A 54,166-nucleotide genomic window follows, 5' to 3' on the forward strand; every position below is an offset into this window, starting at 1 on the left:
CCCCAAACCCTACCAGTTTACAGTTTCATATTGTTTCCCATAGTGCAGTGTGTACGTACCATGTACAACATAATATGCATTTACATTTATAAGTGCGTTACAAAAACCTTCCTACAGAATGTATTTCTCACTTCGTGCAAAGCCAACAACTCTTCAATATAGTTCATCCAGCAATAATAACTGAAATTTAATAATCGAATCTTTAATCTGTCAGTCTTTCAATATTCTTCCATATTTTGACTAAGGAAAGATCTGAGTAAAAAGTTCTCGATTCGAGCAAAGCTACTATATTTTTTTTAATGTGCAATTTGTAACAATGTGCAAAATATCCTTAAATTTTTTTTTTATTTTTGAAAGGACACATTTAATAATACAGTGAAAATAGTTTACCTAGTCAATTAAATTTGAATTATTTTACATAAAGCGGGCTTTGTCCTAAGGAGTCCAGAGTGTTGCACAAATTAGAGCGTTACCAGGCAACTCTAAAGAGTAGCACACGCTTGAACTCTATCTGGGCGCACTTCGCTGGTGCTTTGCAATAGTCGTAAGACGCCTCCAGCCTTCATACTTCAGTGCCCAGTGCATGTTGGCCATTGCACCAGCCGAGCTAATTACAAAGAGTAAAAGCACAATTCATTTTGCTTGTGGTTTATGCGCTTTTTTTTTTAAGTCCCCCCCAGCGAAGGGTGTATAATACGAAAGATCTGCTGGTTGTTTCAACCCCATGCCTCCACAACCCACTGCCTGCTGCCCCCATCGTGACGCGTCTTGCAGCGTTATAAAAATGTTTATGGCTGACGTTTGTTCGCATAAACTGCGAGCCTGGCTTCGCCTCTCGGCGGCTACTGTTGCCATTGCTATTGTGATTGCCATTGCGATTGCAAGTCAGGGTAAAAAGGTCACCAAGCCGCGGCCATCGGTGGCACTCTCCTCCATCTGCATTTCACACTTTTCCGCTCTCACTTTCTGCCCCTGCCTCTGCTCGGTCCTCGCCTGACGTGTGTGTACTGGACTGAGTGGACTCCTAACTTTATTGCACAGTATTTGTTAATAGCACTTGCAGTAAATGCATTCCGTCAAAACGAAACGAATTGAAACGCCCCCAAGCGGGTCAGGGCAAAAGAACTAGTTCCTGTTCATGTTCTACACAGCTTTACCCTTTGGCTATAAAGTTGATGTGGCGTATGGAACACGGCGCACATGGATCGCAAATAAACTTGTATATGTATCCACCAGTGACAGCATTTGATGCTGTCGACTTAAATGTTTCTATCACTTAATCCTGTTATTTATGGCAACGGTCGATTTGAACTGTTGGCCTTTGAATTTAAAGGTAGTAGGAACAAAAAAAAAAAGGAACATATCATCGGGTGTTCCCCAATTTTAAGTACTATCAATTAACTTAATTAACTTAAAGCTGTACGTTCTCTCTCTCTCTCTCTCTCTCTCTTTGCAGTCTTCCGAACACTTTAGCGAAGAAGTTCAGATTTCTGCCGGTTGATCGGCCTGTGATGTGCAATTATCTGAAAAATCACTGAAGTTATAGAGAGAAAACTGTTGAAACCGCCTGATGCAATATGGAGCTGCTGCAGTTGCTGTGCTACACATTCCTGTTACTCTTGTCGAGGATGCTAGGTGAGTGCGAATAAGAGTATAGAGTATAGCTTTGATCGTTGAACGCTCAAACGCCTGTGCACTGGGCCCTCGGGCAACGGGGTCAGTGTCAAGCGTGTCAACGATGTGCGAACCGAAAGTGATGAAGCTGAAGATGAGCGCCAACCGACACGCGCCTGCATAACTAGTCGATAACATAAGGAAGTCACGTCCCTTGACATGTTTTCTTAGATGTGTGTCAACCTGTGTGGGAGAAATAAATTAACAAAAATTAAAAGAAAACTAAATTTAACATTCACAAGGTACTGACTGTGCAAATCGTTGTCATTCAGTAAATTAAACCTATCTAAAATAAAGATATTGAAATAGGTAAAATATAATACAATAATACAATATTAAAAATATCACAATAAAAAATAAAAAATATAAGGAAACAGACCGATTGTCCCTCTGAGTGCTATATATTTAGTGATTTGATCCGGCGAATCCTTAAGTCTTATATCTTCGAGCATTGCGTCAAACAATTCGTTCTTATTGGAACTTATAGTTCCTGATCAAGGGACATCCAACTCGATCTTAATTTTTGCGTAGCGTTCACTGATAATATGCTAAAAAAGCATCGGATTTCCGCACCCTGAAAATATGTTTGCTTTCGATGAAACTTTATGGGAGTTCATGATATTTAAACCTGTAATAAATACTTGTGTTAGTTAGATTTGGCAAAGAATAGGTAAATGCGAAATTAGAATAGTCAACCGTTTCGAGAGTATATATCCCAAACTAATCGCACAATGCCCGCCCACTGTTCAGGGGCTAGTTCTCTATTGCCACCGTTAAGTCAACTGGCGAAAAAGCGTTTTGGTCGCAACGATGAGGATGACGCTGCTTTGTTTGCGGCCCACTTTAAGTGCGCCTTTCGATTAAACTAAACATAAATTTTATGGGCGATAAATTAGCCGAGAGTGCCGAGAGCTGCCCAACACCTGGTGTAAGCTCCAGCTCCAGCTCCAGCTGCATCTCCATCTCCCATCTTCAAATGGATCTCTAAATGCAGAAGTGGCAAAGCGCAGCAAAAAACTGCAATCATGGACTATATACATAGCTGCCCGTATATATTTGAGCATACGTACATGTACATATGTATATTTATACCTAAAAGCGCCAGAAAAAATAATCTTTATCGCAGCGGTTATTCAGGCTAGCTTCAAGCGATGCTGTTGTTATTTTCATTAGTTCTTCGCAACGTTAAACTTGCACTATTTCCCGGAAATAGTCTGCTGCTAGTGGCATAAGACGTTTAAGATAAATAAATAACTATGTATTGGAGATCTGGATGTGCAGCTATTTGGAATGATTCGTAATCTATTTTTTTGTTGTTTTTTTTTTTTTTTAGAAGCATTTGTAGTGCTTGTATGTGGATAAAGCTTCGGCAAGCAAATTGGTGACTAATGAGCGTGAATCGTAAACACTTAACTACCGCCAATTGTGGCGCCCAAGTAAAATGCCTAGGCAATAGAAACTGTTGTTCGGTCTTTTTCCACTACTTTTTCAGCATCTGTCCAAAATCCGTATTGGCAACTGAGAGCCCATTCAACTTAACCGGTCACAGCGTTTTTACGCTTCGTTTGTTTTCAAACTGATTTCAATCTGTTTTTGCTGTCTTTCAATCTATTCCAACCTTCGTTCGTTCACTTCACTTTGGCTTCATTGTTGCCCAAAAGTCACTGTTATTGTTTTTATTGTTCCTTCCATTCACGTTTTTGTCGCTTACTCAGCCGGTCATCATCATCATTGGAGTTTGCCTTCAAATTGCGCCCAGCATTGATTCGCAAAAAAAAAAAGGAACAAAATAAAAAAATAGATCGAACAATTATCTGTTACGAAGATGGAATACCCTGCCTAACATCTCATAGATCCTTGCCCTACAACGGCGTTTTCTAATATAGTCAATTCTTTCTTAATATTTGCATTTCGGCAATACACGAAATTAATGGTTTACTCAATTGAAAACATATATTTACATACTTGGAAACATTTTTAGACCGTTCACACATTATCCATTTTTATGAAAATTAATCTAATTTCTAATTTAACATATTCGGAAAAATTATATTTATAATAATTATAATGAGCTGAGGGTTACAGTCAATTAGCCTTGACTATAGTATTCAGACCAACTGGCTTTTTTTTCTTTAGTCTAGCAGATACCATGGAAATTAGCAGCCGAATAATCAAGTGCAGTTTTCATTTTCACAATGCCATCAGCGAAAATCGGAAAACAAAGGAAAGCGTAGACAAAGGCACTCCCTGCTTCGCTCATTTGGCTTAGTCTGACCCTCCTTTTGTTGCAGCCTTTCGATGTGGTCACAAATAATTGGCCGAGCGTTTGACGTTTAAATTTTATTGAATGCCAGCTGCAATTGGCAGTCGCGTTCAGCCCTCAGCCCGTTTAATTGTTGGCTCCACGCTGGAAACAAGGGCAAGCAGGCCCTCGGTCAACTAGCAAATGAACGAAGGAGGTGACCCAATGGAAAAAAATAACAAGCGGAGCTACGAGAATTATCGAAGCCGAAGAATAAATACCTTGTGTATCTAGCAATCTAATGTCGATCAATTTAATAGTGAAGACTCTCGTATTTTATGCAATCAAAATCAAATAACAAAAATCATTCCACACATACAATAGTTCCAATAACAGTTGCATGACATATGTGATCTGTGACAAAAGTGTCCCACTCGCTGCGCAAGGGTATTGTAAAGTAGTGCAAAGCATATTCATTGGCCAGCAGCTGCATAATTCATTTGAAATGCCTTTCTGCTGTGCAGAAACTTTCCTAATAAACGAGCACGAGTCGTGAATATTAATTTATTTTCTACTTATGCTTTATTGGTTCTCATTTTATGCTTAAAACTTGCCATTCGGCCATTCCGCTAATGTTTTTCTTTAAAGAGATCGAACCATGCATAAGAAATTCTGGTTGTATTACATTGGTCAGCTTCAAACAATGGATGTTATGGCCCATCGAGCATTACACATGTGTGCATTATTTACGGATCATTTGTGGCTGTCGATGGGCGATGCTAATTTGCCGTTTAAAGTGTTGCAGCATTTTACGCTTAATTTAGCATTGATAATATTACGCATACGCCACCGATTCGAATCGATAACGATGCCTATATCACTGCCTATGCTTATCCCTGAAAACACCAACCAACACCTGTTGTGTGTTTTGTCTTTTACGAGTAATGGCCGTGCCTAAAAGCGGGCCACGCATTTTTAGCTCAAAATACAGCACTAAGCACTTCAGACACACCCAACAACAGCAACAGCAACAGCAACAATAACAGGAATATCAATAATCATAACAAAATGTGAGCGTCCAAAGGTGAGGCAGCCCCAAAATGGCTCAAGAAGTCATTGAGGTTGAAAGAACAGGGCGCTACAGTGGCACAAACTATACATTCGTTAGGATTCCAAATGACAGCTGGCCCACATCGCGGGTCCCTTGGAATATAGTCTCAAATCGCCGGAAACAGAATTAAATTTATATTCAAAAATATTATCTTTTCTATACAATATCACATACATAATGAAAATGCATCCATTATTTGATTTAAATATTCATTAACTTTTTGTTTATAACTCAAAATTTCACAGCATGCTATTTTTTCTATTATTACAATTTTTTTATATAGTTTGTAAAATTGTTTTTTTTTTTAATTTAAATTTTGTAGTCTAGTTGTTTCCACTGTATGGAGTTTAGAAAAGATCCAAAACAGCGTGCTGCTAAAATTTTATGGTCATGAGCCCCAGAATCCATTTCCTTACATCACCTTGCTGAATGTGCCGCACAGGTGACGGCAAATTGATGCTGTTATTGTCAGGCGCCTGCGTCTCCGTCTCCGTTTCTGTGTCCGTCTCTGTCTCAGTCCTGTCGGTGCCTTTCCCTGTCTCTGACATCCTTGTCGTCGTTTCTGATTGTGTTGCTGTTGCTGTTGTTGCTGTTGTTACTGTTGTTGCTTGGGTGCCAAAATGCCAAACGCTGTCAACTGTCATCGCTTAACTTCTGTCGGCCCAAACCCCCCCCCCATCCCCCACGCCACCCATACGAGTTCCCGCTCCAACGTTGAGTGGCTGCTGTCATGTCAGGCGACCATAATCATTGGCGTTCATACATAATGGACTCATTGATATTCGCAGCAAGGCAACAAAAGCAGTAACGAAGCAACAAAAGCCAAGTGGCTTTGACTTTTTCGTCGTCTTTCGTCTGTCGGCAGTCGACAGTCGACAGTCGGCTGACGGTTGTCGGTTGTCGACTGGCGTACGGCTTACAGTTGACCCGCAGCCTGAACTGGCCCGCTTATTGTCCTCGTCCGCATTGGGGTCATAACAGTAATTGCCAACAAAACGAGTGATTAACCTGACAATACACATACAAGTTCACGCACAAAGCGCACAACAGTGCAACACTGGCCATCGACAACGCCCACATTCCATTTGCCATTTGACCTTGTCTCACTGTCGCCAGTCCTCAGCTTTCCGTTCTCAGTTCTCAGTTCTGAGTTTTGAGTTCTTGGCAGTCCATGATGTGTGCCCAGCCAGTCCATGCAGTTGGCATTTGCCTTTGTTGGGTTCGAAAGGCATTGATGGCTAGCTTTAAGCAATGGCCTTGCAGCAAATAGATAGCAAACACATTGGCTGACTTCGATTGAGATCGAAATGCTGTCTCAATAAGCTGTCGATGGGTAAATTGTGCCATAGAATAGATCGTGACATGCTTGTCCAACTTGTTGAGGGGGACTCCTAAAGAGGGGTTTGCGCAAAAAACACATAATTGGAGCAAAATCGTTGCAAAGCTGTTGTGTTTTTATCTGGTCGACTTTATTTATTTATTTTTTGTTATTGTATGCGTGCTTATGACATGCAAAATCTATTTTTTGTATAATATTATTTTATATTATTTTGTAATTCGACTTATCTTGAAGCCTCTTCACAAAAAAGTAATCAACAATATCATTATGTGTGAATTATTTAATTAATTAATTAATTACAAATGTTGAATGACCTGCACGAGTTTTCCCATATATAAAGCACATCCACTTTATCTAACTATTTATTATCTTCTTTACAAATTAGAAATGTTGATCTAAGACGTTAACACAACATATTATTAGAGCTTTGATTTGTTGTTTAATTGTCGCGCTTACCACATTCACACATACAACTACATACAAATATCTTTCACACATACACACATACATACATACAAACACAGTTGCAAAATCATTGGCTAATCACTGGGTTTGGCACCATCAATTGCTTTGGAACGTATTTGCTTACCGTCGAAAACGTTTGTCTCTTGTTCCACTCCACTTATCCCTCTCGTTGTCCCTTCTCTCTGTCCATGTCTGCCAAGCATGATTCGCACAAGTCCTGTTGCCGGCGCAAATGTCAGTAAGGTAACAAGCAAATCACTCAAAGGGGATCAGCATATTACCGCCTTGTGTTCAACAGAACAAATTACTCAAGATTTTTTCCAATGCCTCACAATGGTCAAGGAATCCAAAGGGTGCTTCGAGCGTTGCTTTAAATCTTAGTGTAAAACAGGAGATATTTGAAATTTTCTGTGCTTATATCCTGTACGAAATAATAGAAATGAAATTATGAAATTTGAAATACGCTTCACATAACTTTTATACGATCTTGATATGCTGTACCAATTGAAAAGATGCATCTTGAATGAAGTATAGAGATAAATGTACTTTTTAAAATACACAGATGTGCTGTGTTTATAGGCTGTACTTCAATTAGATATTTACCCGTTTCAAAAGAGAGTATAACATATAAATAAATAATTATATTAGCATAAAATTGGTATAATTTACAGATTTCATGTCGCATTCACTCACTACGAGCACACTCTAAATCTATAAGTGAGTAGCTCTAAAATCAGAGAGCATCGATTTCTTGATTTTATATTGCCAATGAAACGAAAATAAATGCTAATGGCTCATTTATCATTGCCCCCCGCACACACACACACATACACACACACACACACACACACACACCTTCACAGTCACATGTATGGCGTGTACATGGCGCTAATGGTCGTCGCTAGAGTCTTCGAATTTTCGACCCTGCCAGGCGGGCAGCATTTTCTTGCTTGCAGCATATGTAGCATACTTTTCAGCGCCCACAACTATGTGCAAACAAATAAACAAAAAAAAAAGTGCCGCAACGGTTAATGAAGAATGTGTGTCGACGGCGGGAATGGCGCTAAACTTTCGAGCAGCTTCGTCCACGGGTCACAACGGCACACTCACAGTTTTGATAATGATTCCAAATAAATTTAAAGCCTTTCGCCACATTTCTTGCGACGCCACTGAATCTTGGAGGTCCCCAGTGTAAGTAATGACTCTACACAAAGAACAAAATATGCCCAAGACCTGAGAACATCGTCAAAAGACGTTCTTAAGTTCTTTATAGTTATACAATTTCTGAGTCTTAACACAAAAGTTTTCTATGAAATTAACGATAAAGTTTGTATCATTTTTAAGAAATGAAAATTTTAATCAGATCATCTATTTTACTGCTGTTTTTTTTTTTAATATTTTATACGATATACTCTTCAGTTATTTCAACACAGTAATTTTCCAAGTATTGTTTTTCGGCATGTTTGTGTTTATTTTGGTAACGTCAAATGCATTTTGAATGATTGCTTGGATAGCAATATGCATTGCAGAAAATCCAAACCTTATCTAGACAATTATACGCAGAAGTTTCAAGCAGACCTTCACCACAAGCAGCTTATTAAACTATGAAATAAATGGCAATTACTGACTATGTCAAAAAGGAAAAGCGACTACAGCCGAGGCGCAGTGTTGGTAAAAATTGTCGACAATCAGGAAGAGTGTCAATTTAATTGTGATGTCATTTGCTCAATCACACAAAATCTGCACTTGAAGTGCTATAACTAAATTTATTCCTCGCTGAGCACGTTGTGGCGTTCTGCTCCTAATCCTCTTCCGGCTACTGCTCTAGAATTGCCTGGTAATGTTGGCTTCAATTTGCAAGCTCCGGCACATTGCGGCATTGACGCTCACTTTAACTGAAACCAGAATCACTTTGCCCATTGAGTTGAGCTTGCTGGCAGTGGCCTGGTGAGTACGGTTGATGATGCTGCACAACTGCTGGTCAAGTTATAAAGTGGACAAAATGCAAAGCAACAACACGCTCAATGCGCATTTAAAATGGCCACATGAAGTGACTGCAGGTATTGGGACTGGCGGCCAAATGCTTCAAAAATGTGCAAAGGAAGCGCTCCAAAAAGACAGTGAGACAGAGAGTGAGATGCAGACAGGCAGGGAGGCAGGGAGGCAGAGAAGAAGTCAGTGAAAGTAGCATCAGGGAGAAGGCAACAATGTGTAGCGTGCTTAAAGTTTGTGCACCATTTCCACTTAGACTAATTAACTGCGCCGTCACTTGACGCTGTTATCCATGTCGTGGATGCCCGGCACTTGCAATTGCAACTGGGCAGATGGTCAACTGGTCGACTAGTCAACTGGTCAACTGGTCAACTGGTCAGAGAGTCAGGGAGCTGCAAAGCCGTCAGTGGGATTGTTGCAGTGGTTCGTAGCTCTCGTTGTTGTTGTGGCCATACGGTAATCCGGTCATCCGGTCACTCACTCGCCTGCAATAGTAAGACCGCAGACAGTTAGTCCCAGCAACATCATTAAAACTCTTTGCTAACTTGCGGGAACGTAGTGGAGGATAAATTAATGGCATCCCAAAATGTGCTCGCTTAACTTTTCACTTGCTCTTCCAGTCCTAGTCACTTGGCACCACCAGCAACAGGAACAGCAACAGCAACAGCAACGAAAACAGCAACAATATAATAAAAACACAACCAAACAACAAACAGTTTTCGGGACACTTGAAATTTATAGGAAGTGAATATCAGTGCATTTCGGCAAAATGCTAAGGGCCAAACTTGGCACCATCATTTAATTGTCGGACTTCAAAAAAAGCACAAGTGCTTGTTCTTCCTTTTCAAATTGTTTTCAGGAATATCTACACTGAATGGGTTCTATTTTAATTGGCAAACTGTGATGATATATATTTTAATATTTCATTATATCTACTATATATTTATTATAAAATGAGGTCAGCCAGCAATAAGCAATTTTTCAATATAACTAGTAAGGTTGGAGTACTGACGAAGCTTTCATTTTTAGTTAGTAATAATATCCAATGAGCGCAATGCAAAACTTTGATTTTACTCCTTGCATTAAAGTCTCCGATGTGAGTCTCTCGAATGGACTATTCGCTGTACAGCTAAGTTGATTGGCTATTTGATATATGCATATATGTTAAGGTTGGCGACTTAAGTGCCTTTCGAATTGCATGAGCACACACACACACACATATATATATATACATGCACATATATATACACATGCACTGTGAGGTATGGAATTCGATTATATGAAATGTTGCATAGAAAGGGTTATTGCTGATTTACTATCTAGAAATCTGCGATTGCTTTACATAGCAATCAGATACACACACACACACACTAACACACACACACACACGCAGGCAAACAAAGTTGATAAGAAGTCGCACTGCTATTAAATTGATGCAACGAACCATAACTATCCAGCCATCCAGTTACTCAGTTGACCCGCTGACCAGTTGAGCTATTGAGCAGTTGGCCAAGCAGCGTGTAGACCAGTTCGACAGTTGGTTCTTTTGGGCTGGCTTAGAGAACGATGACGGCACGTTCTGCTGCCTTTAAGGAGAATAGGAAATAAAATCAAACGCCTTTGGGCTAGTTGATGGCGTTTCTTCAATTCTACACGTGTTTTGCATGCGAAACTTACCGTTTGCTCAGTCAAACAAACACGGCAACGACAACGACAACAAGAACAACAACAGCAACAGCAACAGCAACAACAACAACAACACCAAAATGCAACAACGACAACAACATCAAGTAAACGAACACGAAAACGTACAAGAACAAGAACGATGTTGTCTCGGTTCGTTCGTGCCGGAAGTTAAACATTTTCTCAAGCAAAATGTTTGGCATTTCTACAAAACGTACTTGGCAATTTTATTAGCAAAAGCAAAAGGCAACAACAACAAAAGTAACAACAACAGTTCCCAAAGGAAAACAAAAAAAAAAAAATGTAACTGGTTTTTTCCTTTTGGCTAGCACGCAAAGCTAGACGGCAACAAGGACTGCAACATCGTCAACGTGCAGTCAAAACTTGAAATTTTAATTTAGCCTGCTAACTGCATCCAAAGATAAAGATACAGGCTGTGGAGGTCAGGGCGTTGAAAAGCCGCAAAAGTTATTCAAGCCAAAAACGAAAAGCCCAATACAGAAATTGTTGCACGTGCCACAAGAAAATAGGGAAGGCGTGCCACGCAAAGGGTTGCGACAGTCCCTGGCAGGTGGTTAACGGGCTTCTCGGGTTGCTTCTGACAATTTATTTGGACACGCATAAGGCTAGTTGTGTGTGTATGTGCATGTGTTATGTGTGTGTGTGTGTGCGTGTGTGTGTTTGTGTGTGTGTGTGTGTGTGCGTTTCAAATGAAATTTACAAGCTTTCATTTGATTTGTTTTGCTCTTATGAAAATTGGCTGCAGCAACAACAATACGCGCAGCAAGAGAAAAATATGCTTGCTGTGAAGTAAACAATTTTACCCAAACTTTCCAACACTTGCATAGACCATAGACCATCAACTATAAGTAAAAATAGAATATAAAACATGATTAAATCGAACGAGCTTGAATGTTAATTTGATTATCGTATACAATTCTATGATATCTAAGCCAAATTTTGCTGGGAGCAATTCAGCTGGATTGGAATACTCAGTCAAGTTATTAAAAGTTTAACTTGCATTTAATAATTGGTTATGTGAATTTCAATTGTTTCAAATTGGACAAGCATGAAAATCGAGATCTTCATTGAGTAGAACTAAGGATAAATGGCATCCATAAACTGGCTCTTGCATTTCCAACACATTTGTTTCCATAGCCGTGTTAAGTTACATCAGATGTTCCATTCTTTTCGTTATACCCTACACAACTATTTGTAAGGGGTACGGGTTAAGTGACACCCATTTACAAGGTGGAGGAACATAGCAAAGTCGCCGGCGGGGCCAATTGGGGACTAGCTGCTAGTCGCGTAGTCTTTCCATCAGTCAGAAGGTGCGTCAAGTGCGGAGTACAAATCAGTGTCAGTGCGAAATGTGCGCTTAAGCCTGACAATCTCAACTGTTGGGTATTGGGTTTAAAGCTCTCAGCTCTTGGGTCTCAGCCCTCAAGTATCTGGTTTCTCAGATTCTCAAGTGTGAGATAAAGCATCCTCAATGATTTTCACCATTTGCTGTCGTCTTTTCCAGCTTACTTTTTTTGTGTTTATTTGAACTGCAAATAAGGTGCAATTTTCTTTCTCTTCTTCCTTCTAATCTTCTTTTCCCTCTAGCGCATTTTTCTATTTTAACTAAGATTCCCTGCGCTGAGTGAATATATATTATTTTAATATAAAGTTGCGTAAAATGAGTTACTGCACTCGTAACATAAAGTCGCCCTATGTATTTGTATTTGATTGCCAATACTTTTGGCGCCAATTTAAATTTTATTCAAAGAACTAGAGTTTGCATTTCCTAATTTAAGGCTGGATGTTTTCTAAAATGTCGAACAAATTGGCCAACTTTCCAGGGTATTGCTTTCTATGTGTTTATATGTTTATTAGCTTTTTTGTTACTTATATTATTCTTAAGCCCTAGTATTTTTAGACTGCATATATACACAACCCTTTTACATTTTCTTAGAGCACATTTACAAAACCGAATTCATAGAGCATAATGTACTAATATGAAAGATTTAAAGTTCAGTTAAAGCTCATATCTATAAAAATGTAGCTTAAAAGCAAAGGAAAATAACATATTTTTGAACACTAGCAAAAGCAGTGCCTGTCTGTCTGTCTTTCCTTGATAGTTATCATCCATCAAATTAAGAATAGACATACACATAAAAAAATCACACAGCTACACTCTGTTTTGCTCAGACCAACGAATTGAAATATACTTTGTACATACTGCATTGTTTTGAGAATCAAAAATAAAAAAATACATTTTAATTACATTTAATTTGAACACAAAAACCTGTGCCCAACAAAAATATATTTTGTTTCGTAATCTTAATATAGATCGAAAAGTGTCATCATGTAATGTACCACGGTTCTATCATTCTGGATATATATGGTTAGAGAATCGAGAAAAATAACTTTTGAAGGCACATGTACATGCACTTGTACTCGCACGGGAATAAAAAGTCCGTCGAAGTTCCGTCGTATCCAGGAGTGTTTGCCTTGTTGCTGGCGTCCTTTTACCCATTGTCCGAATGCACTTAAAGCGCAAATGGAAATCGAAAAGCAAAAAATGGCGACAGGCCGCATAAAATGTTAGTACTGTGTACGTAATTGAAATGGCATTTACCATTAGCCAGTCAGAGGTTGGCCAGCAACATGGGGCAGGTACACGGACAGGGACAGCGGCAGCGGCAGCGACAGGGGCAGCAGCAGTTGGTAGAACTGTGACTGTGACTGGCGTCCAAAGGGGCAGATTGTGGGGAAGTTGGTTCAGTTGTAGTTAGCTGTGATGGTAGCTAATGCCAACAAAGGCGTGGCTGTTCCAGGCATGCAGCCACACGAAACCCAAAACTTAATAAAAATCAAAGAACAAGGTGTGGCAACGTCGAGTCGCCTCGCAGGCAACGTGAGTGTGAATGGTAATGGGAATAGGAATGAGACTGAAACTGACTGCTGGTCACTTGAACAAGCGTAGCAATAGATGTTAAAAACCAACCAAGGGGGAAATGTGGTAGAGACGGTGGCAGGTAATAGGCAGGTGACGATAGAGGGGGTTCAACCCCTCCCCCTCCCCCCACCACACCTGTGTGACTTGCTACAAAACTAAATGATTGAAAGCTTTCACTTGTTTGCGTTTTTAAGGCATGGCGCACTCGTTTCATGTGTGTGTTTCGCCCCTCTTCCATCCCCCATGGACAAAGTTGTCAGTAATTTGCATATAGCTTTGGCCTTCTCTCAGATCGGTTGAGTGCAAAGCGACATAATGAAAACTAATAAACTAAGCAAATCAACTGCAATTGATGTTAAAAGTCCATCAGTATTAAGGGAAGCAAAAGTACACGAAGAGAAAAATCACGAGTCGTTTGAGTTGAATTCAAAATGATGTGCCCCATTTGGGATGTCTGTTGGCTAGCAGAAGATCCCTCATGCTTCAACTTGAACAACTTCAACAACTAACTAAATTATAGATTAATATATATAAAAAAAAGAATTCTATTTCGATGTTTTTCGCCAAGTGTAGCTTAACAATCTGCTGACTTCTACTCATTTGCTGTGAACCTTCTGCTTCCGATTAGGGAAGCGGCTCGAAGGGGCTCCCATGCAATGTCAATTAATTGATTATATAAAAGTATTTTTAAGTTATCTCGTTTGTGAGTATATTGGACAAGCATTCACATTAATTTGTTCTATACTGGGAAAACCATTCGCTCACATCTACAAGTATTTATACTCATATCGGCATCAAATGGATTCATATTCCTTTTTGGTTTAATAGAGCAGGCGTCTTAAGGGTCAAAAGCAATCTTGCTTGAATTAAATCACAAATTATAAATAATTTGCATGTCAGTTTCTTCCAAAATGTTGGGCGTCCAACGTTTCCCGTGGCTGGTTTTCCATTTCCCGTAAAGTTCACGAACAAAGCAGCCCTGTTTTCATGGCCAGGTCCCAGCTCCTCCTCGTCGGTTTGTTGTTGGTTTTATTAGTTGCTGTCGCGCCTTTTACTATTAATTAGAAATGAAATTTTCTTATCATTTCTTGTCGTCCGGACAACAACAGTTTGTCTGCCTTGGCGTCTGCTACAGATGCCAGCTAGCTGACTGGCTGACTGGCTGACTGCAGTTTAGAGCCAATAACCTGAAATATTTGGCGTTAATTGTTTGGGGGGCGGTTATTGTTATTGGGACGGCGTGCTAAGTGTCCCGATCGCTACCTGTGTCCCCCGTTGGCTGTCCTTTCTGTTCATGACTTTCAATTTCAATGGCGCTCACTCACATTTCAGTACTGGGAATGGGAGGAAGCAGGAACACATCGTCGTCCACTTGTTTACAACGCCGGAAATTAATGGTGACACTTTATTGGCGCTCAATTGTCTTCGCCTCCTTTGCTTCTTTTATTCTGCCCTATATCCATTAAATGAATAAATTGGGTATATTAATGATAGACAATGTTTTTTTTCCTTAACACATAAAACACAATGACGCACAAATCGCCTGTAAATATCGATGTCCCTAATCCGCTCGATATTTCTAAAATTATAAGTAAATATTTTGGTATTGGTTTGGTTATCTATGACTTTATGCAGAGTATCTAGCTCCTTAAACGCCATCAAAAAAGTGAATTTTGTTTGCCCAACAGCATAGTTGATATAAAATATATGTTTTTATGTCGTCGCTTTTAGGCTCGTAATTATTGATTGTGTTTTTTTTGTGTATGCAGGGTATCTATTTGGCCGAGCAAATCGCTGAAAGTGGTTTTTGGCTGATACTTGTTTGCCACAGTCGTCGTCGTTGTCGTCGTCATCACATACAAAAACACGTTAGCTTGGCAGAGCCGCATCCTGTCTCGTGCGTCCCTGTTTGCCTTGAGTCCTGCCGCACCCTGGCTGCCACAACTACAGCAACAAAAATACAAAAAAAAAAAAAGAAAAAAAGGATTGACGTGCGCATTTTAGTCACGCTGTCGTGAGTTTAGCCTTTTGCCATTTTAGCTGATTGTTTTTTCCTCTGTCCCCCGCTGTTGTTGCTGCTGTTATTGTTGTTGTTGCTGTTGCTATTGTTGTACTTTTGCTTAGGGCACACGCCATGTCACCAGCGCCTCAATGTATGGGTAACATAATATTTTGTTTATGTTTACCCAATTTGATTATATTTATCACTATCACTAACTAAACCAGCCCAAGTTTTTTTAGCGCGGCTCACAGTTTGTTTTGGGCGTCATATGCAAATTTACATTATCTATTTTTGTGCGTTTTGGAGAAAGTCGTGCACACACACACACACACACATATATATACACTTCTGCCTGTACAAATATGATGTATATACATATATATACACATAAGTTTCGAAGAGCAAGATCGCTTGAGCTTTATTGTTCAGTTTGGATTGAATCCTTGTAAAGCTTGAATATAATACTCGACTAGGAGACAGAGTTTTTTTGTGTTGGCTTACTTGGAAATGATGTAAGGCTCAATCCAAGGGCTCTTAGCGGACTGTGCAAAGTCCAAATCGCAAACTGAGATTGACTTGTTATTGCCATGCACTACTTAAAATTGCCAAGGCTTACACAATCATTTCACAACAAAGCTTAAATTCCAGCTGGGCTTGCAATGGCATCTCTGCTTCTGCCACGAAATGGTGCATTAAAGGTGAAAGAGAAAGAAGATACGAGAACCACCCAAATCCATTCGAAGCCAGCACGAAAGCATTTTACATACAGGAATGTCCACTCTTTGGCAAAGGCTTACTTGCAATAACCCCGTTTCACCAGAGCATACAAAGTTTAAGACTGCTGCCAGTCAATTGTTAAGATAACGAGACAGATTTCGTCAGCGGAAGAAGTATCATGGTCAAACCCTGGCTTCAGAACTCAAATTTTAACTACTGCAAACAGCTATGTGATAGGTGACAGATAGGTGATATATGAAGAAAATATAGATTAATATATAAATATCACTTAGTTATAAATCTGAGTAAATGAAAGCTACACTTTTTTTGTAGAAAACTAAATGAATTTTATTGCACAACTATTCGCTTAAGCCTCTCAAACAGCATACAACCAAGTACAAAAACTTTTAGGCCAGCAGATGTTGAAATTTGTGGAAACAGCCGTACACAAATGCATACATACAAACAAATAAATTACGTATAAGCGAAGGGAGCACATCACCTCGCAATAGGTGACGTCAATTGGGAAATGGGGTCCAGAAAAAAAAAATGCAGGCATGAAAAATGAAAATGAACTGGGGGGATTTTGGGCAATGCAGTTCAATGGTTATCTACAATGGCATTATAATGAAATTAGTATTGAAGCGTTAGTTAAAGCTACGGCTTTGATGTTTGTGCACGAACATATGAATTTGTATATACATACATACATACATACATACATACATTTACATATGTATAGCAGCAATTTGTCGGTGAGGACAAGCGGTTGAATCGGCACTCAAAAGTGCGAGCATTTCGCGTTGCAATGACGCGAACATTTTGAAATCCATTTATTTTCATCATTGTCCGTGACTTTGCATAAATGTTTTCATACCCTGCTTACCAAAAGGTACCGAAAGGTATCCTTATATGATTTGTAATTATATCTACTTAGTCCAATAGGTCTGTCTGAATAAGCGGTTTGATTTCATTTAGCTTCTTACTGAATATCAATAACTTTATATTGATATAATATTGTATTTTCAGCTTAAACTTAAATACAATACACATTTCGGTGTTCTTTAGATATTGGCACAGGGTAGCGGTCAGTCGAGCATTTTGCTCTAATGTACACATGTTATAATTGTTATTATTGTTGAAAGACCAACAACCCTAAAACTGTTCGCCTTTCGTTGCCTCCGACTTGTGTCAAGTTTTTTTTTGCATGTCGGCTGCAGGAATTTGGTTTTCATTTTACTTAATTTTTTTATTTTTTTGAAAATCAATAGAAGGAACTCTCAACGGGAGAATAATTTCGTTGAATCACGAAGCTTAGATACACTTTGATTTGAATGCAATTTATCTTTAAATATTTATGGAAAACTTAAATCTCAGAATTAAGAATAGTCAAATTGACTGTGAAGTAGTTGAGTATCAAATACACTTCATGTACACATATTAAAAAGAAAATAACCTTTTGCCTCCCTTATAAAGTAAATTATGAGCTTTGTAACCTAACTGATGGACTCTCGCTGCATTAGTGCGAAAGGTACGCTGCACTTAGAGCTGCACATTGTGCAATGTTGGGCTTCGAAATGAGCAGCGCTTTTTAATGACTCAACGTTTCTTGACTTTGATTTGAATCGCAGCTGGGTCTGGGTCTGGGTCTGGGCAAGCTGAGGGCGTTGGATTTGACCCCGCTTTTTGTCGGTTGTCAAAATAACAAAGTGCTTTTGGCCTTTGGCAACAACAACACCAGCAGTAAGTGCAGCGACAGCGCTGCCAATGGCAAAACTGTCGATGAATGTTAAAGTTAACAAGTGACGGAAGTAAATTTACTGCGCAAAAAATATTAAAAGGCAAGTAAGCAAAAATCATTTCAAGAGCTCTCACCCGCTCTCTCTGTATATACATATATATGTATATAAATATATATAAGATATATGTGCGTATATTCTCGCCTTAAAAAGGCAATCACAAAAAAAAGCAATACTTAAGGCAAGCAAAGGATTGACTCGAAAGCCCTTCAAAGAAACATCTGCCAAAAAAAAATGAAAAAAACTGTTCTGAATGCTGTAAATTAAATAGCCTTAAATACCCTAATATTTAATTTAATATTCGTAAGTATGGCTTTTCCACATCAATTTTTTAAGTTTCATAAAATACTTTATAGTTTTCCGATGCTGAGAACATTTTTTGAAGCCATTACACACAGCGTGGAAACGTTGTAAGACCCTCCTCCGTAGGAATGGAATAAGAAACAATAAATAGCACTTATGCGGGTTGCCTTCTAGAAGGTGTAGGCGAATGTGAATTACGTGTGTACTCAAACATATGGGTTATGTGTGTGTGGGTGGGTGGGTGCCAACTAAAATTTAATGTAGACAATAATGCAATTCAGTTAGGTATGTTTAAATTGCCCACAGCCAAAGCTGTTAAATATTAATATTCAAATGTGCATTTTATCTATTTTTTCTTTGAAATATTGTTTTTACCGGAAAATAATTTTTGCAGATTTGCTTAAAGTCTGTGAAAAGTGTATCTTATATTTTGTATATATATTTATTATATCTGGCTCACTAGCTAGATTGCAAATTGTTAGGGTATCTGCCGTCTGCGTTGTATACTGTGCTTGTGTCCAAGTGATCTCTTTGGATACAAACTAACATTGTTATGCACATTTATTGACGTATGTATTTGTATGTATATGTAAGCCAATTTCGTTATTTATTTCTAGTCTGTGTAACTTACGGTAATCATTAATCTCTCTCGCTCTCTATCTTACTTGCTGTCTTTCTCTATCTCAAACGTTTTCGCAGTTCCTTCTTGGCTGCAGTGTCCAAATGTAAGCGTAGCTTTAGTCTTGTCTCTATATAAATATGTATTACTTTAAGTTTGAGTGTCGCTTATCTGAGTGCGACTCCTGGACTGCTGCGAATATAAATTGGGTGTGAAATCAATTGACGTTTTGCTTTTGTGTTTACTTTCGTTACAGTTCTGCATGCAGTTAGCTGGGAGGAGTGGTGGACCTACGATGGCATTTCAGGTAAGTTATCACCTTGAGAAGCTGCCCTGAATTCTGCTCAGTTCAAATATTCACCCAATGTTTGTTTGCTTGCCCACGTCGAATGCGCTTTGGGCCAACTTTTTCAGCTGTAATTTTTTACGGCACATCTTCCTATACCGCCAATCAACTGGCTGCGTGCTCATAAATCCCAGCAACAACAAAGTAAATTTGAATCAAAGCTTACGGCGACAACAAAAATGGCAACAAAATCAACTGCAACGAAAACAATAAAACAATATTTCCTTGTCGGGATTGCTCGACTAGAAGACGGACAATGTACACACACACACACACACATATATATATATATATATATATACTCGTATATATATAACTCTGCTGCTGGTAGCCAAATAGAAAACCAACAAAAAATTGTGTTTGTTATTGGATTGGAATGCAATGCATCGCAAGTATGCAATTATTTTTCATTAAATTTACTAATCCCTGTTGCAACGGATATGACAATGTTCTTTTTAATCCAATCAACTTGTTGCGTACACAATAACAATTAAAAACTTAAAGCCGAGTATTTGTCAAACTTGTATATTTTAAATTTTCCTTTGTTAATTGTATAACTCTAATGCATAATGTATTATGTTATATATATATATACAATATTTCATATATATATACAATATTTCATGCCTTATCAGCATCGTCTAATAGTGAACCTCATACATAGATACATTTTGGGCAGATCAGAGACGCCTCGTTCTGTTTGTCCTATATGCAAAGAAATAAATACAAACTTGGCCCAACTGCGTGGAGCGGCATGTGGTGCGTCTGCTTGCCACACGAGAGCTGCCGACATCGAATTGCATTTTGCACACCTTCGCATGTGCACATATATATACATATGTGTGTTTGCATGTATTATGTACGCAACCTGGAGTCTGCAGCAATGTTTGCATGAAATAACATAGCATACTTTTTGGAGTTTAAAGCAGTAGCAGTGGCAGCCGCCTTTCTCCAGTTGCCGATTCTTTTCCCTTGTCGCTGTTGCGAAACGTTTCCACAAGCGACACAAACTGCACGCGTGAATTGTACAGTCAAACCAAGAGAAGGTGGAAATGATGACGAAATCTGGTCATGACAAAAACTCGACCTCTTGTAACTTGGTCCATTGTCTGAGTCTAAGTCTGAGTCTGGAATCTTGATTGGCAACCGCTGCAATCAAACCCACTTCAGACACTCCGCTCCACACTCACATCTCTGTCCAGCTCACGCTTATTCTATGTCTGGGCAAAAAAAAAAATAAAAATTCATTGTGTCAGAAGTCAACAGGGCAACGTGAATGCGTCCTGGGAGATTATGGCCTGACGCCAGTCCTGTCTGCCAGTCCAGTCGAAGAAAACGCCAGATAAGTATGTCTACGTTCCCATTCCTGCTCCCGTTCCCATCGCCTTTACTCTTTCTATCCACATCGACCTCTTCGCCTTCAACTGGCTCACTTCGCCGTTCGTTTTAATCTCATTAGAGACAACGGCGATGCCATTTGCACAAGACAAATGCATAAATAAGTTCAAGTGCCTTGAATTGCGAATTGGATTTTACAACCAAGAAGAGCAAGGATGACAGTTCCAGTCGGCAGTTCACCGACCACGCAATACTTTACTGCTCTAATAGATCTATGCAAATTATCAAAAAAAATTATCATTTAACCAGTTCCCAGCAAATGCAGATCCGTTTTGTAAGCAACAAGCCGGACCTAACTTTACAAAGCATATCTGTAATATAATACTAAGCTATTAATTATTAGATTATACGAAAAAAAAAGATATATTTACAAAACAGCCCCTCCTCCCCTCCCTCGACGGAAAGCTGGAGTGTGAGGAGAATATGTTCGTATGCCGGTCTGTCTGGGCTTCAATTTAATTGCTACTATTTTTGTTGTTGTTATTCGGGAAACTATTTTCGCAGTATCATAGTCGCAAGGTCTTGAGTGTTTAAGTACAGGGTATCGCCTAGTTGGACACCGCCTTGAGTCGAGCACTCTTGTTTAAATATGTATTTATGACCAAGTTGGAAAAAATGCGAAAACACCCAAATTTTAAGAGAGAGGGAGAACAGTAAGAATATTGTGGCGAAAATGCTCAACTAAAAAATACCCTGTAAGTGCGAGTAATATATCATATTGCATTAATATCTATCTGCCAGTTTGATCCGGATATGTGAGAGTGGTAGGCGAACCGACAATGCAAGCTTGAAGTGCAATGGGTATTAAAACAAGCGCACACCTTTAGTGTAAGCCCCTGTAAAGCAGTCGATGGTGTTTTTGCAACACGTGTTGTCAACAAATTGCAACCAAATCCGTGCAAAACTTTGTCTCTCTTTGGCATAAATAAATTTGCATAAGCATGGCATACTACATGAGTGCTATCGCTGCAAAGCGATGCTGGTGTTGAGGCCCGTGTTGATGCCAGAGAGTGCCCTGTGGGATTGCCACTTGCAGTGGGACTGAAATTGGTAAAGCAGCAGCATCAGCACCAGCATCAGCACCAGTACCAGTACCAACACCAGCACCAGCTTCAACTATTGGGATTGGGAATGGGACTGGGAATAAGAACTGCTCTCGGCTACAGTTGCTTGGTCTGCGCTTAAAGCGCGTCTAATGCGGCACAGAGTGCTGCTGCTCCTGCTGCTCCTGCTGCTGCTGCTGAGTCTGCTTGCTTGGAACGTGCCGGTGGCTTAACATGATTTGCACGAGCAACGAGCCAAATAAATGCAAGTCAAATATATATGTATGCTTAAGCGATGGCTACGCAGTTCACTCCGAATGCAGTTCAGTTAGCATAGTATCTGAAACCCGAACAGACTTTCGGCCCCGGCCACTAATGTTGTTAATGGCTGCTAAAATCGTTTGGCAATTGCCTCATTGACTCGACTACAACCCGCAATTTAATAGACTTAACATGCACTTTGTCTCTCTCTCTCTCTCTGTTTCTCTCTCTCTATCTCTTTCTGCTTGTCTGTTTATATGTCACTCCCTTTCCCTCTTAATGTTGCCTGAGGTCAACAATCGTTTAAGCGCGAATACGTGGCATATCTTTGATTTGAGCTTTTGATTGCGCTTGTCGATATAGCCGCTAAAACATATTGATCCCATCATGCCACCGATTACCAATCCTCTATGCTCGGTGCTCGGTGCTCGGTGCTCGATGCTTGATGCTTGTTGCTCGATGATTTTGAACGTGCAATTTACCACGTTAGTAGGAACACGCATGCAGCTTCTGATACGGTTGCATCAAAGCGTTTCTTTAAGCATCTAAAGAAAATACCAACACTCAATAGACAACTTAAACAGTTGGTACAGATTTTGAGATACCAATGGGGCTCAGCACACAACAAACGAATACACACACACACACATACTTACATATATACATAAGCATTGCATTGTTATTTTTTACAAAACACGTTTTAAATTGAATTTGGTCAGCATTTCCACGAAATCCATGAAATACTTAAAACAACTCAACCGAAGCTTTCTTTAACCGTGTAAATCAGCACGAAGAAAATTCGTCTACCTGAAACAGCTTTGTCAATAATTAACCGATTTTTAAAAGCAATGCCTCAAGGTGCATTTAAAAATTAAAATCGTTGTTTAAGGAATATATTTTTTCGAAAAAACTGTCTGCTTGTACCTGTAAAGCAAACCTTAACCTCATTAAAGCAGCAAATAGTTGAAGAGCTCCACAAAAAATGTTTTTACTTTTACAGACTATGATAAAATGCACTCTTGCTCAGAATCTAAGGAATTCTAAAGTCTTTCTTCTTATATATTCAACAGACAGATATTATATGCATGTAATCAAGACAAGTACATAATTTCTACAAGTCCTTCATCCTGTTTGCATGTGTCGTGTTAACTAAGTAAACCGCATGAAATTAGAGCAATCAATGCGGGCTTCAGAGGCAGCTCGGTGTCTGGTGGCCACAAAACAAACAAATCCACACCTCTACTACTCTTGCTAGCTTCACCGCTAAAATCAAACAAATCCAAAGCCAAACTCTGACCCAAAGCCGAAACCAGAACCAGAACCAGAACCAACCCGAACCCAACCAAAACCCAATAAAACCAACACCTTTGCAGACAAATATTTTAATAGCTTTAGTTAAGAGCAAACTCGCTGGGACGCCTTCGTTTAGCCGTTTAGGTCCATATACACAAGTTTTCATGCCCAAGTTGCATACCTGTCTCTGTCTGTGTCTGTATCTGTCTCTCTCGGGCACAACCCAGCTGGTGAACATATTTTGCATAGCTTGCGGTCAGCGGTAAAGTCGAGTTGTGGATCAGATAGGACCAATGTGGCATTGAGGCAAATGCCAAAAATGTATTAAATGTTTGGCATGAATGATTATACACTTATCGATGAGTTATATTCCGTGTCAAGCAATCAGCTAGACTGGCGCACTTCTTTGCTGGATGTCACATTAAGCTGTTTAGGTATTCAAATGGATGAATTTTGATAGTAAGAGAAACTTGCCAAGCATAATTTTAATGCTGGAATTAAGCTTAGTTCCTCAACTGTGATTAACTTCAAATTATATCGTGGATGTCAGTTATTCGATGGACTCACAGCTAACTTCACAACTTCAGCCCAAACTTAATTTATCTGACTCGTTTTTGTGTAATTGCAATGATGTCGCCAGCTCTGTGTGTGTGTGTGTGTGTATTTTCATATGTTGAATTTATTCATTGTTTACAAAAGTCTCTGTACAAAATAAGTTGAATGAAAAGATTTGCAAAATACAGCAAACATCTGTTTAAACGGAAACTTGTCAAATGGCAAAAAATGTAAATTTTATATATGCGTCAAATACAACAATTTGAACTTTTGCTTTTGGCGAACATCCTGTAATGACAGATGGCAATGCTAACTTGGCATCTTTTTCTTAGCTTTTGCTATACGTGACTTATCATACACATGTATATCTCTGTATATTGTATAAAGCACTAAATGATTGCAAAACAGCTTCTGAAATTGAATACGTTATAAGTATAATCACAATCAGAAAACGTCAACTAAAATCTGGAATCCAGAATCCAGAATCAAATTGTGTTGAGATGCTAAATTCTGCCTGACTCATATGTATTATATTTCGGTTTCGAATAATTGTAAGCAGATTTTTGAAGGTGGCTTATTTACATTGCTTTGGGTTTTTTTTTGTTGATACATTAAATATCCCAAAGACCTAAACAATGCTGAATTCTTGTAGCGTTTTGTGAATTATTGCCATTAATTTATTATTGGCTTATCAATCCCATTCCATTCCTTTCGCATTTTGTGAGGAAATATTTCGACAGCAATTAATTTTGTGTTTGATAATTGAAATTATTGTTTGCAGGTCCCGCTTTTTGGGGTCTCATCAATCCGGAATGGTCACTCTGCAACAAGGGACGTCGACAGTCGCCGGTCAATCTGGAGCCGCAACGTTTGCTATTTGATCCCAATTTGCGTCCCATGCATATTGACAAACACAGGGTAATTTGATTATTATGAGTAGGCCTTAAAAGTATTTTGTATTATTATGTTTTTATAGTCCTTGGGTTATTTTCTTACGCAAATCCCAATTTTCACATACAGAATATTAAGTTACAGTATTTACTCGACAGATAAGCGGCATCATAAGCAATACGGGTCACAGTGTTATCTTCACAGCCGGCAATGATACGGTGGCCAATTACGATGGCATGCAGACGCCAGTGAATATATCTGGTGGTCCCCTATCTTATCGGTATCGTTTCCATGAGATACACATCCACTACGGACTGAACGATCAATTTGGCTCCGAGCACAGCGTCGAGGGCTACGCATTCCCAGCGGAGGTGAGTTGATAATGAAGCGGATGCTTGCTTGTCCATTTAAATTATTGTAGTAGTTTGCTTTGAGGTGCATTTAGTGAGCCTACATTTAGAATTCGACACTTTGACGTCTGAAATGCTTGGGGACACACCCAACATTTTTTGCGCCTATTTTTGGGAATGTGTCGCCCATCAGATTGTGCGCCCCTCTTCAGCAATTCAATTGTGTGTGTCAGCAGAAGGAAGAGCTGAAGCTGGAGCCGGCAATCTGGATTTATGGCCATGGTTGGGGGCTGGATGGAGTCAGGCGTATGTCAAGTTTTCGAATTTGTTGTCGCCTCGACTTTCGTCTTTATTTCCTTCTGATTCTGCTACATTTGGCTGGAGCCATTGTTATACATACTTGTACTGTAACTTGTTAGCTCGACTGCTCAAATATTTACACAGATAAACGAGCGGAAGTGTATTTGATCAGCAGTTAACGTACTTGCCTAATGCCGATTTGTCGCTGTAGTCTCAACATACCAAGTCTTAAGGTACTCAGTGGCAAAGTGCGCTTTTGCCCGGCTGCCTCAATATTATCATCATCAGGGGGCAGAAGGACGGATCCCTTGTGAGTTTCAACAATACGGAGTAACTTCAAGTTTGTCCTTGTGCTGCATACCATTTAAAAATCATTCACACATCTCTTATATAGTAGTATGCCATATATTATATATATTTGATCTGGAAACAAGAAACTATCTGTACATGCACATTTATGATTTATATTTTTCTAAGGACGAATTGTACATTATACCAAATTCTCGGCCGATAAGTGATGTGCGTTTGTTGATTTCGCCGCGCTGTGGAAATGCCTACAAATATTTTATTGTATTACTTTTACATTGTTTTTTCAGCATCAGGGGCATATTCTGGTGTCATGTGGCGCAGGCAACGGGCGCAGGCATCGGTAAGGGCAATGGCAACGGGAACTTTCACTCACATCCAACATGCAGACATGAACTCAGACACCTTGCCTGTTCGGCTTGTCAGCCACATCGGTTTGTGCTGTTGCTCCAGCTCCTGCTGCTGCTCCTGCTCCTGCTCCTGTTTTGTGCCCCAGTTCTGCCACTCCCACTGGTCGTGTCTGGGATGTCTGATTTATTTAGCTTGGGCACAGTGTATGCACATATGAGCTTTTTCTGGCTGCCTGCTTGGCCTGGAGGCAGCCTCGTATTCTCATTGCTTGTTGTTTGGCAAATATGATTTGGCCCCTCTTTTATTTTTGATGTCAAGTTCAGGGATATACACGCACAAGCACACACACACACACACACACACACAGGCATTTGTTTCGCTCAGTTGATTTGCAAGCAGCTTATTAAAAATATGTAAATACGCGAGCCGAGGCGAAAGATGAAGGGTAAACAACAACAACAACAACAACAATAACATCAACAACAACATCAACAACAACATCAACAACAACAGCAACAACAACAGCAACAGGAACGGTTGAAAATTAAAATGCTGTGCCATTTTGAGTCGCATTCCGTGGCCTGCTAATTTGACGAGCCATTTGCAGATTCAGATTCAGATTCAGCTCTCAGACATGTGTTCAAGCAGCTGGCACTGATGGTCCTCTTAGTTGCTCTGCTCTGCTCTGCTTCCCTTTGTGTTAAATGATCATCATTGATTTTACTGCCCAGCCCATAACAGACAATGGCTGCCAGGACCAGTGTGAAGCGAACAGTTCCATGCCGGCATGTCAACAAATGGCAGCAAATTTCTCTCAGTCATTGTCGCCCTGCTCCTTATTCTTTGCTTCTGCTCCTCCTACTTCTACTTCTTCTCCTTCTTCTGCTTCTGCTTCTGCTTCTTGTGTATTTTCACAAGCTGGCCCGGTCAAGCTCTTGTGCCCATAATGTGCAGCTGTTGCCAATTTGTAAGTCGCTGCATATGCAGCTTATTTGTCTAATTAGTAAACGCCAATGGTAATTAACTCATATTACAATTCGGTACAATGGAATAGTTTGCCAAACTTGTTGTGAATATTCACAAAATTGTAGGGAGGTAATAAAAACAAATGCTACATATCTGTGTGTAAGCTAATAATAGTGCTCGACGTGCAGTTACCCTCTAATCCATTCTAGTTCTCAGCTTACTTTCGTATTTTGTATACTAAATTCACAATTTCTGTGCATTTATTTTACTTAATCAACTTGTCAGAAAATTTACAAGTATTGGATTTTTGTAGTGGCCCAATAATCGAATAACAATGTGCAGGTTTTTATAAGTTCGAATATCCAAAGCAATATTTTTATATAAATCAATGTGAAAAACGATCTGTCGAATACTTAATTTTTTGTGAAATATTTACTAAATTTAATTATTAGTCAGAGAACTTTTTAAATTTCAGCTCTTAAATCTGCATATTAAGCTGATAGTCTTCCAGATTCAAATACATGTTATGTTTCATTCAGTAAATGGGATTATAGATCGGTAAAAGGTTTGTATTTGGTGTATAAATATACCTTCTTCTTTGCATAAGCAAAGCAAATACAAAGCAACATAAAATGTTTTTGTGTAAGACATAAGCGAACAAATAACAATCTTTATTAATTATAATTCCATAATTATATCAGCTTATGTTGCTACGATTTGAAATAACATACAAAATATACATTTAAAATATTACATCATGGAACATTGAGATGAAGTTAATTGAAGTCGTTGTCCACTTGAAGTGATGCTTACAAGCTTTAAGTGGCTTCGTCCAAATGTTTCTAGTCGCTTCCACAAATTAATCATGTGTCGATTGGGACAATCAGCTATTTTGCGAACACGGCCAAATTGCTAGCTGTTTTAATGAATTCGTAATTGGCAATTTTAATTAATCCAACGAAAATCCGCACAAGATTACATCAGACATGTCCGGCTATTCAGTTTGTGCGCCGTTGTCAATTGATACCACAGCCTACCCACCTGTAGTGGGAGTGGCCAGGAGTTGTTTCTATTTCTATTTCGCGTTTGGCATTATGCAAACAAGTTGGTTGTTTTTGTTTGTTATTTGATTTGCTTTATTTGTGTTCGTTGCGGTAATTTAGCACTTGTCTTGTGGCTAAAATTTAATCACTTGACACACTCGACGCACCTCTTCACCGTGCATCCTGTGCCTGCCTTGCCTCCTTGCCTGTTTGCCTCCTTGCCTCATTGCCTCGTTGCCTCTTTGCCTTCTGTGCCATCTACAGTCTACTGTTTCCCCGTTTTAGTCGTTTAGGCGTTTACTCTTGCCTGCTGCTTAATGGACTCGATGTTCACGTTCGCATCCCCCTTTCCCTCTTTCCATCGCTCGCCGGTTGCTGCGGTCTCCATCCATCTGCAGCTTCATCCTTTTGCAACGTGGCAACGTTCACAGCCCAAAACGACCGACGTGACCGACGGCTTAGCCATTAATTTACGCGCTAACCATGAGGTACTTAAATATCCAAATGTATCTGTATCTGTGCTCTCCACTTCTACACACACACAGACACACACACACACACACACACACACACTAGCATGCTAAATATTTGCTGGTAATGAGGTCGTGTTGTAAATTTATGTTTGATTTGCCGACCAAATTTAAAGTGGTTGTTCAGCGCAATTTTCATCGGCTTTAATAATTTTTGTATAGAGTCCAAAATTAAGCATTTTCCACGCGCATTGGCATGAAAATTCGATTGGAAAATTGACCTTCATGATGCAGCAACGTTTTCATAGTTATGTGCATAAATTCATACATTCTGTTCAAGCTTGCGAGCCTTACAATTATTACATTAATTCGTAAATACAAGAAAATGTGCATATTTACTGTTAATGCTGGAATTCAAATACTTGCCGAACTTGATCAATACTCTGAACAAGTTGACCACGTTGAGCGGCAGTGCTTTAAGCAGCAGCACTTTAATTACCGTATAAGGGAAGTCAACACGTCCATTAAAAATGCCAGCCAGGCAATTTAAGATCTCTGAGCTGCTCATCTTTTCATATGAGCGCATTTTAAAACGACAGCAAAAAGGAACATTTGCTATTTTGCTGCTGCCTTAACTCTTGATGTTGCTGTTATTGCTCGCAATTGTGCTTCCTGTTTGTGAAGCGCATAATTAGCAGCAAGTGCTTGCGCCATCAGTACTTCAGCGCACATATACACATACATACACACACATACACACACACACCACACGCACAGACTATGTCCGGTGGCATCTGACAAGTCTAGCACTGCACTGACTGAATTTGTGTATGTGTTGGGGACACAATGTCCCCATGTGCGTTGTTAGGCTAATTTGCTTCATTTGTCTAGAAAACTGACTGACAAGCCTCTAACGCTAACACACACACACATAGAGAGAGAGAGAGAGAGGGAGGGAGGGGCTAGGGGCTGGATTCATGGCTAGTTGGCAAAGTGTTGACATGAGGCCATGTTTTCATGCCTAGCCCAACCGACCCGTCTTGCATACCAAGAGCGTGTCCGGTCAACGCAACACGAAAGCCAAGCTAAAACCAGCTTAAATAACCAACCAACCCCCCAAAAGATGGTTTAGCATTTGTCTGGTTATATACAGTGGTTGTGGACAGACTCGCTGAAACTTTAAATACTTATTTACTCACGAGAGGCCGACAAGTTGAATTTATTTTTTTCAATATTGTACATTTTAAATAATTTGTTTTGTGTGAATTAAATAATATATATAAGCCAAAAAGCAAACTTTTTTTTGACGACTAGTATTCTATGATATGAATAAATGGATGTATTTTTATTTTCAATTATTATTTTTCCTTTCCAGTGCTTAATAAGCTTAAACTTATTATTTATGACACGTATCACTAATGAATAGTAAGTCCCATAAAAGTTAAGTATGTGATAATAATAATATAGACATTATATATTAACGATATAATTCAAAATTTATCTCAATCAATTCCCTAAACTGCATATGCAGATTACATTCTATTAATATATTTATTTGCATACTGAGAACATGCGCTTAAAGCTCTTTGGAATGTTTGATTTCATTTTGAATTCAATATTGGCAACCACTGTTTTTGAGGCGGTCCAGGGTACCAACCGATTGGCCTAAGCCAAGGCACAGCTTGCAGCTGGATCCGCTGCTCTGGTTATTGGCCATTGCTTTGGCCAGGCCAGGGTAGGCTAGGCCAGAATAAAGCAGAGAAAAACAAATCAGACCAAAGCAGACCAGACTAGACCAGACCCAGCCTGCAATCCATGCAGTGAAAACATGTGTAATTGATCTGATTAAGTTGCCTTTTCTCTGCGCCTGCCTCTGTCTCTGTGTATCTGATTGTGTGTGTTTGCCTGTAACTGTGTGCGTATATAAGTATTTATGTATGTTTATTTGTGTGTGTGCGAGTGTGCGGTGTGGTAAGAAGCATGCCGAAAGCCTGCTGTGTGTAAGGCCTTCTGTTCACAAACAAACTGGTAAACAAACTGGGATTCGAAGTGAGACTGGTCCTCGTGACCGCCGGTTAGGGGTTAGATGTTAGGGGTTAGGGGTTAGGGTTTGAGGGGGAGGATTGGTTGGACTATCCTCTTGTCCAGCCATTTGCTGGTACTTGCTACTGCTATCCGTGTTTATTTGCCACAGCCGCACGCTTTGCTGTTTAATGAAACGAAAATATAACATTTGAGTTTGTGGTAAATATTGCATAATTTTTTACGCACACAATGCTTCTGGAGCAGGGACAGCGAAACATCGGAGTAATGTTTGGGGTTCTTAATGTTTCAATTTGACTAGCACCTACCATCAACAACATAACTCTCTTCTTCTTATAGCTTCCATTTACTTGTGTTAAACTATCTGAAGCAGAGCATATTATCATTTTATATTATTAAAAAAAAAAAAAGAAGCGAAATTGTGGCGATGTTTCTTCTATCTCGTTGAAAATCGGAATATGAGTTCTGTTTAGCAAATTGCTGTGCGCATTTAATGCCTTCAATCGCAATCCAGGCTGCGAATGTGTGAATTGGATAAATAATTCATTTCAAAACTTACACTGGCACTGGCAATTTGCAAGCTACAGAAGTCTGTGTTATATACTCATACTCAGACAATTTGTTTTGCAATTTGCTCGTCAAAATTTCATTTGCATTTACGGTTGCTGCGTCGTCTTCTCTATTTGCATGCGCTTCTTTGTGGGAGCTCAGCATACAAGTTGGGAAATTTTAATTTAATTTAATTTCTATTTGCCTTTCTGGGCACACATTAAAAAATGAAGCATATACTTCTAAAATCTAATGCATTATTTTTTAGTACTATTTGACATTCTCGTATACCCTGCACTCAAGCAAAGTGGGTATATTCTCTATTTGGTCAACATTACTGAAAATCTACTTGCCACCAACTCATTTTTGGAAGGTAATATTATTTACCAAATGTGATATGGAATTAAAGTCGTCGCAGTGTACTTTCTAGACGGGAAATCTAGAATTGTATATGCTTAATAGATAATTTTTATTATTGTCCTCCTTTCACTTTACGATGCAAAAAAAAATACGAAAGCAGTTTCAAAACATATCGCATATTCAATCTCAAATATCCATAATAAGTATAAAAATGCTAAATCAGAATATACAGATTTTCTGATACTACATACTAATACAAATACCAATGCTATGCAAATGAACACGTTCTGAAGACAGTTTGGAAAATATTCGAATAATTTTGCAGTCACCAATTTTTTGGTTTTTTGGCAAAAAATGCAAAACCCAGTTTCGATCTCGAGTGTGGAGTGTGTGTGAAATGCGTTACCCTGCCTTAAATAGTTGGTCAACACGTCCACTTCCCCTCAATGTGGGCTAAGGAATAATATTTTTTTATTCAGGCGCCTGATCCGGTGTTGGCTTGGTGTGTGTGTGTGTGTGCGTGTGTGTATCTGTGTGTGCAGCATGCAATCGTATTTGTCTGCATTTTGTTTATTGTTGCGATTATTTTGTTGCAATTTATGTGAAACAAGGCGAGTTTTCACCTCTCATCCAACTACGGTTGTCACTTTTGCGACCCACCTGCTCCCCCACCACAAGGACTTGGTCCTGTTCCGGCTAGAAACAAAGGGTGGCTGCCTTGCCTGCTGTGCAAACAAGGCGTACACGTTGTCGGCTCTTTGTATGCATTTCGGCTTAAATTGAGCAACAATAAAGTTGGCCACAAAAACAAATAGAATACAGAGTAACTTGTGTATAGGATACCATCGCACTAAGCCATTTATACATGCATCTATGTATGTATCTACATGTAGGTTTCTTATAAGCCTTACTTACTCATGTCCTCGCTCTCTCTTTCTCTCTCTATCTCTTTCTTATTCTCTATCTCTCTCTTTCTCTCTGCTTCTTTCTCGCAGATACAAATTTTCGGCTATAATTCACAGCTATATGCAAATTTCTCAGACGCTCTGAATCGTGCTCAGGGCATTGTTGGAGTCTCCATATTATTACAGGTAAGCTTCTCATAAACTTTAATACAAGCAGCAGCAGCCAGTATTAAATATTTTGTAGCTGGGCGATCTCTCCAATCCGGAACTGAGAATGCTCACTGATCAGCTGGACCGCATTCGTTATGGGGGCGATGAGGTGTTCGTGAAGCGACTCTCCATACGCGGACTAATGCCCGATACGGATCACTACATGACATACGATGGCTCGACAACGGCTCCGGCCTGCCACGAGACCGTCACCTGGGTGGTTCTCAACAAGCCCATCTATATAACAAAGCAACAGGTAAGTTGACCAAATTCAAATTCAGTATTCGTCTAGAGGTAAAAATCATTATTTAGTTAAAATTTGAACAGGTTATTGGTCGAAACAAATCCCATAAATACACATGAGTCCTATAAAGTTTCAAGACTAGTCCGTAGAGAAACACACGCTTCAACATCTAAGAAGAATTGCTGATGCTTGAAATTTAAAACATAGTTCATTTTAATTTCTCAAATTCAGAATTGTCCCCCCTTTTTTTGGTTGTCCCTCGAGTAACCAATTTAAGAGATGGCTACATAATGTTTGCTAATTAGTGAGTAGGTCGGGTCTGGTGTGATGTTGTTTGTTTTATTAGCTAATTTCATTTAAGTTTTAAATTAAGTATCCTCTCGAGCTATAAGACTGACAATAACAACAGAAACAACGTGGCAGCAACAAAGTGGCAGCAACCATAAATGAAATAAAGCGATGACCACTTTTTTGCTTGCCTGTTTCTGTGAGCAAACAAAAAAGACAGCATACAAAATGTAACGCAAATGTTTATTAAGTGCAGCGCTGTAATAAAGACGCCAACATGCACGGCCATCAAGCAAGAGGGGGCAACGTGTGGGGATGACTGGGTCTAAAATAAAGCCGGTGGCGTACGTGTAAACAAAGTAAACGGTGAGTGCCGGGTGCATCTACAAACAGCAGCAGGAGTCAAAAGGGTGGAGGAAGGTGCGACAAGAACTGAACTGAGCAGAGCAGAGCAGAGCAGAGCAGAGCAGCACAGAACAGAACAGAACAGAAGAGAACAGCCAGCAGCCCAGTCAGACTCATAAAAACTTCAACAAGCGCAATGGCACCCATGAGAGCCCATGGTTACAACTTGTGGCAGCCCGGCAGCTCCCAGACAGCAGCAGCAGCAGCAGCAGCAGCAGCAGTAGCAGCAGTAGCACCCGCGGATCAGGAATGAAGATAGCTAAAGGAGTGAGGATGAGGAGAAGGCATTGCCAGACAGTGCAACAGCAATGTAATTTAGTGCTGCACGGCTACGCGACTGCACCTTGCGAACAAAACATAATTTACCAAATTAAAGTAACACTACCAAGTGTGCGATGCGCTGCGAAAAAATAGCTATCGAAACAGAGAGATAGAGAGAGAGAGTGAGAGAGAGAGAGAGAGTGAGTGAGAGAGAGAGAGAGTGAGTGAGAGAGTGAGAGAGAGAGAAAGAGCATGTTGTGTGCGAAACTGAAATTGCAATTAACGTTTTAACATTTTCTCTTGGACGCGGTAATTGAGTAGTTGCCTCTAGCTTTATTTGCCACATTAGCGACAGTTGCATCTATATACATCTGCACACACATGTACACATGTACACGTCTAAAACTGATTGACTGACAGATTGATTGAATATCGAATCGAATATTCGAGTCACGGGCCAACCGATTGCAGAGGAATGGAGGAAGTTGCTATTTTGATATTATATATTTTGTAAGCCTTTTATTGGTGTCGCAAATATTTCTAGGCACCAAAGTGCCTATTCAAATGAATATCCAGTTGAATAATGCATGCTGAGGGACACATTCAAGTCAAGTATTAGTTAAAAATTAATCAATTTATTGATAATTCAGTTGCCATCGCGTGCGGCTGGTCGCCGGAAGAGCGAGTTTTCTAAAAAACCCTAGGAATCCTTTTCATTAGTTGATTTCAACGTATGAAACGCGGCTTAGATTAAAATTAATGATAAATTTACAATTTGGCTGTATCTTTACGAAGAGCTAGTAACTTAAATTGCCCTTAAATTGCTTAAATTACTGCAATTAATACCCAGTTTGTTCGTTTATAAAGGGGAATTAGTGCCATCAATGATTTTGCAACTACTTCTTGTTGGAAAATGAATGTTGCGGGAAGTACTTCTGAGACGGAACTTACAACTACAGCTTACACTACATTTATATGAATGCAGTCTGATATACCCGCTTTGTATGTATGTTTGTGTGTTTGTGTGTATGTATGCTGCGGGCCAACAGCTACTCAATGCTGTCTACCCACTTTGGGTCGACACTTTGCACTCTTTTAGTTAACTCCCTCGACACGCTTCCAGCTGGGTGGGCTCCACACATAACTTAATTTCCACTTGAACGGACAACGCCAGGACGAACAGACGCAAGGACGAAAAGACGAAACTGTGGGTGGGCGCTGCCTGCTCCGACCGTCGCGTCATTGAAACCGCTTTTGACGGAAGTCAATTGATAAACAGATTGTGTAGATTAAGTGGTATTGACTCGTCGCTTTCGACGTTTCCCCCATTCCGATTATTGTTAAGATTCTCCTTTATGTCAGCCCCTACACCTAATTTCTCCAAACCCCTCTCTGAGTGTGAAAGTTGTTGACTTATTTTTTATTACATTTTTATATTGCGCGTATCTTTTGAATCATGCATCCACTCAGTTGAGGCTGCTTGACTGATTGCGATATACCCTGTATTTCGATGTTGCACTTTGTATTAAAATGGCTTACGATATTAAAATAAATAGAAAATTAAATAAAATAAAATTAGCAGTATTCAGGAGCCCTACTAAGATTCTGTTTCCATTTCAAATGGGTATGTGAACTAAAACTGGATAAAGTGCTTTTAATTGCAGTTTGCGTAGTTAAGTTCCATAGATATCTGGTAAGACATCAAATTGAAGAGACATAATGTAGCATTAAGATGGCTGTTTGCATTTCAGGAATTACATTAAATTTTTCATCTGTGTCTATTTTGTTGTTTTCAGTTGCACGCACTGCGACGCCTTATGCAGGGCAGTCCTGACCATCCAAAGGCACCCCTGGGCAACAACTATCGTCCACCACAGCCGCTGCTGCATCGACCCATTCGCACCAACATTGACTTCAAGACAACTAAAACGAACGGCAAGGCCGCTTGCCCCACCATGTACCGCGAGGTCTACTACAAAGGTTAGTAGAAACCAAGCGAATCATAATCAGCCATATAATTGGTTGTTTTACATACATATGTACACAAATCGATTATTTGCTGGCTCCCAGACACATTATCGATATAGATCCTATCGATTTGATGAGCCTAACGACACTTGACTCAATGTTCTCTCGTTTTATTCCCACACATGCAGCAACGAGTTGGAAACAAAACTAGAAGTCGATGCCAGAACGAGCCGTATAAAACTTAAAACGTAAGACGTAAGTAGCGTGTGGCGTGCAACAGGAGCTTCCACTATACATATATACAGTTATATATAGAAAAAGAGCGACAGAGTCACAGCAAGACGAAGACAATGACAGTTAGAGAGTAGGAGAGTAGGAGAGACGAAATGAAAGAAAGAAAACCCGGCACAGCATGGCCAAATGGCATTTAAAAAACAATACATACATATATAGTACATACAATATACACACTAATATATAAAAAAGAGCCCTCTAAATATTAATTAGAAGTTAATGTGAATATCTTTTTTTTAAGCCTAAAAAGCCTGTGTAAATGTAGAGGTTTTTTTTTTTTTTTTTTGCGTAGTTCTTAAAAAATTATAACATGGCGTATGCATAATGTGTATGTAAGATAACGACAAATAGTAATATTAATCAAAAAATAATAATTATAAAAATTACAAAAAAAAAAGAAGCGAAACGTATAGTGTATAATATACGTGACACCGTGAGATTGTCGTAACAATAATAAGATAAAAAAAATAGTTAAATATTTAAATGTAGCATTAATTAAATATCTATTACTAATTATCGACAACGGAAGATATGTCAACTAGTGAATGTTACTTATATAGTAAACGCATTATGCAAGACCCACCCGTGCTATATACTGTATTTATAAACATATATATATATATATATACACATACATATGTATATGGTCAACATACTCATATACGTACCAATTACAATTTGTATGGAGTAAATCGAATTAACTTGATTACTTACTCAAATGGAAAAGAAAGCGTAGCGAGCTGTGCGTCTAATAGTTTCGATCTGGAACCAAAGCATTGCATAAGATATTAAAGTAATAACGTTAATATTTAATAATAGCTGTCATTTTCAGTCCTTTAGACATTAAGCTACAATCTATTCTTTTTTAGTTTGTTTTTTTTTAACAGCAGCTCTTTCTTAAGTTACTGGCAACACAATAAATAAAATACATTTTTCTAACATGCAAGTCAAGAATTTCCAAGCTCGCTATAAATCAAGAAACAAATTTGATTATATTATAATTTGTTTAAAATTAAATAAATAAAGATCGATTGAAGTGCCGAAAATTGTAAACCCTTACAAATGTCATATGAAGTAATACATCATATAAAACTAGAATATTCTTCTAGATACTTTTTGCCTCAACTAGTCTCTAACTGTTTAAAAAAAAGATTCCAAATCTTTTTTTTTTTCAGTTTCGCTATCTAGTTGAGTATTTTAGGTGTTTGTAGAATATTTTAAAAATTGTATTTGCAACAAATTTAATTCAATACAATGTTTAATATTTGTGTGCATATGCCGCAGACGCGTGCATTTCGCATTTAAAATGAATTTGACCACAGCAGCGACATCAACTCTCCTCCGCCCATGCTACATCAACCACCCCCAAATCCCTCACCTTATCACTGAGCTGATACTGTCCTTGTCAGCGCTGCGGCCTCATGTTCCCTTGCATCCTGGTCGTCCCGCTTATCGAATATAAAATGCAACATGAAACCACAAAATCTGTTGTGGTTATTTAAAATCACGTTTAAATAGTGCAGTCTGAAATATAAACTTTTATGACCAAAAGGGAAATTATTACGTAGCGACGCGACGCTGGGGATATGGTTTGAAAAATAGCCTCCAAACCAAAACAAATTTTTATTATCATTGATGGGGGGCTAAGGGCAGTGCTACTTTCGCCAAATCACATAATAATTTCTATAAATATTTGCGTTCATATCGCAGGCTGACATTTTTTTAAATCACTTTTTTCACATTTTTTTAGTTTAATATTTTTTTGTTTTGGTAGGCCAAGCCTTTATACATATGTAGTTGGCAACATTTTAACGCAGCGCAAGGGATTTCACTTTAAAAAAATAATGACTCAAATTAATACATTTTAAATAGAATTAATGTGTTCTTCCAGCATGCAAATTGCATGTACATTATTTTTATACCCTGATCGACAGCAGCAATCTGTTTAATACCAGCAAATAGCCGTGTTGGCCGACTTCCAATCAATCAAATGTCAGCAGCCGCTGACCAAATACTTTACGACGTGAAATACTAACGGACAAGCGGCGTGTACTACTGATTTGCGGCAACTGTACACATGACAGTGTTGGGTTTTGTAGCCTAAATACCACTCAACTGACTGACCAGTCCCATCCCTATCAATTGACATTATTGACTTGACACTTTATCCTATGCGGAGAATGTGTTCTGTGTGCCTTTTCAGTTATTTGTTATTTATTTGCTCAACTAGCAAAACTAAACTAAACGTCAGGATATTGCATTTATGGCCAGCACAAATTTTGTGCAATACAATAAATGAACTATGTGCCTACATTCAGAAAAAACTCGAGAAAAAACTATAGAAAACCAGAGCATTACTTCTTATTTTAAGTTTTTAGTAATAATACTTAAATAAAATTATAAAGGTTACCTTGAAATTTACGATTTAGTATTGCACACATTTCTATATTTAAAACTTTTTTATTGGAAGCCATATATTTTTCTCAATGTAGATATAACCGAGAAGTATCTGCCGCATAACATATGCCGTTCGCATAACATAAAGGAAAAAAAAGGAACAGAAAAAATGTTCAAAAAATATTATTCATTGTATTGTGGCGTAACTTACACCTCGGTCTCGCCTCCAAACTGAAATACTGAAATACTTTTACTATTTCAAATTTGGCATTTGCGTATTTCGTTTTGACTTGCGTTACTTTTAATATTCAGGCGAGGTTATCGCATCATGCTATATTCAGGCGTGCCGAGGGCGGGGTCCGGGCAAATGATAACAGTTGTCCATCGATCAAGGCAGATGACACCCGTTAAGGCCAATTCGACAGACATGACAAATTCGTGCACATTTATTACATTTACTTTTTACATTTATTTAAATAGCACACAATAGTTGCTATCCTTTGATATTGCTTGCAGCAAGCGACACTTTAACGTGTCAGTGTCTGTTGTTAAAGCACTCGACTTGGGATACCCAGTAATCAGATCTACTTCATTTATATCATAGCTTAATGATGTTGGAATGCAAGCTAAAAGTCAAGGCACCAGCAATTTATATGTGTTGAGGCAGACTTTGGTTAATTGAGTCGAGTATTTAAGTTGATTAATTTAGTAACATTTTAATACAACGCTTAAGGGATTAAATGCCTGTAAAGCATTAAATCTTTGAGAATGTCAAGCATCAGTTTTAACAGGCTCTCATCTGTTTAATGGCAAACAACAAGTAATTTTGGTTGCTATTCAAGACTCGCAGATATGTGCTAATATTAATTTATGAAATTATTTTATTTACGCAAACGACTTAAAATTGTTTATGGTATATTAAATTCCCTGTAGTCTAGAGTCTGTGCTGTTCTACCAGATCTTCGCCAGATTGTCAGATTTGTCAGATTTACTTTCTTTCTGAGGAGAATGTTTATTTGCTTTCCCTCACTAAGCAAAATGTTGAATAATAAGAATTGAAGTTTTCATTTTAAGAATAAACACGCATTTTTAAGACTTGAATTTAGTTTTGCTAACTGCTGTCTTTGTGCTGCAATTAATGTCAGTCTGGTTACAAAGTAACTACCAAAAAATACAATACAAAGATACGAATGTGTATGTGTAAATGTGTTTACGTAAACTTGTACAAGAGGCTTATTTTCATAGATGTATGTCTGTAAAAACACACACACATCTTGTGTCCTGCACGTTTCCGTTGCAGCTTAAGCTCTCTGTTTGTCTATTGAGGTCCTTTATCCAATTGTCACTTGGCTCCTGCATTTCACCCACCCCTTCGCAACGATCTGCATACAATGCAAATATTAATTAAATTATGTAAATTGAGTTGAATTGAATTTAACATATTTTGGTGCAGTTCATAAATTTTCTGGTCAAATGCGACTGTGGGTGTGACACGCCCCTTAAGCGTACAGTGTCGTGGTCAGCATCTAAATCATATTACAATAAAATGCATAGCACAGCAGCAGCAACAGCAGCAGCAGCAGCAACGACATACTTAATTATGACATCATTAACTTTTAATAATGACAATTTTACTACAATAAATCACTTAACTAATACAAAAGCACGATACATTACACACAGACTCGCTGGCTCGCTGGCTCGCTGCCTGACTAGCTGGCGGGCTGCAATGGGTGAGGCAGTGCCTGCACTCAGGCTAATGGCTTATCCAAAAATAATAAAAAAAATTAAAAAAAAGTAATAAAAAAAAACTGACATGCATGAAATTAGTAAACATTAACAATCTGTGTGTGTGTGCGTGTGTGTGTGTGTGTGTGTGTGTGTGCACGTTTGTGTTTGGGTGTACTGCATAGGCAAATAAGCAGATTGACTCTCCAGTCATTGAGTGACGGTATATTTACACACACACACACACACACAGCAATATAGCATATAGTTCTGCTGCTGTGCTGGCTGCCCTGGTTGCGATGTGCCCGTGCATGGATGAATTTAATTAATCTCGCTACCGTCAGTTGCACACAATTGCAATTAACTTGCAACACTCGCATAATTACAGGCGACCTCATGTTTTGCTACTTATCAGCATCAACATTGACCAGAGACGGCAGCACAACCAGCAGCAACAACAACAACAACAACAACAATAACAACAACATGCGACAAGCTCCCCACTGACAGCATACCAAATGAGTCCACGATGTATGCCTGTGTGCGTATGTGTGTGTGTGTGTGTGTGTGTGTGTGTGTGTGTGTGATGTGCATGTGTTACTCTGCTTCTCTGCAGCGGTATGTGCGGAGTTGTGGCTGGCTCATTGGTCATTTGGTTGCTGCTCGGTTGGTGTTAGCGGTTGTTGGTTGCCCTCGACATTGTTGTTCTTGTTTTTGTTGTTATTGTCGTATATTAGCCAACGACTGATTGCAAATGTTGCCGTTGCCGTTGCTGTTGCTGTTGCTGTTGCTGCTGAAAATAGACAGCAGCACAGGTTGCTGTTGTCATTGTTATCGCAAACTCAACGAAAACATAAAAGGTATATTGAAATTGTGCGATGCTTCATTATGTAGCAAGTCAACATAAATGTTTTTATTACATATTATTAAGATTGAAGCAAGCAACTTCGCAACCATTTATTAACAGCAGCACAATGAACTCTGCTTCTCTGTTTCCAAATGCAGCTTGTCAGCCATTCGAATTCATTTACATAATATGGCATTTCTGTAAGGGTACTCAATTTTCGGCACATTATTATTAATAATTTTATTATTATATTTAGAGTTTTCTTTTATTAGTCCAAACGTCAAGTCAAAAGGCTGTACTTGCATTCTGAGGGAAATGGCGGAACATATTTGAAAAGTAACTGTGTCAATTACATTATTTGAATACCTTCTTAAAACAATCTGTTCTGCTTTAACTTAAGTCTAAGAGGATTTTTTTGCCTCGCCCACGCGGCTCTGAAAATTAAATGAAACTATATATATATATATATATATATATATATATATTAGAAATTTAGGTCGCACATAAATGACTTAAATTATTGATGATTATTTGTTAACAAACTAATATTCAGAATGGCTTGTTTATTTTTGCACTGTCTCAACACTGGACTAGAGGCTGCAGCAAGGTCATCTCTAGAACTGTGTCCAGGATATCGTAATGTTCATCAGCAGACATCAACCTGGCTGTATGCATTAATTTCTGTACAGTACAAAGCTCAACCTTGCGGTGTAAGCTATCTGCCACCTGCCATTTGGCAACAGCCGCATCCCATATGCCACATGCCACATGCCACCTACCGTTGTATCGCTGCCGCAGTTGCCGCTGACGTTTCGGCGGTTAACGCTGCTGCTACAAATTAACATTTTGTAACGCGTTTCGGTTGCCGCTGTGTTTTCATTTCACACTTTACCGCCAATGCAAATGGTGCAAATGGCTGTCGCCGTATGTCTGACAAGCATTTGACACCACCGCCACCAACCGAATGATGCACCACAGTTGCATCGCAGACGCAGTCGCCATCGCCATCGCCATCGTCGCCATCAGCGTCGATGTGCCAAATTGTTCTATTTACTCTTGATTGTCAAATCAAATATTTGCTGCACATGACGCATGGACAGGGGGCATGCGGTTTATGGCCACAATCGAGTGAGCCACCTCAACTGAACGGACTTTCGTCTGGACACTCGGCTTCATTTAGCTTTAATTGCATGTGTTTGTATTTGACTATACACACACATAATTCTCGCTACAGACAAGCGAATTTGTCAGCGGGGAATTCGCTTAAATTGTTTAATAAGAGCAAATCCGTTTGTTGCCGCTGTTTCATACATATATTCTATTGTTCATACATATTTGTTGGCCACATATGTTTCGTGAACCTGGCTGGTGATTAGCTGCTCCAACTGCTGCTGCTGATGCCCTTGTCAATTGGAACTAACTGTTTTTTAGTCCACACATGATTCATGTTTTTCATTTCTCATTTTTTCGATCCTTAACAAGCAGATGTCCCAAACATTCGATTCCCACTAGCTTGGTCTTGATCATTGCGATATACATTTAAATAATCAAACAATATGTAAGGCCAGGAAAGAAAAAATGCTGTCAACATTTTCACATGTGAGGAACAATTCTCAACCTACAAAATTGCGATGCAAGCGCTAATCAATAAGTAAGGTAAAGTGCTTAATCTGTAGTAAAAAAAATAAGAAAACAATACATTATAATATAGTAAAAAAAACAAAATGATTGTATAAAACTAGCATGCACAACTGTACTTAATTATTATATATGGCAAATTAATACATAGTTGGGCAATTTGTTCGTTTAAAATGAAAAATAGCATACATAAAAATCCAATTTTTTTTTAAAGCAAATTTGTAAATTTGAATAAGATCTTGGAGAAACGCCTATCTTCCAACATTGAATCGTTAAATAAGTTTCAAGCTTTAAATGTCGAAATATAATTTGTTGTCTAAAAAAAAGAACAGATGAAATGCTTTGTATGTTAAACGTTTTAAGTTAATCACAACAACACCCGGAGAGTAGACTAATAATTAATAAAAAAAAATTTGTTTTTACATATATGGGAATTGTAAATCTTGAGATAAAAACAGAATCGCTTTACGTTCGTTATTCGTTAAATTCATATAGTGCTATATACTTATATACATGTGTAAAAAGGTTTGAACCAAATTATATACGAAAAGCAAACAAATATAAATATATATGTATGTATAAGCATATACAAATAATTACAATAACAATGTCTTATTTATTCACACCCCCCTAACGTTAATCCTCACACCCCAAGGAAATTACCGGCAACGCCATAAGAATTACCTGCTCATTTCTGGAAACTTCCTCACTCTGCCACAGATTTGAGATTCAGGCACCGCAAATGCCGGGCAGCAGTGTTTTAATGACAATACCCAAAAAGTAGGTCATCAACCAAAAACAAGAAGAAAAAAGGAAAAACAATAAGAAAACTAATTTCCCTCACGCCTACTAAACAAGGACAGCACAACGCCCAGCTCTGAGGAAACCGCCCCACATATCGTAGAGAACAAAAAGAGAGAAATACTCGAATACAAATAACACACAATACTTTCTACTCATTCTACTAAGCTTTAAACCTACACATTAAGTGTAATTGGAAATTAACAACTAAGTGCATGGTGTAAAGTTGCCTTGTTTCTCTTTGCTTCAAACTATTGCCAATACGCTTTAATCGGCATTGGGAGCTGCTGACATCAGGATCAGGAAAGATTGCATTCAAAATAAAAATTACACTGATTTTTTAGACATCGTATTATTCAGAAAGTAAGTATGTATGGTTGTGTCGTCGTCTTTCAAAAAAAGCCGGGTTTTTCCTTTCTTAATTGCAGCAAATATGTTCTGAAATTTTTCTAAAAAAGAAAACTGCATCTCATTCACAGCGTGTTTTTTTTGTATGCCTACACACTGAACTCCAACATTAGCTTTTTGTTTACTTATATTATTATTAAACATTAGAATTGTTCGATTTCGAATTATTAAATTTCCAGATTTTTAGATAGAATTTTTTCTAAATATAGGAGATTGCCTTTCTACTTTTTAGAAATATTTTCTATTGTTAAGAAATTTATTTTCCAAAAATAGAAAAGCGTTTCTAAATTTGTTCTGTATGTCTAAAAATTAGAAAAGTTTTGTAGTTTTCAAGGCGAGCTGTATTTAAGATTGATTTTGTAAGCTTCACGATAATTTTTTTGTTAAGTTTTTGTTAAATACAAACAAAATTAAGGCCAAGAACAGATTGTGCATTCGCTAAGGAGCAAGATAATTCACAAATATATATCTGCTGATTTACAGATAATAGATATTAGTGAGAACGCCATGTGATTAACGCTTGTGGTATTTCCAGCTAAAGAAAACCACTGGAAAAATATTCAAAAATTAACATTCTGCAGTAATATTGAAAAATAATAATATTTTATAATATAAATAAAAAAGAATAATTGATCACGATTTATCACGTGAAGTATTTTCAACTTCCATCGCTAGCTTTTAGTGTTGTGTAATGTGATTAAGGTATACCGATAAATGATTGTACATTTTGACAAGTCATTCGTACTTGGTGCTTCATAAATACGTTTCTTTATTTGCAAATTAAAGAAAAATATAAACTGGACGTTTAAAATGTGGGAGATTGTAAAAGAGACTTATAAACCAACGATTTCAGAAAAATCCTTGCAGGCCATCGCCCAGCAAACCATAACACAAACGTTGAGTAAAGATATGGTTAAAAAAATCGGACAGTGTGTGCGGGAAAAGTTTAGCAATATTATAGAGGATGCCGTCAAGGGTGCCAAATGGTCGCGTTCTGCCACAGTTCAGAAGAAGCACATTATTTATGCTTTAGAGCAACATCAAACTGTTGTGTGTCCCTCGCTGGTAAAGGTCAACTGGCCTAAGGATAAGCAGCAAAAGCAAGGTGAACAAATGCATATGACAGACAAATCTGTTGGCAACGCATCAGAAAATCCTTCAAATTCTTTAATCAAAAAAATGGAATTTCTTCTGGATCTTTCGAACTTGGAGGAAGCCAAAAAACAAAGACGACTAAGGCGAAAGAGGGAGAAAAAGAAGAGGCGTTACCCAAACATGCCTTTACTTGACGATGAATCATCAAAGCTGCCAAAATCTGGAGATCACACAAATTTAGCAAAGAAATTCAAATACTGTGAACAAAAAATGTCTTCAACTGAGCAAAAATCTAAAATGCGACAAAAAAGGAAAGATCGTAAAGCTTCAACGAAGAGGTTTCGAATTGGTCTAAGTTTTCTACACGAAATGGCCGAGCGGTTTGAAACTCACTACAAGCAAACACGACCAATGCAAGACCAGAGCCAAATACGAAAGCGAAAGCAATACTCAAACTTTGCCTTGAATGACGAAGACCTGAGAGAAGTTACGGAAACAAGCGATCTTGGAAATTTAAGAAAGAAATTTAAGAAATCCGAATCAGAAATGTCCCCAATTGATCAGGAACAACCAAAGGAACTAACTAGGAAGAATGAAACTAGTTTCGATCTTCTGCGATCTTCTGTGGATTCTCGCGGGAAAAAGGAGCCAAAGCGGAAGACGGAGACAAGGAATAAGAAGAAATCAAAACCAGTTAAGCATTTAATATGCGAGCAAATATCAAAAATGAAAAAATTAAGAGACCTTAAGAATTTAACAAAGAAATATAAGAAATTCAAATCAAATACAATTATAAAAGCAAAACATCTTTTGACTTTAAGAAGGAAGTTTAAAATCGGTTTCCATCTTCTGTGCTCAATTGGGGACAGTCTTACAGATAACAGCAACGACACAGAACCAGATGAACTTAAAGCAATAGCTCTGAAGAAATTAGAAAAATTATTTTCGAAATACGAAGCAGACAATGGAGAAAAACCTGCAAAGATGTTAAGACCAAATTTATCAAATCTTCTTTTTAATCCCGATGAAGTACGTTTTAAGTCAGTCATGGGGCATCACTTAAAGAAGGAACAACACCAATTCTTCATACACATCACAGAATCATGTACGGGCCCCAACGACACGGCACGGCGAAATGCACTGAAAGTCCTGCGCGAGGACGCATCAATTTGTCGTATTCTACCAGAGCTGTGTCGGTTTATTGCCGATGCAGTCAATCTGAATGTGGTGCTAAAAAATTTGACCCTGCTGTCATATCTAATGCAAATGGTAGCAATTTTGCACTGCAATGCCAACTTGAGGATCCAACCCTTTGTAAGTTGAAATTCGCTGGTATGCATAAACGAGTATGTGTTCATAATTATTCGCTATCGCAGCTACATCTCTTAATACCAGCGGTGGTCACCTGTCAGGTCGCAAACAAGTTATCAACAGCTAAAGATAAATATCATTGGCAGCTTCGCGAATACGCATGTGAAATTATGGGTCAGCTTATAAATAAATTCGCAAACAGTACCAATCGTATGGTCCCGAGACTTATGAAGTGTGTTACATTAAGTATCTTTTGGCTGTACTGTATTTAATCGATTATTTGATTGTAGTGTGTACAAAAGTGGACTCGAGAAGTCATCCTTGACAACGATTTATGGCTCTCTCATTGGATTGCAAGCATTGGGCGATACTGCGATATATGGTTGCGTCATACCGAAAATTCGAGATATATCCAAGTTGATTGAACCGCATCTACCCCAAGATGTGATAAGGAAAAAACGAACTAGTCGGAAAAGGCGAAAAGAAGCCGCTAAATATATACAAATTCGAATTGTTAACATGTGTTCTCCATTATTGAATCGTATACATAACCCAACTCTAACGCTAGAGGAACATTGTGAAAAGTACGGATTTCTAGGACATGCATTAAATGATGCCGTTGCCTGGCAACGGATTTGCGATAAGGCAATTAAAACCGATACAGACTTATCTATAAATTGGAAGATAATAGAGATGATGAGATGTCTCAAACTTAATGAGTTTAAAGCTTAAAAAAATACTAAATACAACTGTAAGTATGGTTCCATATATGTTATTATTATCCTAAGCAACAGAGCCAATTATTTATAGATAGGACCTTCGAAACCTTACATTACATCAATAGATTTCGTATGAATCTCAAATATGAAGTTTAATACGAATTAAATTTCGATTAATTTATCTGTTTTACGACGGTCCTTTGACTCAAAATCTGCCATAATTAAAAACCAAAACTATTGTTTCAGCATACTAGAAAATGTTTAGAAATGATCTCATTTGACGCCGTCCAGCAATTGTTGAACTCAGAACAGTCATTATGGCACAGTGAATTAACTTTGTTTTTTAGGTATTCGGCAAACAGCATATTCTGGCACCCAAAAAGGTATATGTATATGTACATGTATATGTATGTATATATATATAAAATAAATATAAATATAATAAGATGATAAAATGGATTTCCGTGTTGGCCTAGTTTATGATTTGCTCGTCGTCGTCGTCAGGCGATAAAAATCTCTTTCATTTCCCATTTGAATTTGCTGCCGTATGTTGCCACCAGCAGCTGGACGCATCTTATCACCAGGAAAAAAAAAAACATAAAAGCTTGCTGCTGTAACGAAATAAATGCCGGATATCCTGCTGCCTCCTGGCAGCCGGCAAGCCGCAGAAACACGACGGGATTAATAGGCACACGACAACAACAACAGCAACAACAACAAAAACAACAACAACGATAGCAAAAAGTAATAATTTTGCTCAAGTAAAAGGTCTTGTGTCGGTGGTCCCTGGGTTAGCACCCCGGGCTTTAACAGATTTGTCGGCTTTTGGTATTTAGTTTTCGGCATTGCTCTTGTGGCCCCAATATTTGTGGGTTCGCTGGCATTGACCGCAGTTCGATAGCCGTCCATCGGCCAATTTGCAATTCGAGTTGCTTATTGATTTTGAAACCATCTTTTAATTTCAGGCCGCGACAGCTGCCGTTTTCAATTTCATGGACAAACACAAAACCCGAATGCGGCCAGCGCCTGATTCAACTGAATCAACCGATACTGATTCAACAGATTCGAATGCGACTGATTGTGATGATGACGTTTCAGACTCACACACGGATACACGCGTTGCTTGCTGCCGCAAACTTTACTTTTCACCAATTTCAATCTTTCTTCACTTCCATTCCCCTTCCAACCAGGAATCGGATTACAAACGTTGTGCCGGCAACAGACAAAATGCGATGGACAAAAAAACAAAAAAAAAAAAAACAAAACAAAAAAAACAAAAACAAAAAAAAACAAATCAAAAAAAAACACTGCATTTCCAATTTCGCAACGGAAAAACACCACAAAATCAAATCGAAACACGAAACATAAAACTGAAAACGATGCGCTAGTCGACACTCTAATGCACTTATATTTATTGTCTTAGATCGATATGTTTATGCTAGCAAAAAAAATAAAAATAAAAATAAAATGAAGACAAGCCGTGATGCGGCCACCGCCAAATTAGGTTTATTAATAGACTAGACTAGAATAGACTAATCAGGATATTTTTAGTTTCTCACCTTCTTCAGTTTATAAATCAGTGTGAGCTAGCTTGCAGAATCTAAAGCAGCATTATCTCAGGGTACTTGACTAAAACACTGTACCGTACATTAAAGTAATATTAATAATTTACCCATTTTCTTGAGAAAGCTTTGAGCAATCGGTTATAATTACTTTAACATATTCGGGGATTACGGATGAACAAAAAATCAATTAAGTGTGTCAACAACACGTTGTATTTGTTTTTTGCATTTTTGTACATTCGGGTGAAGTAATATGAAAAATAAAACTTACAATTTTTGGCAACTTGAATGGGAGGTCTGCTGAATTTTATTATAGAGTCATTGAACGCAATTGTGGTCGGACAAAAGGGAAGGAGAGAGTTGTAGTGCCGCTGATGCCATTCGTCAGCAAATTGGTAGCACGAAAACTGTAGGAAAAATAATGCAAAGGTGAAAAGGAATCAACAAACAATCGTTCGACAAGGCATCTCACGGCCGTTGTCCAGGATAGAACGAGACGGGACAGCGCCAAAGAGGCCGTACTCGGTCTGACACTACCTGCAGGTCATTCGGAAGCCGGATGTTAACGGCAGCAGTTGCAGGATGCGACCAGGCAGCGGCACAAAAGAGGAAATTAAAATATGCAGACACAAAACCGCGCGTTTTGAATTTTGGCGCGATTTTTGGTTACGGCTTTGCATAAATTTCCGAGTGCCAAGGAGGCAACAATACTCCGCCCATCCCCATCCCCATTCCCAACCCAACCCCAACTCACCCACTTCTTACACAGCTGCCCAGTCTCCCAGCTGCCTAGTCTCTCCCGCTTGGCTATGTATCATCAAAATATGCAAATCTCGACCATGTGAAATCATGCCCCGCGTACTCGGAGCCCGGTGCTCTGTGTCCTGTGCTCGGTGCTCATATGTACGGGTCAGCAGCATGGTGTGGCTCATGCTACGAAATTAGTAGCAGTAAATAACGCTGTCAGTCGCTCGTGGGCACAATACAAACATAGCGCGCATTGTGGAATATAGGGAAAACGGGTACGAGCAGCAGGTCCAGAAGTCATTGCCGCTGGCTGCTGAAATTTATACTTATGTTGCTACGGCCTCAGCTCCCAAAAACCAAACGCAAGTGCCAGAGGGACGACAGTAGCAATACTAGCTGTAGTAGGAGTAGTACACTCAAAAAGTACATTTTCAAAATAGTTTTATTTTTCTGCCTTTTTGAGAGCTAAATTTAAATATTGTAGAAATGTGTGGCTTGAAAATAGAAAGTACTCTAATTAAAGTCAAGATAAAGACTATGATACATGATAAGGCTTTTTTTTTTGATATTTGTTAAAAATTTGATTTATAATATGCAAAATTCATTATAGTCAAACAATTCTACTTAATTTTTGAAGCACTTTTCCAATTTCTTTGAGTGTAGTCATAGCGAGCAGCAGATCGCTGTGGTGCATGTGGCAAAACGATTTATGCTCTGCCAGATAGAAATCGATTGAACTCTAGTCACCGCATCCGTTCGTTCGAGGAGCTAATCCAGCAGCAATACCCCCCGGTTTTTGGCTCAACCCTTGACCCCTGACCGCCAATTCCCGATCCCAGCAGTCCAACCCAGGCAGGCAGGCAGGCGGTGAGTGTTTAGATTGAATGTAAACGGCACTTATGACAATGAACAAGTGACCCCTAACCAAACCCCCACCCCACTAATAGTAACAATCGCCAAGAGCACAAGAACGTGTGCCAGGAAGCGCAGTGCTGCCAGTTACACTAACAGTTACAGCAACGATTACTGGTAATAGTAACTGCTACACTTGGAGTTGTCCAGGCAGGGGGCACAGTGGGCTGCAATTTTATTGCAATCTATAAACTATACCCAAAGTCGATAAGTAAATATGTTCTTTGATTATATAGATCATCTTGCAGATGAACTACAGCATTTTTCACAATTGCTAATGAAGTTGCCCAAATTAAAAGAACAAAATATATGTATATACTTGATCAGCATCAAGAGTCGACGCTGTCGGCAGGCTGTCCGTCTGCATGAACAAACGGATCTCGGAGACTATAAGAACTATACCATGCTCAGACCAAGTTTTTATCATAGTGATAAGATAAGTCCCTCCGTTTTGCGAACATCGATACCGTCAATGACTCATCGATACCGTCAATGACCCTTCAATTCCTTCAATATAGTGAGCATGTGAGTCTTAAGAGATACTGCTATACTGTATGATTCTCAAACTATATATACAGTACTCTGTTCTGTGCCACTGTATGCACTTGGACAGCATACAGCTGTTTTATGTTGCACCTTTATGCTGCATAAGTTATAAGGGCCTCTTGCCCCATACTTTTTCTACTCCATTCTACGATTTTATTTCAAATACTTCACTTTAGCATTTATGTTTCTGCATTTTTTTCTTCTCATTTTTATTTTATTTTTTTGCAGCCCGTTGTTCGTACCGCAGCACCCTCTGGGCAGAGTCGTGGCTGCAGTCATTTCTATTTCATTTTATGATTTATGGCGCTGAAATATTAGTTTTGCTTATTTCATATAGACGCCCCTCTTCGCCCTCTGACTGTTACTTTCTATCTTCCTCTCTCGCTTTTCTATATGCTTGGGTGGAAGTAGTATGTACCCATGAAACTAAGAAAGTGAAACAGGTTTTTTTGCTGCAGCAGCTTCGCCTTTGGGGCTGGAGCCGGGCTCAGACTCAGACCCGGGCTAGGCCACGTCTAAGTTGCATAGCTCATTTCACGTGTCTGGAGAGCGTTTTTAATAATCATAGAGGAGAGCAAAACTGCAATTGCAACACTCAGAAAAACATCAATGTCATCGAATTTATAAAATCGCAATCAGAATCAGAATCAGAAGTGCTTTGCTGTTGTAAAAAATGAAGTCTAAGTCTGCGAGGAGAATTTCCTTAAAGCAGAATCACTTACCATTAATCAGCAATATTTATTTCTACTTTTAGGCAACACATAGTAATTTTTGATATCTGAAATAATCTTCATTCATCTTCACACTTTAAAATACCAAGCATTGAGATATGTATTTAAATGAGATGTTAGTCCTTCAGAAACTTGCTTGTTGAAAACCAACTTTTTTAAGTCCAGATCATGTTATTATTTTGCTAGTGTAGGCAAAGGAAGCCAGCCGGGCCCAGCCCAATAGTGTTTGGCTTTCTAGGCCAGGTGCGCCAGTTAAGTCTCGGTCCTCGCTCCAGCGCCAGGTGGCAGCTCCAGCAACAACTCCAGTTCCAGGTGTAACGCCATGGCCACCTGGCGATTATGGTGTAACGCCATGGCCACCTGGCGATTATATTGTTTCGAAATTGATGCACAAATCGTGTGCGCTGTGTTAATAAATTGCCACTTGCAGCTATTTGCAGGCATGGCAAATTGGCTTTTATGCACTTGCAAATTCCAGCCAATGTCAAACAGCCAATGGGCCGCAAAAGTATGCACAACAGAGACAAACAGAGAAACAGAGAGAGAGAATACGAGAATGGGTGAGAGTATGAGAGAATGAGAGTGAGATAAAGGCACTCCTTTGGCGCTAGTCGTTCTTGGCTGAAGTGTTTGCCATAAAATTTGATTATGGCCTCGTTCCCCATAAGACACAAGAGCACGCAGCTAATACCCCATATCCCATTCCCCTCCTCTATATAACCAAACACCTAACGACTTGTCGCATAAATAGCTTGCTTTAGAGCACCAAGGGGCGTGACAGTCTCAGTTACAGTCTCATTCCCAGTCCTTGTCCCAGTCCCTGTCCCAGTCCCTGACCCAGTCCCCGTTTTGGTCTCAGTCCCAGTCCCAGTCTCAGTTGCATGTCAATTGTCATTGTCGCCTTTGCACACTTTTCCACGCTGTTTTTGGCGGCGGCTCATTAAGAATGACTCCCGCTTGCCACAAAAATAGCATAGTTTTCAACACAGTGCCAAAGATTGAATACCCTATGATAATAATATTTTCTGACATATCTACAACCATATTTGATGGTAACATTGAAAAACTTCACTTGCAACTGCTGATTTTTGGCAAGGATATATGAACAAAAGGAAAAGTTTTTGCACAATATTGATTTACTCAATGCGTTACACGTTTGGTGACAATATTACAATACCATCTGGAGAGGGCATACAAATAATGATAATAATAATGTGTATTTACGAAAAAAGTTAACACGCAAGTTCCAGCGTAGCAGCGAGTAGGGGTAGGGGTAGGGGGTCTAGCAACTGGATGCACCCACTTCATTTTGTCGCACCTCAAACCAAACAAAAGTAATCGTCGTCATCGCTGCCGTTGTCATAACGTGTCCCTTTTTACTTAAATAGCAACTCCACCAACCGCTCTACGCCTGCCTCCCGTCCTCCTCCTGCCCACCCATTAAATTCACATCCCGATCTGTTTTGTGTGTGCGTGTTAATCGCCTGATGTGTTTATTTGCCAAAAGCATCTGGCAAAAATGTCGCGTCGCTCGACAGTCAGCCATCAACTACACAGATAATCGATGTGTGCGTGTGTGTGTGAGTGTGCGTTTGTGTGTGTGTGTGTGTGTGGCAATTAGAGACGGAAACGTGAGCGTTGCGTTGGCATTGTGTGTAGGTATGGGTGTTAGTGTGTGTGAACCCCCACTTCACCTCTGATCTGCGCTGACGTACCTCAAAATGACTGACAGAACAAACAGAGAAAACAACATTTGTATTATCCTGCGTATAAAAGCAAAGCAGTAATCACATCTCTTTGAGGGGACTAATAATAATCTTAGCACATATCAGTCATATCAGTCCTTCACCCTTGCTAAACAATTATAGATACAAGAAAAGTAGCACACCGTGTTCTAATCATTTTTAAACAATATTCGTATCTAGTACATTTCAACCGGGTATCTCGATGATGCCAGGCCTAAACTGGGGAACGTTTTTGACTGATTTGAAAATCGGTTCAGTCACAGACAAAGTTATAGTTGTGGAGAGTGCATTTTTGCCATAGAATTTTGACTTGAATTCCAATCAAAACTCTCCATAGCTGTAACTTTGCTATATATATTATATATATATATATATATATATATATATTTATTTTTTGTTTTCTTTTTTTGTGTTTTCCCATTCAAGAGATATTGCCGATTTGCCGATTTGGGCACTCAAAGTGCGGCAAATATAATCGAAGTTTATTCTAGGAGGCGTTCCATAAAATGAAAGTTAATTTTATGACTCATTATTTTTTACACACACACGCACACACACGCTCACAACACTCACACACACACACATACACACACTCAAAGATAAGTATAAAGGTAACGAGTGTCCCACATATGGAGAAAAATAGCAGGCGTCATTAAATAAGCTCTGTCACACTTTTTTTTTTTGTTGCTTTTCGTGGCAATTTTTTGGACGATGTCAATGCAAAGCCTTAGCAACAGCACCCTCAAAGTCTCAAATCCCTCCTGCCAACCCGCTTCTTCCAATGAAAAAAAAAAAAAATCCAACAACAACACAACATTTGCGACACACACACACACACACACACTCGACTGTTTATTTGGGGTATTTATTTCTTGTCGTCGTTGGAGTCGTTTCACTTTTACTTTCTATACAATTGCCGTTTGTCCCCCATGTGGAGTGGGTTAGAGAGGGCGGAGGCGCGGTGGGGGCTGTGGGGTGCATGATCCAGG

The 54,166-nt window shown here is 38.9% G+C and overlaps 2 protein-coding genes across 2 annotated transcripts; both read left to right on the forward strand.

Annotated features, from left to right (window-relative positions):
* Positions 1 to 1,465: 1,465 nt before the first annotated feature.
* Positions 1,466 to 36,151, forward strand: LOC6565085 (carbonic anhydrase-related protein 10). The gene is made up of 8 exons (XM_001991878.2): positions 1,466 to 1,635; positions 19,147 to 19,197; positions 24,568 to 24,704; positions 24,836 to 25,048; positions 32,411 to 32,506; positions 32,565 to 32,786; positions 35,525 to 35,708; positions 35,885 to 36,151. Exons 1-8 carry the CDS (start codon positions 1,578 to 1,580, stop codon positions 35,905 to 35,907), a joined length of 984 nt encoding a protein of 327 aa, XP_001991914.1. The 5' UTR covers positions 1,466 to 1,577; the 3' UTR covers positions 35,908 to 36,151.
* A 9,605-nt stretch (positions 36,152 to 45,756) lies between these two features.
* On the forward strand, positions 45,757 to 48,182 carry LOC6565084 (transcription initiation factor TFIID subunit 6). Its single transcript, XM_001991877.3, has 4 exons — positions 45,757 to 46,218; positions 46,281 to 46,447; positions 46,506 to 46,966; positions 47,900 to 48,182. The coding sequence occupies exons 1-3, from the start codon at positions 45,889 to 45,891 to the stop codon at positions 46,945 to 46,947; spliced, it is 939 nt and encodes a 312-aa protein (XP_001991913.2). The 5' UTR covers positions 45,757 to 45,888; the 3' UTR covers positions 46,948 to 46,966; positions 47,900 to 48,182.
* Positions 48,183 to 54,166: the final 5,984 nt, after the last annotated feature.

Source organism: Drosophila grimshawi, unplaced genomic scaffold (assembly GCF_018153295.1).
Source record: "Drosophila grimshawi isolate 15287-2541.00 unplaced genomic scaffold, ASM1815329v1 contig_848, whole genome shotgun sequence".
Taxonomy (NCBI): domain Eukaryota; kingdom Metazoa; phylum Arthropoda; class Insecta; order Diptera; family Drosophilidae; genus Drosophila; species Drosophila grimshawi.

Coding starts and splice junctions, on each gene's coding strand:
- LOC6565085 (XM_001991878.2), top strand. CDS start 1,578: ATGGAGCTGCTGCAGTTGCTGTGCTACACATTCCTGTTACTCTTGTCG. Junction 32,787..35,524: donor TCTATATAACAAAGCAACAG/GTAAGTTGACCA, acceptor TGTTGTTTTCAG/TTGCACGCACTGCGACGCCT. Junction 35,709..35,884: donor CCGCGAGGTCTACTACAAAG/GTTAGTAGAAAC, acceptor CCACACATGCAG/CAACGAGTTGGAAACAAAAC.
- LOC6565084 (XM_001991877.3), top strand. CDS start 45,889: ATGTTAAGACCAAATTTATCAAATCTTCTTTTTAATCCCGATGAAGTA. Junction 46,219..46,280: donor ACTTGAGGATCCAACCCTTT/GTAAGTTGAAAT, acceptor TCGCTATCGCAG/CTACATCTCTTAATACCAGC. Junction 46,448..46,505: donor ATGGTCCCGAGACTTATGAA/GTGTGTTACATT, acceptor ATTTGATTGTAG/TGTGTACAAAAGTGGACTCG.